Source organism: Podarcis cretensis, assembly GCF_951804945.1.
Source record: "Podarcis cretensis genome assembly, chromosome: 12".
Classification (NCBI taxonomy): Eukaryota; Metazoa; Chordata; class Lepidosauria; order Squamata; family Lacertidae; genus Podarcis; species Podarcis cretensis.
In genome coordinates this window covers 17081448-17153536 of record NC_137181.1, presented here as the reverse complement: position 1 = coordinate 17153536, position 72089 = coordinate 17081448, and the positions used below count along the sequence as shown (strand labels likewise).

Below are 72089 nucleotides of genomic sequence, written 5' to 3'. Positions count from 1 at the left end.
CCCCTCCCTCAGTTAAGTCCTCTTTTGCAGGTTAACCTCTTCTCCACAGGTACGCAAGTGCTGCTACATCAGGGTCATTGTTGAAGGACTGGAAAGGAATTTTCCTGCATTGGCAGGTTTTGCCTTTGCCATAGCAAAACTTCACAACTTTGGCGGTTTCAGGCCTTGGGTGGAATCCTTTAGTCTATCTTTCTAAATGGGGGGGGCGTGAAACGGTGACCCACGCCCCTCTTGTGGCGGTGATACCAGGGTTCCCCGTTAAAGGGGTCTTGAGGGGAGGCATTGACCAAACACTGAGAGGTTGTCATTGCTCTCCCCTCCTACAGCGGTGAAACGGGGGGCGGGGTCTCTGCTTGAACATATGTTCTCCAGAGCCAGCCCAATCCCCACACACTCTGGATAACCCTGAAGTCTCCCAGATCCTGGCTGGGGACTGGGAAGGATAAATGCCCAATGCCTGAGCCAAGGTCTCCTTACATCTGAAACTTAATAAAGTTGTGGCCAATTTTAACCCCATAGCATGTTGTCTTGAGTCATTATTCCACTCAGGGGTCGCCTGGGGTTGGGGGGACTCTACCTGTGCAAGCAATGTAAGCATTCTAAAATGCAACAGTTTTCTAATTGTTCTCATACATGGATATTTTTTTAAAAAAACACAGAAACAGCAATACTTTAATTTGTACAACTGACTTGATGGGGGGGGGATAAAGGCATTGAAGTGAACAAACCACCAATACCAAAATTTGTTCTAGCTGGGTGGAAGGTCCAGTGGAATGTCACCCTGCAATTGTGGAGGCTTTTTTTTTGGGGGGGGGCGTATTTTTAAAATCTCTGTTTCAAGGGCATGCTGTGCTGGATTTATGTAAAAGCTAAACAAGCTATAGATTAGTGCCCCACTCTTTTGCCCCCTCCCATATACTTCTTCTTAATTGTATTTCACTATTAATATACTTCTTCTTAATTGTATTTCCATTCAACAATTACTTTGATAAAATACATATTTTGTTATGTGCAAATGGCTTTAGATACCTATTAGGTCCATAAATTACCATATAGCATATATTCAACACAAAGAAACAGTGACAATTTGTTGTTGACAAAGGACAGCTGGACATAGAAAGGGCCCCTTCAGTAGCTAAGGGCCTCATCAAACCTAAATCCGGCCCTGAGTACGTCAATCCTGAAACTTCTGCAGGTGGAAACAATATTAAAAGGAGGCTCATGTATAACTGCCATGATATCATCGTGAGAACAAATTACCATGAATGCACAATAAAAAAAAGAACACCTGGAAGGCCTGCTAGCCTGCTCCCTAAAATATCACTGGTTTGCTCATTTGTATATATAGGGTGCCTACATTTTGCATGTGCAAATGGCTTTAGATACCGATTAGATCCATAAATTACCATATAGCATATATTCAACACAAAAAACAGTGACAATTTGTTGTTGACAAAGGACAGCTGGACATAGAAAGGGCCCCATTACCTTCAGTAGCTTAGGGCCTCATCAAACCTAAATCTGGTCCTGAGGGCATGTCAAGGGAGTGGGGAGGCCATGGTTCCAAAGCCTCTTCCAGTTTAATCTCCAATGTGTCCCCAGAATATTCCCTTCCTTCCTATCTCTGCTGACAGAACATGGACAATGGATAAGCATCAGCAGCAGACCTTGCTGCTTGCTGCTGCAGGAAGCCCTCCATGATCAAACCTCCCATACCGAGGGCAGAGCTCTCTCCTTGCCTTTGGAGAGGGTGAACCTCACAATCCTTTCACCCCAGCATTGCTCTAAAGGAAACAGGCTTTCCCATGTAGATTTCACTTCTTCCCATGCTACTGCATTCTCTTGCTGGATCGATTAAAAGCATGAGTTGCTCCAAAAGGAGACTATCTGGTTTAGAATTTTTAGTCGCTATCTGTACGTTATTAACAACCCTACTTAGAGTTGACAGGCAAGTAATAATGTGGTTATTCATCTCAAAGACATTCGGCCAGAATATATTTCTTGCTTTATAAATGAATTTTCAAAGCTCAAAAGACAAATTTCATTACAATAAGGGATGGGGATTTTGTAAATGTAATGGTTAAGTTTTTTTTTATTATTGGTAGATAAATCTTTCTTCTGGTCCCCCCCTTCCCCTTCCCCACAGCCACCATTAAGGATTTTGAAGGTTTAATAAATAGAGCGTTCATTTCTCCATTTATCAGAAACAGTACTGTTGGGAAGTTGACAACAGAACATCCATTTTAGAATTTGGTGGGTTGGAGGTTAAGTTCATCCTCTATGCAGTGAATATTTCAGGGGTGTAATGTGTTGCAGTTTCTGTGACCAAAATGGAGAAAGCACATAAATACCAGCAGTTGTGCGCTTTCGGATGAATGTGTGTGGAGCCTTGTCTGGGTAAACTTCATCTTTACCACAAAGCTTAGATGGGATGCTGTAGAGAAGATCATAGGACAGATGTGGAGGAACATCTTTACTGCCAAGGTCTACATTCTCTCAGTGTTAATCTGCCAAGGACCACATAATGGTGGCAGGAAGGGATGGAGGAGAAATTCATTTCAGTTCACATTTAAAGGTGAATCCAGTCCAGCACCCTCTTTTCACAGCCGCCAGCCAGAAGCTTGTGGACAACTCATGAGCAGATCTTGAGTACAACAACTGACATCACACTTGTAAGAAGACTCTAGAGACAACTATTATAGGTTCTATATATAGAAGAACAGGTTATATTTATTAAATATGAGGAAAAATTAGAGGATCTGCAAACAAACCAAATTAACCAGATTAAATAAATCAAATCTATCCAGGCAAGTAGAAGGGATTCCTTTACTGAAGCTGGAGGATCACGTTCAGGCAAAAGGCTGAACTAAAACCATTTGAGCTGGCCCAAGTCTTTTTTCTGCTAGAGGCAAAGGGCATGGTAGCTCCCACTATTTGTTCCACATGTTAGTAGTTGAGAATCTGTCGTGAATGCCAAAGATCCCAGGTTCAGTCCCTAGCATCTCCAGGTACTTCCTGCTTGAAAGCTCAGAGAACCATAGACACATCAGTGCAGACAACACTGAGGTAGATGAACCAATGACCTGACTGGAGATGAACCAATGATCTGGTGGAGATTTGAAACAAGGTATCTGCAGTCCTAGTCTGAGATACTAGCTGCTGCACCATAATGGCTCTTAGTTGTATCACAACACAGGGAGGGGGGGGGCGCTGAGGTCTAAACCACTGAGCCTCTTGGGCTTGCCAGTCAGAAGGCTGGTGGTTCGAATCTGCACAACGAGATGAGCTCCTGTTGCTCAGTCCCAGCCCCTGCCAACCTAGCAGTTCGAAAGCATGCCAGTGCAAATAGCTAAATAAGTTCCACTGTGGTGGGAGGGTAAATGGTATTTCCATGCGCTCTGGTTTCCATCACAGTGTTCCGTTGCAACAAAAGCGGTTTAGTCATGCTGGCCACATGACCCGGAAAGCTGTCTGTGGACAAACGCCGGCTCCCTCGGCCTGAAAGCAAGATGAGTGCCACAACCCCATCGTCGCCTTTGACTGGACTTTAGAGGCTTCCTAAACTAATGGAACAAAAGCCCACTGAAGCACAAAGTGACACATTTTTTAAAAAATCTACACAAATAAAAAGAATATCTAGAATCCCAGTGCAAATGGAGAACACCTTACATTTCCTTAACGCAGAGTTGAACTGTGGAAAAACAGCCACCCATAAGATGTAGACTGAATGTACATGTAACTGTACCTTCTACTATCAAGTCAAGGCATGCCTCTTATCTGCCATTAAACTTTTGGCAGTAGAACGATTCCAGGTTTTTCTCACACTGATTAGCTGCCAGAGCTGGCACATACTCTAGTAACAATATGCTACTAGAGTAGATCTGCCCTATAAACCAGAAAAACAGCTTTATACGTGCCATGCTGCCACAGAGCATCCCAGCCAAGAAACACTCTCTTCATTGGGGGAAGAGGGGTAGATTTCCAGCAAAAATGCCACAGGGATGGGAGGATTACCAGCACGAGGAGTCAGAGTATCTGAGACAAAAAGCAAATACTCTTTCTAGTACAAAAATTAAATAAAAACTTTACACTTCTGTTTTCCAGGAAGACAGGGAAACGCAGTTCATATAATAATGGAAATGCTGTTGTGGTGTGCTAAGTGAAGAGACAGACGTTCTGTTTTGCTGATAATGGTCAGTGGTGGACAAGTGATACTTCCATTGTTAGCTGAATATGCCTTTTCTTTTGCCTGTCCACTTGCTTAAGTAGAAGGTTTGAAGTGGCAATGTAGCAAGCAGAAGGAGACCAGGGATTTTTTATTCAAACTATGATGCATACAGTGGCAGAGCTTCATGCTCTGGCACCGGGGGGGCGGAGAGCAGGCAGGGGTGGGGCCGGTGCATGTCCTGGGAGCCTGATATGCTGCCGGCAGGGGCATGACACGTGTCCTGGGGGCGTGGCGCCCAGCGCAAGTGGGGGACCAATCGCGATGGCACCCCACCGGGATTGCGCTGCTGGGGGCAGTGCACTCCCCCCACACTCCTCTTCCTCCACCAGTGGATGCATAGTCAAACTATGGAACTCACTTCCCCAGGAGGCAGCAATGACCATGAACTTGGATGGCTTTGAAAGAGTTTTGGACAAATTCGTGGAGGAAAGGACTATCCATGGCAACTAGCCATGGTGACTATGCTCTACCAGAGACGGCAATGCTTTTGAATACCAGTTCTGCTCCCCCGTTTCCCACAGGAAACTGGCTGGCCACAGTGAGAACAGGATGCTGGACTAGATGGGCTGCTGGCCTGATCCAGCAGGCTCTTCTTATCTTTAGAGAAATTCGTGGAGGATAAGGCTCCAAACTGTCATGGATATGTTCAACCTTCTCAATATGCTTTTGAATATCAAGGGTGAGTGCTGCTGTGCTCAGATGCTTCCCATCAGCATCTGGTAGACCAGTGTGAGAACAGAATGCTGGACTAGAGAGGACAAGGGCATGATTCAGCAGCTTGTTCTTGTGTTTATGTTTTTCAGCATGGCAAATGAAGGACCTTGGAGACAGGGGTATCCATAAAGATGCTCCGCTGCTGTAGGGCAGTGTGTTTCTCACACTTGGGTCTCCAGCTGTTTTTGGACTACAGCCGCCATCATCCCTGACCACTGGTCCTGCTAGTTAGGTTGATGGGTTGTACTTCAACAACAGCTGGAGAACCCAGTTTGAGAAACACTGCTTCAGGGCATTGGGGATGCTTAATAGACTAGCACCATATGTGTGCTTGCCTCTTCACCCCATGTTCAGTGCATATGTTTTCAAATAGACGACACAAATGCCATAGACCTTATGTGCAGTCTTCCCTTCCATGCTGTTACCAGAGCTGGGAAGCTTTTGATATTGTGTGTCACTGATAAAGATCTGGAAAAGGAGGATCAAAAGGGAGGCAACTACAAAAGCACCACCAGCCCCCAAGGAGATATGGTGCTGCCTTGGGTTCCTTCCTGTGTGATCTGGTGGTCTTCAAGGAGGCATTCATGCAATTCTCAGCAGTGTGACACAGACCGTCTTCAAATTTTGCAAACATTAGTTGCATTTTTTTTCCATTTTCACACTCCAACATTAGGCTCTGATAAGGTTGTAGTGAGTTCATTTTGTTGTTGTTGTTTAGTCATTTAGTTGTGTCTGACTCTTCGTGACTCCATGGACCAGAGCACGCCAGGCACTCCTGTCTTCCACTGCCTCCCGCAGTTTAGTCAGACTCATGCTGGTAGCTTCGAGAACACTTTCCAACCATCTCGTCCTCTGTCGTCCCCTTCTCCTTGTACCCTCAGTCTTTCCCAACATCAGGGTCTTTTCTAGGGAGTCTTCTCTTCTCATGAGGTGGCCAAAGTATTGGAGCCTCAGCTTCAGGATGTGTCCAGGGAGCACTCAGGGCTAAGTTCCTTAAGAATGGATGCATTTGATCTTCTTGCAGTCCATGGGACTTTCAAGAGTCTCCTCCAGCACCATAATTCAAAAGCATCAATTCTTCAGTGATCAGCCTTCCTTATGGTCCAGCTCTCACTTCCATACATCACTACTGGGAAGCTTTAACTAGATGGACCTTTGTCGGCAAGTTGATGTCTCTGCTTTTTAAGATGTTGTCTAGGTTTGTCATCACTTTTCTCCCAAGAAGCAGGCATCTTTTAATGTCATGACTGCTGTCACCATCTGTAATGATCGTGGAGCCCAAAAAAGTAAAATCTCTCCATTTCTTCCCCTTCTATTCGCCAGGAGGTGATGGGATCAGTGGCCATGATCTTAGTTCATGCATCTTATCTCTAACCCCATGCATGTCATGTATGTTAGAACTCTACCAACATTGAACTCATACACATGCCGACTTAGAAATAAGCCCTCTAGGGTAGGGTTGGGTGAATCTGTTAATTTCAGTTTCACTCAGTTTATCCTTTTTTTTCATTCTCAAGTTCTGTTCTCCACATTTCTACACCAGTCTGCAGTTTTTTAATTGAAAAAGACCAGCATTTTAGTGAGTGATTTATCCTAGTATACAGTTCTGCATGAAAATTTTCTCATACACTGTGCATTTTTGTTTGTTGTGTTTATGGATACATGCATTTTTATACACACTTGACTTTCGTATATGATTTTCCCCAACACATTTGTTGAAATAACTGCATTGTAAAATCTGAAGAATGCCTGTGTTTCAAAAAAAAAAAAAAAAGTGTGAATGAGGTAAGTTTGTATTTAAATGTGGACTGAGTCAAATTTCTCCTCCATCCCTAATGCCAGTGGCAAGGCTCTATCAACACTGCCATGTTGGTTAGAGTGTTGGACTATGACCTAGGTTTGGTCTCAGCCATGAAGCTCCTTGGGTGACCTTTGGCCAGTCACTGTCTCTCAGCCTGACCTACCTCAAAGAGTTGTTGTGAAGATAACCATATACGCCACTTTGAACTGCTTGGAGGAAGAAGTGGCATAGAAACGTAATATGTAATTAATAAATGTAATGCCATATATGCCTATTTAGAAGTAACCCCCACTGAGTTCAATGGGCCATACTTCCAGGTAATGGTGTATATGAAGTTGCAAAGCTTGTCATTTCATACTTTGGCAAAGCTCATTTTGATCTGTTGATATCAGACTGTAGGGCAACTGTGTGTTTCTAGCACACACACACACATAAAATTCCGCAAAGGAACAGACAGTGTCTTAATTTGGAAAACCGAGCAGGGCAAGCTACTGCTGAGTAAATGAATACACAGTTTATGGCAGGCAGAGTCTGCAATGTGGGGAGAACTTGGGCAGCGATTCTTTTGGTGTGATGTCAGGAGGGTTGTGTTACTATTTTCATCCACAAAATGTGGTAGGATCTGCCAGAGCCGTGATCTAACACAGGCAGTATGAGCTTGTGCCATTACCAACCAAGAAGATCTATTGTAGGACTATGAATGTCCCAATCTGGATGTCGAAACAACTGACAAAAGCATCTTTTGCCACTTTTGCATTCGGTTTTTAGTACATTTTGTTCTGGACCCAGATCAGGAAAAAGCAGCTCAAAATCAGTAACAGAGATCCCAGCTGAATTTTGACAGCAGTTTTAAATATTGTTTGTCATTTTGGCAAAGAAGGAGCAGAGGCCAGGCATCGCTGTTGGGCAACTTTCTTTGGCAGCTGCTTCCTTACTTCTCCTCAGTGAATTTTGCCCACGTAGTACACTCCAGGTGCTACTGGACTACAGCTCTCAACAGCCCCAGTCACCATGGGGCTGATGGGAGTTGCAGCCCAACAACACCTGAAGTGTACTACATGGGCAAAGGTTGTAGAGGATGCACCACCAACCTGGCCAAGAGACTGTATTTCCATGCTCATATGTAACAGGTTCTAACCATGAGCATAAGGGTACTTTGCTTTACTGTATCATGGGCTCTGATGGGGATGACGAGGAGGAAGAGACCTGCTCAAGTCCCTAACTAAGAGTCAGGCCCCTCCATTGAGCTTCCCTCTGGAAGCTTCGCAAACCCCCTTCTTGGTCCTTGCTGATGTCCAGCGATATATATATTTCCTGAACCCCAAATTAGTAGGTGGTCCTTTTGTCCACGTGATACAGCTACTTTGTCATGCAAATCAGTATCGCCGTTCACACTGATTATGCAAATCAGTGTGAACAGTGATACTGATTTGAATGCAAAAACACAAATGAAAGCAGATGAGAAAGAAGACTCAAATCGGTTTGATATCCACAGAAAGCTTTTATTGCCTGGGGAGAAGCCATCCTAAATTCAGAGCATGCTTCAAAACTCAAAACGGAGCTAATTTCCCCAGTGGCAAGAGCTTCTACAGGTTTGTCAAGGACAGATGAGCTACAGAACATAGTTTGGAATTGACAGATCTACTTCGTGTCAGTTTCATGTGCATTCAATCCAAAATTCATTCTGTCCCCTTTACTATGCTTTCCTTTTTCAAAAAAATACAGTATCCCCCCTTTAAAAAAATCACATTTAAATTACATGCATTGCCCCTTAAAATTGCAAATTTGTGTGCACTTTCCCCTAAAATATAAATTTAATACCTATTTTATTTCCCCATAAAATATACATTTATACCACACCCGCCCCATACAGCACAAATTGTGTATTTAATTTTTGAACTGAAACTGCATCACAATCCCAGAAAAATCAGATATAAGTTTGGGAACTGTGGATTAAGTTGGTTTGCTTTAAAATGTGGACTGAGCTATGGGAAGTGGTTTAGTGGTAGAGCCCATGTGCTGCATGTAGGAGTTTCCAGGTTCAAGCCTTGCTGTCTCCTAGTAGAACTATTATCTGAAACCTTGGTATACACAGTGCTGACCTAGATGGACCAATGCCTTGCCTTGGTAAAAGACAGCTTCCTGTGTTTCTAACAAAATTCTCATAGCCATGGCAAGGTTGAACCCATGCAACATTATGGTCAGACACTCAGAGCATCATTTCTTTAGAGGCTACCTTGGAAATACTTCTCTGCACACAACACATAATTTCCAGGTTAGCAAATCTGCCAGGGAGAATCAATAGTAAGAGCGCAGTTTGGTTCCAAAAATGTAAGATTGGGGTCAGGTAGTGAGATTCAGGTTCATTCAGACATTTGGATCAATTCCTTAGCAACTTCCAGCGTGTTCCAGCAGTCAACCTACCTGCGTGCTGCCAACCTGTTATAGGAGCACATTCATGCAATTTGCTGAAATCCCAAACTGTGGAGGTAGAGTCAAACATGAATAAATCCTTATGCATAGAAGAAAAAGAAATGTCTGTGACAAGTTAACAATGGGAGACACCCTGCATCCAGTCACAATATAGCTCCTTTGTTATTCAGTACAAGAATAAAATCTGTCCATTCAGCAAACTGGAAAACACAATCAGAGTTCTCTCCAAGGTCTTTATTAACTGTTTCCTGTTGTCTAAATGGTAGCTGAAGAGAAACAGATGTTTTCCTGGTGGCAGGATCTTTCTTGTACAAAGCACAGTTCTCAAAGACTGTTCAGTTTTCAGCTACTGCCAGCTGTAAAGCGAAGCCCATCAGCCTTCTTCAAAGAAATATATCCTCATCCGGCAGACAAGGGATGGGGAACCTGTGGCCCTCCAGACATGGCTGGATTCCAGCTCCCATCGGCCCCAGCTAGCATGTCTGATGATGAGTCGATGATGGGAATTGGAGTCCAGCAACAGAGTAATTAGCCCAGTGGTAGAAATTTAGGACGAGGTCAGTTATATGGGCCACCAGAATGCCATCATATTGGCTGTGCTTTCACATGACATTGGAGGCACCCCCAGAATAGATTTAGGGGGAGGAGGGAGTTCCATTGTACAAGCATAAATCCTTGCTGTCTGAAAGAGTTAGCTGGATACTGCCAGTTATGTTCATTAATTCCCAGTAGGTGCATATGGGATTGTGACACGTCTTGTACAGCACAGATCTCCTGCCAGAGACAAAAGCAGACTTGTGACCTCTTCATTATTTCTAATAGATTTGTATCCAGGCATCTCCACTGTTGTAAACAGCCATCCAAGCTAACGGGCTGCCTCTGGTTTTTTGTTTAAGTCGTTCTAAATCAATGTGGAGCATCAGCTTGTTTGCAAAAGCAGATGTCTGTATAGTCTCCTTTAACCACCAGTCCAGGATTGTTAAGCACGGAGAATTATTGACGGTGCTTCCCCTGCCCCCCCCCCAAAAAAATAGGTGTTGGAACTCAATATGAAGTTGTTACAATAAGTCGCCAGGTGACTTGGGCCAGCTCTGAACAGATGCCGGTTTGACAGCAGCCACATTCACCTCCCGCAGAGGCAAGCTGTTTCCCTCGGTGGCTTGGGGGTCATGCCTGGTTCTGGTGAAGGTCAAATAAATGTGCCCCCCTCCCTCATTCTCTTAGATTCAGGAGGATAGCTAGGGCAACTTGGAAGGGCCATTGCACAAACACGTGTGTGCAATGGCTGGAAAGTTACATGGGAGATGGAATGACGAAAAGGAATTCCTCAATCCTACTTCTCTTTTTCCTAGAGCAACCCAGAGATACATAGATTCCTGCTCTATATGTCCCCATATGTAGGTTGGGAGCAGCATTGCAGTTCAATCCAGATGCAAAGCCCTGAAATGTATATTTGAGGACTTCCAGGTTCAGCATTTCTTAAAATAGTTCCATGCTCAGCGCTAAAGACTGCATTCAGTCTTCCGATGCTTTGTTTTGCTTTGTTTATGCTGGCAGCTAGCCCAGGGGTGAGAGATGTGAATAGAAAGTAGGGTGGCTAAGTCTTCCACCAATTTGTCTTGCATTCCCCACATTATTGGGAGAAGAGAGGAGATGGATGATGAGTTTCCAAGGCTGTTACTCTCCTCACCTCACTCTAGGGCAAGCGCCACTGTGAAGGAAAACCTTTTCGTTTCCCAATATGGAAACTCATTGGGATAATAATACGTTCTGTCAAAAGGCCCTGGCTTGAAATCGCGAATGTTTAGAAAGCACTTCACTCTGTTGCTAATGCTGATATTAATTTAAGGCTGCAGCTCATCTAGTTTTCCAACCACACCTGACTGTGTGCTATTTTCACAAATATGTGCTTGGGGTTTCTGCTGCTTCAGCTTTCCATTAGAATGCGAGTAGCTGACCTTTCATTTAAACTGTTGTTTTGTAGCTTCTGTCTGTCACTCTTCTTCCCAAATGTGGCATTTAAGGTTGATGTGGTTGCCTTGAGTCCAACTACATTTCAAGCAGCACTGGCCAGCTTGTGCAGAAGTTCTCAAGCATCACGTCATTTCCGAGATAGAAACAGGGGAAACTACTGTGTCCCAATCTTGCCTTCTTATCCATCCTGGCCCAGTTACATTTGGTCTCCCTTCTGAAGACTTGGAAAGGTTCTCAAATGCATAAAGTAGAGCCCGCCATCAGCTTTTGGGAAAGGGCTGTATTTGCATACAGAAGATGTGTGATTTCCAGTCAAAATCACAAATACACGATTGCCAGACAGGCACCCAAGGGGATGACACTCATAGAGTTCCTGAATCAATATAGAAGGGACTGTATGAGGTCACTTCCTTAATGCTTTGGTGGGAGTTTTGAAAAAAAAGAAGATAATCCTATGTACTTCCTTCCTGACTGAGTTCTTTCTCTTTATCTCAAGCCAATGATGCGAGAAGATGTACCTTCATGGGCTCTGCTCAGAGCCCAGACTCCATTTTAAAACTAATTTTGTATTTTGTAACTAAGAAGCATTTTTTCCCTGAATATTAGTTTGAAGTATTATCGGCCTGCATTGAGCGTAAGTAAACTTCCTTAATCTTACAAAAAATGTGTGGCTGACACATTACACACAGCAACAGGGGCTAACAGGGGAAAGGTCAGCAGATCACAAATAAACAGGGATTAAAAGGTGTAATCGCCTAACTCCTAGCTTCCAGTAAGATGCCCAAATGCCCAAGTGTTTTTATTCTGCTAAAAAAGGGCTTCACAACCTGGTTATTCTCATATTTCTCCCACACATATGGGACAGTGGGTTTACATTTCCAGATGTAATCCTCAATCCATCTCCATCAGAAGTTCCCGGGTTCAATTTTTGACACCTTGAGGTAGGGCTGAGAGATATCCCCTGCCTGAACCTCTGGAGAAATACTGTCAGTCAGGGTAAACAATACTGAGCTAGACAAACCAATGGTCTGACTCAATACATCTTCCCTTCTTTCTGTCTACAAGATGAAGAGGAATCTACGGGTGCATGTGGGAAAGAAACAGAGCAATAGCATTTGGACTGAGACAATTTTACCAGTTGGTGGGAATCACAAGTGGGGAGAGTGAAGCTGCACTTGTGGGCTTCCCATATGCATCTGGTTGGCCACTGTGAGAAAAGAATGCTGAACTAGATGGGCCATTGGCCTCATCCAGCCATCTCTTCTTATGTTCTGACCCTGGTGAGAGACTCAACATGGCCACAGCCAGGGTCTAGACATATGATTTAAATCATGGGAGGGTAACACTCAAGAGGAAGAAAATCCCACAAGGGTGTCTTTCCTCATCCTGGTGATAAAACCCCACAATAATAAAGAATTAAATGGCTTACGATTTGCTGGTGGTGGGGTGCCCCACTCCACCTAATGGTAGGGCCAGGAAGGGAACGCTATCCATTTTCTAAACACACCCAGGACCGCAATGCCACATCCAGCAGTAGCAGCGTACAAGAAAATCCCCTCTGCCGTTGACTGTTCTTCCTTGTAAATCAGCCTTTTATTTGCAGCTCTCCTACTGAGAATAATTTTAGCGTTCTCACTATCCTTCCTGATGAATCAGAATAATTTCTATGCTTATCTCTGTCTTTATTGACTTCTTTTAAAAAAAAAAAAACAAAAAACATTTCATAAGATCCATTCACTTTAAGAACTTATTTCATTGGTATTTGTTATAGACAAAAATTCATCACACGAGCAATTGCTTTGTATTTTTTAACAGAGCGGCTATATACATTCCTAAATTAGATGCTCATCACTGATTGAAAACCTGATAATCTTAACACAGAGGCGGGGAACCTTTCTGGCTTTGTTACCAGTTATATTGTCATAATAGTACAGGCAAATTGGGCTTTGCAATCCAACCCTTGTCCCCTTTTACAACTTGATTGCTGGTAGTTTAGTCAATCATTATGAGAACATCTTTAGCCTCCACTAAAGCTCTCATACTCCCCTCATCCTCTTTTGCATGGAGGAATTTGGCACCTTTCGTTTCTATTTTAGAATAACTGCAGCTGTGGTGGTTTGTTGGAACAAGTCATCTTTAAACCATAGTTTATGAAGCTGGCTTTTTTCATCTAAGCGTAGTTAAGTTTAAACACTGTCTGAATGTCACTCTCAAATCGAGTTAATCTTAAATGGAGCTTTCTGTTTCTCATTTCTGCCAGAGTCAGAGTGGGGAGGGGAGAGTTATTATTTTATTTGTTATCATTTATGCAACTTATTTTAATTTACAGTAGCAACATAAAATGACTTACCATAGAGCTATGAGCCTAAGGCTGGATCTAGACACATCAAAAAAAAGTTTCAGGAAAACGTGTTGTGAGCCTCATAATGTGTTAGGGAATCTGAAGATTGGGGAATGCAATTGCAGGCAGATAAGCTTCCCTCAGACGGAGGGAGAATATTCACACACACACACACACACACACACACACCCCGCCTCCAGCATTTTCAGAAGCAGAGAGAGAGCCAGACACAGACACAGAAGATGAACAGCTTGGAGAAGAGGAGTTTCCCAGCTACGAGATAATGACAAGGGAACCAGAAGGGAGGGAATAGCTAGAAGAGATGTCAATCAAGAGTGTGGGGTACCCCCTCTCACCATGGACTCAGAGGTCTGAACGAATCAGAGAACAAAGGAGGCAGAGCAAGGGAGGGACTTCCCGTTGGCGCCTTTCTTGCTGCGGAAGTCGGAAGGAGGGGTTAGAGTAGGCAATTGCCCTCCTTGTGAAGAGCTGTGTATTGTGCTTGCAACACGATGCTGTAATAAAAGGACTATAAATATGTCAACTGCTCGTTAATTCTTATCTGTGAAGTTACCAAAGGGAGGGGAAGGACTCTCCACGCTTGACATAATGGGAAATCACATTGCCGAAAGATGGAACGCCACAGTGTCATCTGGTGTCACAATGTTACAACACATTTAAAAAATATTTTTAAAAACGAATGTAGCTGAGTCCTAAGACTCAACTGTGGCTCATTATCCTAATGATTAACAATGCTATAGCATCTTAATGCAGCCTCTCTGTGTGACACACAGAAAGAAAAAGTAATGCTTCCCTTTACCTGTTGCTGGAAACTCCAGGAGAAGAGAGTGCTCATGTGCTCAGATCCTGCTTGTGGTTTTCCCACAGACATCGGGTTGGCCACTGTGAGACCAGAATGCTGGATTACATGGGAGATTGGCCTGATCCAGTAGGCCAATATGCTCTTAAAGAGAGTGGACAACTTTTGGAAGATGTGCCCTTTACCTTCTTCAGGCATTCAACCTGGACATTCAATGGCACAAACATGTGGAGAGTGAGCTGTGTGTGTGCCTTGGCCCTGACCCTACTGGGTCTGTCTGCTCCACCTTCTTGTTTAGAGTGAACATCTGAAAGGAGCCTCTAAGCCAGGGGTAGACAACTTAAGGCCCGTGGGCTGGATGCGGCTCAATCACCTTCTCAATCCAGCCCACGGACGGTCCAGGAATCAGTGTGTTTTTACATGAGTAGAATGTGCCCTTTTATTTAGAATGCATCTCTGGGTTATTTGTGGGGCATAGGAATTCGTTCAAAATATAGTCCAGCCCCCCCCCCATGGTCTGAGGGACGGTGGAGCAGCCCACGGCTGAAAAAGGTTGCTGACCCCTGCTCTAAGCCTCTAACCCACAATGGGTTTAAAAAGGTCCTTGCAGACAGGAACCAATTGCAAGGAAGTTTGTATGGCATCCTGGCCAATGCACTTACAGAAGGCCGTTCAGACCTTTGCACTGAACACACAAAGGCCAGGCCTGGAAGGGACAAACTTAGAGATGTCTGAGGTGGGATCAACTTTAAATACCATTTGAAAAAGCGCGATTCAAAAAAACTTTGCCCTCTTCTAGAGGAGCAGCAGCTGCAGATGTTCCAATCTTGGGGGATTCCCTTAATATCTGCTGCACCCTCTCACCTTCTGGTTGGAATGAAGCAATCCTGATGGTGTGCATATGGCGACCACGTAGTTTGCTGATGAAATGCAGATTTTATTGATTAAGGCTAGCCGTTGAATTCAACAGGTGGAGCAATATGTGGATGCAACCAATTTGCAGCTCTGTCAGCTGCTCACATCAGATGCTCATTAATATGGAAGGGTTTTCGGTTGGTGAGCTCAAAAGCTGGAGACAAATCCTGCAACACCCCCCCCCCGCCCCCTTCCCTTACTCTTCCTGCTGCAGGCTTTGGGGCTGATTAAATAGGCCAGGCAGAGGAGCAGAACGTACCTGACAGTTGGCAACCTGAATTGCTCCTTGTCTTCTCTTAATCCATTTGCTGCTCTCGACGTGATTGCAAAGACCCTGCTTTGCAGAAATGCTGCCATTGGCTCCCTAGTCTGTGCCACATTTGATCTCAAGAGTATTTCACTGTCTAAAATATTGTATTCTATATACCTTAGTGTACTAGGAGTGGAGGAAGGGTTTCCCCTGCCTCCATTCCTACAGCAGTAGCAAAGATGTGCCTGGTGCGTTATTGCGTGTTTGTGTAAGAAACAGAAACTCAACGATGAGAATAGCAAATCTGAATCAATTAAACCCCAAAGGACACAATGATAATTATGAATGAGGTATGCGTGCAGATCCGAGGCCTCTTCTGCATGATATACTTAAAGCCGTATCATGACTCTTTAAGTAGTTATGACTTCCCATAGTGAATCAAAGGGACTGTAAGGGTGCTGAGAGTTTTTAAGGGACCCCTTAACAGCTGCAATTGCCAGAATGGTTTAACCTTCTGTCCCTCTTTCCAGGGGACTCTGAGAATTGTAGCTCTGCAAATTATTATCACTCTGAAAATTGTAGCTCTGGTATTTATTTATAAGTGAAGCTGTCCAACAACATCCAGAGGGTCACAGGTTCCCTGTCCTTACCATGCCCAAATATAACATGTCTAATTTTGGATGCCCAGAATACATAGTATTTTTTATTTTATTTTACAAAAAGAATTTGCTGGAGATGTTTCTTTCTTTCTCTACAATTATTTTTCCTCTAGCTAAAAGAAAATAGTGAAACCAGACAGAAAGGACAGGAGGTCACAGGAAGGCTCTGTTCCCGCTAGATGAATTTATTGATTTTATTTAGGTTGTTTCTGGGCCACCTAATAACATGTTTCTCCAGGTATCCTAAAAACAAAAAGGACCAAAAAATAATTTAAATCACAATTCCATTTTAAATACAAAAAAAGACAAGTGAACAGAACATGGTAGAATGGACGGTACAATGTTTCTGGGATACCACCTTCCTATGACAGTAGCTACATCAGGGCTGCTGTGTCTATAGGCAAAAATATGTGAAGAGTTGAGAGGCATCTAGTCAGGCATGCAGAGTATTTGAAATGAAAAAAGAAGAAGAAAAGATTGTTCTATACCCATTAGTGAGAGAATGGAAAGAACAGAGGACTTCCGGGTTGGCGCCTCCGGCAATGGCTGAGCTCCTCCGATCAGGAGGAACTTACTCCGTGGAAAACAGGGTCTGACCGCCACGGCGAAGGCGGAGACCCATTGAAATCACAAGCAGGAAAAGCTTGTGAACCTGGGATTCGGCTGGCACCTTTTGCGCCTCCCCTACTTGCGGCGACGCAGGTGGCGCTGTGGGTTAAAGCCTCAGCGCCTAGGGCTTGTCAATCGAAAGGTCGGCGGTTCGAATCCCTGCGGCGGGGTGCGCTCCCGCGGCTCGGTCCCAGCGCCTGCCAACCTAGCAGTTCGAAAGCACCTCCGGGTGCAAGTAGAAAAATAGGGACCGCTTACCAGCGGGAAGGTAAATGGCGTTTCCGTGTGCAGCTCTGGCTCTGGCTCTGGCTCTGGCCAGAGCAGTGATGTCACGCTGGCCACGTGACCCGGAAGTGTCTCCGGACAGCGCTGGCTCCTGGCCTCTTAAGTGAGATGGGAGCACAACCCCAGAGTCTGTCAAGACTGGCCCGTACGGGCAGGGGTACCTTTACCTTTACCTTTTACTTGCGGGGAAACCCTGTTTTAGGGATCCAGAGTGACGTGGGGTGAGCGGTGCAGTGCTTTGAATCAACTGCTTTTTTCATGGAGTGAAGCCGCATTGCTGTTGCTGGAGAGCGCTGACTTTTTCCTGTGGACAATTGGATTTTAAACAACTACGCGTGAGTAGAATGGAAAATTGGATCTTTAAATATCTTAATTTGGCGCTGAAGCGGGAAGGTCATAAACAGGAAGTCCGCCTTCCGCTTTTGTAAATAGACTGAAGCAAAGACGTTACAAGCTAAAGTCTTTGAAAGCCTTTGATAAAAGATTAAATTTCCATCGGTTAAAAATACAGAACCCCTCTTGGAGGCAGGTGAAGAGGGGGGAAGCTTTGAATTTTGAACTTAGTAAGCCTGCAGGAGTGAGGGGAAAATCAAATCACCTCAGCTCTGAAACTGGGAACGAGCTGCCAGATGATGTTTGGGGAAAGTTTGTTCACAGGACGGATTTGACAGCTAGCTGAAATAAGAGCAAGATACTGTTTCCATTGTCCTCTTCTGCATTCAAAATGGAGGAAAAGTAACCGAAAATCAAAACTTTGTTTATTGTTTGAGCTGTGCTTGAAAGAACTCATACAAGTGGAGACTGTTTCCCTCTAGAGGGAGCTTTTGAAACTGTTATAGGAGTGTAACTGGGGGATCTCCAGCTGCAAGATAAGGATTCTGAGAACCAGTGATTGACCTTGGACTATTCAAAATGTTGATAGGAGAAGATATTGTGACTCTATTATGTAAAATAAATCATTCGCTGGAAGAGCTTAATAAAAAGACGGATGCCACGACTTTTAAAGTTGATAACTTGGAACAGAAAGTGACTAATTTGATACGAGAAGAGAGCATCAACACAGAAATAATTCAGGACTTGGCACAGGAACCTACTTTAGCAGAACAAATGGTGGAGGAAAAGGAGAAAGTTGTTGTCTTTGAACCTAAAATAACACAAGTGGGACTCTTAGTTTTACAGAAGCAAATTGAGGACTATAAATTGAGGCCTTTTATGATTGAATATAGAGGATTGGTTCCCGGTTTGGACTGAAGAAGGAAAGTCGGAATGATCCCTCTATCCAGGGATTAATTGATTTTTGGGACATGGACTTGGACTTGGAGGAGATTGAAGTTTTGGGGGCCTTTGGATTTGGAAGAATCTTGAAATACGACCTGAAACACTTTATAGACCCTAGCTTCAACTATGGAAATCTGGCTGAACTGTCCAGAAGGAATAAAAATATTGTTAAGATGGAGTTTTCTCGAGATTTGCTCTCTAGCATTAAAGAATATGAACAAGATCAGCAGAAGGGACCTGGAAAAGAGTTAACAGCCTCGGACATAAGATCTCCAGGTTGATGGACTATATGGAATTGACGGAAAGGACTGGCAGAATCCGAAACCAGGGAGAGGAGTTGATGGAAGAAGATTGAAAAATTTAAAGTTTATATATAGAAATATTGCAAAATTAATGAGTGATAGAAAATTGGTGGATTGATATTTTATGGATTTAGCAGAAATGTTATAAGGAGTTAAGTATTTTAGTTTTAACGTTAAAATAAGGTTAAAAAAAATATGTTAGGTATAATATGATAGAGAATAGAGAAAGATGGAAAGGATTTGCTGAAACAACTATTAGAAGTGGAAAACAAAAAGGGAGGTGAGAGGAGGTCAAGGAAACAAGGGAATGAAAGAAAGAGTTTCGAAAAGGAGGGATGTAATTTTTTATTTTTTAAATTGTTTTTGATTTGTTTTATTTAGGGTTAGGGTTAGGGAGTGGTTTTTTTTAGTTTAGTTTATAGTGATTAGGTTGTGTTTTGTACTGTTTTTATGTTGTATTCTATTGTATATATTTTTTTCTGTTCTTTCTTCTTTTGTGTTTTTTTTCTTTGCTTCTGTTTTTTCTTCTTTTAAAAGTAATAAATATTATTTAAAAAAGAGAGAGAATGGAAAGAACAGAATAGCACTTGTTTCATCAGTGCACATTAAATCTGCACCCTCTGAGCAAACATCAATCGAGTCATTAATGTATAAAATGAGACTTTACAAGCATAGTGTACAAAAATGCAATTCAAAGCGATGGTGGCCAAATACAGGTCTCGGGGGACTTCTTGGGTAATAGGCAGGAGATCAAATTCTCATCCTAGAAATATGACTCTGAGATGATAAGAACTCACACTGTGAACCGTTTGCATTGAGCACTCAAAGGATTTTTCTTAAATGTCTCACTTTTGACTGCTAGAAGTAAATGAATGGTGCTTATTTCCTTCTAAAATCATGTTCTATTATACCATGCAGCCTTTGAGAAAATGTATGGCCTTTCTGGGCTCATGCATGCACACAGAGCTTACATGGCTAAAAGAGGTAGGTGGAAAGTGAGAGAATGCTAGCTCCTACATTGAACTGAGAGAATCATTCTTGGCACATTTATATTATTGCTGTGCCAACAATTTCTCCCATCTTCCTTTTAGACCATTCTCCATCAGTTAATAAGCAGAATTTTGTTGAGTGGGGTGCATTGTTTTGTTTTATTTTATTTTCATTTGCTGTATTTTAATGTGGCCAAGGGGTGTCCCTTTTTTAATCCTATGCACCATGTTGTCAATGGTCTGCACTCTGCTGCCTTCCTGGAACCCATACTTCAGTTGAAATCCAGATGCAGCTCCTCTCATGGCCACAGAAAGGATGAGCGGCTAGAACGGCTACAGATTGCTGGACAAATTGTAACAGAAAAGATATACACATATACCACCCTTGGCCACCTTGCAACAACAAGGTAATCTCAGAACACCACACCGGCCACAATCTCCAAGTGGTGTGAGATTCCAGATGCTTACCCAGGGTTCATGTTTCTTTTGGGAATGAGGAACAGTGGAGACTGCGGTGTCTTTAAGATATATGGTTTATACATATATGCAACCTGAGCCTACGATGGACGGGTTCACAACATAAATACCCCAAAAAAGGTCTTGCTTCTCCCACAACCACAGCCTTTGATTCAAACATTGCTCTCAAAATTAGCTCTGACTTGCTGCTTTACTTCTAGGTCACATCACTGCACTCTCAGCTTCCAACTCTGACTTTGTCCTTCTAACCAACCATGAACTTAATCCATTTGCTGTCTCACACAGAGCCCCTTTCCTTTGTTTCTTAGTGGCCCATCACCCAGGCTATCTCCTCAACACAGGAAGGTAGCCTGGCTTATCTTTTAGCACTTGCTGGATCCAGGAGTTAGAAGTCAGATTCTGGCTCCCTTTGTACTGGCAATCCTTCATCTCCAGAGTCAGACTCTTCCCAGGCGTTCAATTCAGCCACGTCCCTGACATGGACATTTGATTTAAAAAAATTGTATTAAATTAAAGTAATTTGGCTCTATTTGTAATAATTTGGAAAATTAATAAATAATAATAATAATTTTAAGATGGTGGCAGCACAGATTTGCAGGTAGCAAGCAATTAATTTGAAGTAATAATCTACAATTGTATTCCTTTAAATACAGTTTTCTAAAAATATTACTTGGGAGTGATCCTCTCTTGGTTCTTTGATACTTTCCAGTTGCTCCTTCCTACAGAGACGTGATATCCAAAATATTGGGGGACCACTTTTGATACATGACCATGACAACATTTATCATGGAGCAAGTTGTAAAAGCGTTTTTTATTAAACAAGCATTTTAATGAGACACACAGAGGAGTAAGCAGTGCAACTGTTTTGTTAATGATAAGACCCTGAAGCCAACGCTGAAATATGGTGCTAATTTATTCACTCCTCACACATATCGTGAGGTTGTTATTATTCTGTATGCTGCTCAGTTGATCTCCGGAGGCTGTGGTAGCCATATATGACACAGAAAGAGCCCTTGCTGATAGACTGGACATCCAGCGCTGTCAAGAAAATTTCATCCTATCCCACCGGCAGTTTCTAACGAAACCACTGAAGCATTCCTGAGGTAGCTAGCATCATAGCGTATGCCATATGACAGGTTAATCAATACCACTTTTCTCCCTTTTCTCCCAGCTTAACTTGCCGTGGGTATAAATCAGTTTAAATGAATAAGGTTATATAAACTGTGTGCGATGTTTAAGTTGCAAATAACGAGAAGATAACCAGTCTTGAGAGAAGGCGTGAAATCTGTGGAGTATTGGGTGATAAAATATGCACAGTTTGACTGTCCCGTAGTGACCATTCATTCAATGCTTGCTTGCCAGAGTCCACTGTTCCCATTTCTGAGAGTAAAACCTTAATTTCACATTAAACACCCTAGGGGGTTATACATGGTTGCCAGGTTTAATGCTCTGTACTGAACTGCAGCCCCCAGTGAGTCCAACTCAGGGTTTGCTTAATTCATAGACGAGATCAATCAGGTGCACCATGGGCCCAGTAGTGAAACTTAGGTTCAGCAATACGAATGTAACTTTGATGGTGGTGGAAAGCTTCCAGGAAAGGTCCTGTGATATGTTAACCCAGTTTGAATGTAGCATGGAAGTGCTGTTTAGTGTTACATACAGTAAGCAAGGACAAACATGCCCCAGGCTTGCAAAGTCCTCCTTCACTCCCTCTTCTCTGTATTTCTGATGTGGTTACAAAAAGATTGAAGCATCTGACCCCTGTTTAACCATGGCATATTATGTTGTCCTCATCCAGAAGTGCTCACTATTGCCCCATGTAATGAACTGCATGTCTTCAGCCTCTCCACAAATATTGTTCTGGTTTTGGTCCAACTCCATGTGTCCAGGGTGACCATCGGCTCCTCCTGTGTAGGGAGGAGCATAAGAAGACTTCCCATCTCATTGGAGTCTTGCCTGAGCAACAAGGTCTATCTGAGCTCAGGGCTGTCCCACACATGGAACAAGCTGAGGCAGCCACCTCAGGCAGAAAAAGCCCACAAGGCATTGTCCCCATCACCACCAGTGGAGAAGGGGTGCCAGCAGCCCAGGCAGTTTCCGCTGGGATCTTGTGCTCTCCATGAAGATCTTGCAAGAGCTCTGCAAGATATCACTGGAACTCGCCATCACTGCTGCCACTTCATGAGTGCTGCTGCACAATGCAGGTAAGGGAAGTTTTGGTGGGGTGGCAGGGCAGCAGGGCAGGGTGGCACTTTCTGCTTCCTGTTGAGTGTGTTCCATTTGTAAATTGAGTTCCCCGCTGCTATGGGAAAGCACACCTTGGTTTAAGAACACTTTGGTTTAAGAACAGACTTCTGGAACGGATTAAGTTCGTAAACCAAGGTACCACTGTATATCAAATATAAGTGTTTTCTTTTCAGGCTGGAATAATGAGACATTTTCTCAAGGTGATACATGCAAACATAGACATTAGCATGCTCAAATCTGGATACCACTGCATGTTTCTTATCATTCCTGTGCCTACAGCCTGATCCATTGAAGCACATTCAGTCATTGAATACTGCTGGTGGAGGCTGCAAGTTTGTGCAAGAAATCATTCCATTGCAATGTAAGCTTTCAGACCCATAGTGGAATCTGTCCCTCTGTACCATTCACTAATGTTTCAGCAGCAAACACCTATCGTTTGTACAATGCACTATTCTCTATTTCACATTCTCCCAAGCAAAAGAACGCTTTGGAATTTTGTGAATCCAAGAAGGAAGAAGGAAGAAGCAATAAACTCCTTTGATAACAGCCCAGACAATAAAGCAAGGGACTAATGTGGTTCAAACAGCATTGGCATATTGCAGCCCGCCTGATAGCTTCCTCCTGCAGCTTGCCAAAATTGGATAGGAACAGCTGATCCGAGGGTGTCTGCTACACACTCCTTTTCCGTATCAGTATGTTTTATCATATGATGACCGCAGAGCACATGCTCCCAGAAAATAACAAACACTGTTTGAGCATTCTAAGGAGCCATTGTTCTTCAATCAGATGATAACTATTTGCTCTGAACGTATCAAACCCAAGTGTCCTTTGTTTTCTCGTTTGCCAGATTTCTTTTTCTTTCTTTTTTAAAGCAGAGTGACCTCTATAGAGAGACAGAGAACATTTGCTGCACAACAGCTAGCCAATAAATCGCTAGCTGTGGCACTTCGTGACAAATTTGGCCAACTTTCTTGTGACCTGCTATTACTTTTATTTTTAAAAAACCACACAGCATGACTCATGGTGATATGGAAGGAAAGAAGGGGGGGACAGGAGGTTTATAGATTGCTTAATGGGGACACCCTTAATGTATTTATTAGAAGGACTGGAGGCTTGCACAGCAAAGTTATCTACACCCAGACTGCGGCTGCCATGGAACTACCCATTCTTTGATAATTTTGTGCAGTACAGATGTGTTGTTGTTTTCCCCCTCCACTGAAATACATCCTCAGAGTAGCTTATACCATTCTGCAAATCTCACTGCCAATATGCAATATAAACCCAGATGAGACTTCTGGGTTGGCACCTCCGGCAATGGTGGAGTTCCTCCGATTGGGAGGAATTTGCTCCGTGGAAATCAGGGTCTAACCGCCACGGCGAAGGCAGAGACCCACTAAAATCACAGGCGGGAGAAGCTTGTGAATGTGGGATTCGGCTGGCACCCTATGCGTCTCCCCTGCTCGCGGGGAAACCCAGTTTTGGGGATCCGGAGCGACGTGGGGTGAGTGGCGCGGTGCTTCGAATTGACTGCTTTTTTCACAGAGTGAAGCTGCATTGCTGTTGCTGGAGAGCGCTGACTTTTTCCTGTGGACAATTTGACTTTAAACAACTACCCGTGAGTAGAACGGAAAATTGGATTTACAAAAGTCTTAATTTGGTACCGAAACGGAAGGTCTCAAACCGGAAGTCCGCCTTCCCCTTTTGTAAATAGATTGAAGCAAAGAAGTTGCAAGCTAAGGTCTTGGAAAGCCTTATGTAAAGGATTAAACTTCCATCAATTAAAATCATTAAACCCCCCTTGGAAGCAGGAGAAGAGGGGGGAAATTTTGGATCGTGCAAACCTGCAGGTAAGGTAAAGGTAAAGGTACCCCTGCCCGTACGGGCCAGTCTTGACAGACTCTGGGGTTGTGCGCCCATCTCACTTAAGAGGCCAGGGGCCAGCGCTGTCCGGAGACACTTCCGGGTCACGTGGCCAGCGTGACATCGCTGCTCTGGCCAGAGCCAGAGCTGCACACAGAAACGCCGTTTACCTTCCCGCTGGTAAGCGGTCCCTATTTATCTACTTGCACCCGGAGGTGCTTTCGAACTGCTAGGTTGGCAGGCGCTGGGACCGAGCAGTGGGAGCGCACCCCGCCACAGGGATTCGAACCGCCGACCTTTCGATCGGCAAGCCCTAGGCGCTGAGGCTTTAACCCACAGCGCCACCTGCGTCCCCTACAAGCCTGCAGGAGAGAGTGATAAAAATTAAATTATCACTGCTCTGAACCTGGAAACGGACTGCCAGTAGATTGACGTTTTGGGAGAGTTCATTGACTGTGAATAAAACATGTTGACAGTTAGTTAAATAAGAGAAATATATTGTTTCCATTGTCCTCTTCTGCGTTTAAAAAGGAGGAAAAGTAACTGAAAATTGAAACTAACTTTACTTTTTGAACTGTGCTTGAAAGGATTGATACAAGTGGAGACTGTTTCCCTATAGAGGGAGCTTTGGAAACTGTTACAAGAGTGGAGCTGGGGAATCTACAGCTGCAGGATAAGAACTGTGAGAATCAGGGATTGACCTTGGATCATTTAAGAATGTCGACAGGAGAAGCCTTAGTGAATGCATTTTGTAAGATAAGCTATTTGTTGGAAGAGCTTCATAAGAAGACCGGTGTTATGACTACTAAAATTGATAACTTGGGACAAAAAGTGATTAATCTGGGACAAAAAGTGAGCACCAATACAGAAATTATTCAGGATTTGGTACAGGAATTTACTTCAGCAGATCAAATTGTGGAGAAGGAGAAGGAGAAAGTTATTGTTGTCAAACCTAAAGTAATACAAGTGGGAGCCTCAGCCTTACAGAGGCAAATTGAGGACTATAAGTTGAGGCCTTTTATGATTGAACCTAGAAAAAGTCAGATTTTGAGGATTGGAGTCCGGCCTGGACTGGAGAAGGAAAGCTGGAAAGATCCCTCCATGCAGGGATTAACTGACTTTTGGGACATGGACTTGGGTCAGGAGGAGACTGGAGTTCTAGGGGCCTTTGGACTTGGAGGAATCTTGAAACATGTCCTGAAATACTTTATGGATTTTGGCTTTAACTATGGAAATCTGGCTGACCTGTCGAGAAAGAATAAAAATATTGTTAGGCCGGAGTTTCCCCGAGATCTGCTCTATAGCATCAAAGAATATGAAGAAGACCTGCAGAAGGGACTTGGAAAAGAGTTAAGAGCCTCGGACATAAGATCTCCAGGTTGATGGACTGTATGGAGTTGACGGAAGTGACTGGCAGAGTCCGAGACTGGGGAGAGGAGATGGTGGAAGAGGATTGGAAAATTTAAAGTCTGTATATAGAAATACTGTAAAATTAATGAGTGATAGAAAAATGTTGGAATGAAATTTTATGGCCTTAGTAGAAATGTTACAAGGAGTTAAGCTTAAATATGTATATTAGTTTTAATGGAAATAAGATTAAAAATATGTTAAGACATTTATATGACAGAAAATAGAGAAAGATGGAAAGGAATTGCTGAAACAATTAATAGAAGTGGAATACAAAAAGGGAGGTGAGAGGAGGTCAATGAAACAAGGGAATGAAAGATAGAGTATGGAAAAGGTATGATGTATGCTTTTAAATTGTTTTTGTTTTGTTTTGTTTTGTTTATTGTGTTTAGTTTAATGTGTTAAGGTTGTGTTTTGTATGGTTTATATATTGTATTGTATTGTTTTCTCTTCTTCTTGTTTTCTTTCTCCCGTCTTTTCTTTCTCTTTCTTTTTTGTAAGCTTTAAAAGTAATAAATATATATATATATATATATATATATATATATATATATACCCAGATGAAAGAACAAACAGGATTGTGACGGAGTTCACATGCGGGGCAACAGAAGGCTGCCCCAGTACAGTAGTACTATTCCACACTATTAGTGATCATGCTCAGACCCAAGGATGCCATCAGACTGGCAATGAACCCTGATCCCCAGAGTTGTCATGACAACAGATTGTAAACTCATTATGCGGCACATCTGGATGGGTAAGAGAGGGAATGGGCATAGTAACATGGGCGAATCCTATGCTACTCCAATTGCCTTTGGACACCCTGCAGCCAGTGGAGGCTGGTTGCTTAGGGCAAATGGTACACTGCCCCACCAACCTCATTCTGCCCTCAGCCAGTCCCTGCCTGCCTGCCTTCTTGCTTACAACCAATCAGGGGATGACTCCACCTGCCATTGGCTCTGGTTCCACCTACTGTTGGGTTTGTGCCTTTCTCCCTGCCAGCACCAATGAACAACTACCTCACAAGATTGTTGTGAGGATAAAATGGTGGGGGAGGAGAACTATATCTGCTACCTCAAGGTCCCTGGAAGAAAAGGGGGCTGGGACAGATCTACACTCCTGGTTTTTAATATCATGGAAGGGTTAAGGAATGGTTTTGATAATGTAGTTTTCATAGACGAACTCAGCCCTCCAGATGTTTTGAGACTACAGTTCCCATCATCCCTGACCACTGGTCCTGTTAGCTAGGGATGATGGGAGTTGTAGTCTCAAAACATTTGGAGACCCGAGTTTGCCTATGCCTGATGTAGATGGACACATGAAATCCTACTTTTGACATTCATAATGTGTTAATACCTTGGCTTTTTTATTGCCTAATTTTGATTGTTTTCTGCTGCTGTATCGTTGAAAAACTGCTCATATGTCTCTATGTAGCGTTTTACCTTTTTTTTACTGCCTTCAAACACCGACCCCTCTCCAATGGTATTTGAGGGGTAGGTAACAAAGGACATGGAGGGAGGGAGGAAGAATTAAAATGTGATGCCAGAGGGTGGAGCAGAGGAACTAGCAACCAGCAGCAGGGAAAGAAACAGTATTTTGGGAATGGTGTGGCTGGGTATTACTTACATTTGATGGGGAAAACTAATGCAAATAATAACAATAACAAGTATGCCCTCTGACATTTTAGAGCGGCATGCCTAATATTGTTCTAATAGGGGGGAATAAAGTTAAACAGGTCAGTGTAGACCCAGCCTAGAAATGTAGTAAAATAAATAAATAAGGTCCTAGTTCCAATCCCTGGGATATCCAGGTCAGACTGTGAGAGACTCCTGGTCTGAAGCCCTGGACAGCCTCTGTCAGTTGGTGCAGACAAACACTGTGCTGGATGAACTGACGGTCTGACATGCTACAAGACTGTTTTCTATTTCTGTACAAAGAAATGGGGCAAAGGATCAGAAGAAATAAAGGTCAGAGTGTGAGCAAAAAGTATGTGAAGGCCCAGTGAGCTGTAAAGTTTTTATTGTCATTAGTTTTGGAAAAATCTGCATAACTGAGTCTTGACTAACGTGGTCATCCCAGACGCAGAGCAATAAATAAAAGATTTATAGTACCTTTTCCACCTCACATATTCTCTGTATGCACTCGCTTGTGTTTAATGTGAAATACCTTTTAAAATGCCTTCCTTCCGCCCAGGCCAAAAAGTCCTTATGAAAATAGCAGATATCCTTACACTGTTGGTTTTTTTAGCAGGACATTGTTAACTCCCCACCTCCACCTTCTAGGAAGCAGCGAGGTAGCTGGAAATACATGTATATGCACCACAAAACCTTGACTACAATAATGGGAAGAGCAGCACAACTTTATCTTATGATCCAAAGAAACTGATGTGGCTTAATGGAGCATCAATAAAAGCAGATCAGAATGGGACATGAAGTTTTCTTGTGGCTGGAACTGAGCTAAGTTTCACTCAGGGTACACCCACTTAAATTAGTGGACCTAAATTCTCCAGTGGAGATAGATAGATTAGATTTTAGTGACTTTTTCCTACAATTTAATTTTATTATCATGTATACTGCTTAGGCCAGGCATAGGCAAACTCGGCCCTCCAGGTGTTTTGGGACTACAACTCCCATCATCCCTAGCTAACAGGACCAGTGGTCAGGGATGATGGGAGTTGTAGTCCCAAAACGTCTGGAGGGCTGAGTTTGCCTATGCCTCGCTTAGGCAACTCTTTGCAGTTCACAAAACTTTCTAAATAAATTTATACTACTTTTTTTTTTTTTAAGGCACAGATCCACATAGAAATAATGGGTTTAAAGACAAGGAATTATTTTTACTCGTGAGGTCCTCAAAGGTCATTTGGTCTATGTGTAAAGCTAGTTTGCTTCCTTAATCCTCTTGAAGTTTTAGGGTGGGATAGCAAGGGATAAATCCGACAATGGGCCATTACCCTTACTTCAGCTTTGTTTAGATAGGAGATGATTGTGCTTCATTTGCAACTGAATTGCAGTAGTGCAGAAGTTTCCAAAGGGAAAGATCTCAAAGGTGGGTGTGAACAAAAGTAATTTCTCCATGGAAAAGGTTCAAAATGTATGTGCATGTGTGTGTGGGCAATAAAATGCTATTCCGTATTGTTTTCCACATTGTGTTGTCATTACATTGAAACTCATCTGGTACTTATTAAGTAATAACAGGGAGTCAACCCTCCAAGCTCCACACAGTTTTAATATTCTAGTAGAAACAGTATGTGTTTTCTTAAAGCTGGGAGGAGTAGCCTCTTTCTACAAGGAGCACTTGAACAGGGTGTCCTTTCAAAGGCTTCCATCCAAAGGCCAAGTGATTTATATCAAAAGCATAGATCTACTACTGTGACCATCTGGAGTCTTTGTATTGGGTTCTGAGCTGGCAAAGAAGGCAACTAGCCCAACATTCAAGCCAAAGGAATTCTACTATGGCTGTTTAAACCTGTCAAGCTGATAGAAAGCAGAGAGTCAACAAGCAAGCAGCACCTAAAACAGACAAAGAAGGCATGGGGATTGCGAAACTTGGAGAGATCTGAATGTTGCAAAGAATTAGTGTGCATAAATGACATTTCTGAGGGATTTCCCCCCCCCCCTCTACCAATGTTTGAATACTTCAGTGACAGGCACTAGAAAAATACCATAAATAGTTCAGGTGAGAAGATTAGATAGACAAGTGAGGTATGCTGATGTTTTGACACCAGAGACAAAGGATTCCTGCAGAAGACAAGTCTCGCTTGTGGTAGCCGGGTCCAGCTCTTGTGTTTGTCTCCCTAAGTGTGTGAATGGGAAATTCTCGAAGGGTTTTGACCCAACTGAGTAAGTGCAGCCAATACTTTGATGCACAGTGTATGCAAGCAAATCAAAGAGATGGAGGGAACTCAAAGGTCATCCAAATCAACTTGCTGCTGATGTAAGAAATGCACCATGACAACATCCCTGCTAGGTGGCCACCTGCCTCTGCAAATAAAATTAAGCAGCGTCAGCATCATAAAAAGGTAAAGGTAAAGGGACCCCTGACCAGTCATGACCGACTCTGGGGTTGCGGCACTCATCTCACTTTATTGGCCGAGGGAGCCGGCATACAGCTTCTGGGTCATGTGGCCAGCATGACTAAGCCGCTTCTGGCGAACCAGAACAGCGCACGGAAACGCTGTTTACCTTCCCGCTGGAGTGGTGCCTATTTATCTACTTGCACTTTGACGTGCTTTTGAACTGCTGGGTTGGCAGGAGCAGGGACTGAGCAATGGGAGCTCACCCCGTTGCGGGGATTTGAACCTCCGACCTTCTGATCGGCAAGTCCTAGGCTCTGTGGTTTAACCCACAGCGCCACCCGCGTCAGCATCATACCTCCTCTTAAAAGCATCTAAGAAAAGGCAGTCTACCTCCTTCTGAGGCAGCCTGTTACACAGCTTGTACTGTCAGGAAGTTATTCCTAATGTTAAGTCAAAGTCCCATTTCTTGTTATTTGAACCCATTGGCTCAGGTCCTACCCTGCGGAGCAACAGAGAAGAACTTTCCTGCGTCATCTTTGCGACAGCCCGTTGGCTAATGCAATAATAACAATGGAACATTCAGTCACTATTTACCTGAAGTGACTGATAAACATAATTGGAAATCAGGTTCTTTATGAAGGATGAGATCATCAGCATACTTTTCAGCTGGTCCTTAGAGTTTACACATTGCACAATTGCTCGGGGGGGGGGGGGGAGTCAGTTTCCAACCTTGATGAGGCTTCATGTCACAGCAAATAAAGAAGTCTGAGAGACAGAGAGAGCGCCCATTGGTGTTTATTGGAGAGAGAAAGGGATTAAAGACCTCTCTGCATGTGTCACAAGTACATACAGGAGTAAGCTATGAGGAGTTCAAAATGGGAAAACTTCAGATTTCAGCAGGGGACATGCAAAGAGATTTTAGCAGATGAGGCAAATTCTGCAAGTATCCCACCAGGAGCCATTACAGAAGAAGCACACCCACCTCCCAGACAATTTGCTGCCTGAGATGAAACAGCAAATGGTGTGTTGTTGCCCCTCATCCTCCCATTAAGGTGCTTAAGTATTCAAAGCTGAGCAAGGTATTGTTGGCAGATGAGGCAGAAAATCCCACAAATGCCTCTCCCATCGGAGACACCCAAAATCAGCTGTCAGAGGTGGCCAACTCACTCTTCCTAAAACCGGTTTTGCTGTGAAAGGGAATTGCCTTTTATCAGATGACTCCTGCAATAGTTCTTCATTGTAGCCAAATTATAATTTTCCATCTAAAATTAGGTTTCTAATGTGCTAGCCCAAAGGTGGAATTATGTCGTGAGGTTTCCTCCTGGTAACCACTCAGTCTCTGAGCCCCTGTCCCCTCATAGTGCCTCCTGGGTTATGAGATGCTAAGAGCAGTTACCTTGAGAACTATATAGAGCAGGGGTGCCCAAATTTTTTCCAAAGAGAGCCAGATTGTATGTGGTCAACATGCGTGAGGGCCGACCAAAGTTCTTGAGCTTTTCTTAGGATTTAAGTTGTTGAGCTTTTTTGACAATTAGGGTACAATACTAAAGAAACCTATCTGGAAACAAGCCCCATTGAACACAATGGGACTCATTTCCAAATAATCGTGCAAGTCCCACTGAACTTACTTCTAAGGAGATATGTAAAAGATTGTACTGTAAAGCATCAATGTATCTATGAAATCAATAGTCACAAGTATACCAAAAGTTAAATACGGCACTCCGAGCTGCTTCTCCCTAAGGTACCTAAGGATGTTTGACTCCCAGAACGTTTCCGAGCACAATTCAGAGTGTTGGTGCTGACCTTTAAAGCCCTAAATGGCCTCGGTCCAGTATACCTGAAGGAGCATCTCCACCCCCATCGTTCTGCCCGGACACTGAGGTCCAGTGCCAAGGGCCTTCTGGTGGTTCCCTCACTGCGAGAAGCCAAGGTCCTCAGGCAGAGGACCTTCTCGGTAGTGGCACCCGCCCTGTGGAACGCCCTCCCACTAGATGTCAAAGAGAAAAACAACTACCAGACTTTTAGAAGACATCTGAAGGCAACCCTGTTTAGGGAAGCTTTTAATGTTTAATAGAATATTGTATAGAATATTCTGTTGGAAACCGCCCAGAGTGGCTGGGAAAACCCAGCCAGATGGGCGGGGTATAAATAATAATAATAATAATAATAATTATTATTCAACTTGAAAAAATGGAAGCAAAAATGGGGTGGGAGGGACTGAGAAGAGAAACCACAGACACTTGTTTGCAAATGGAAACACTTATTATTTGAGTTTAGAAACAGTATGCAAATGTCAGCATTTTCACAAATAAATTCATATATCTAGGCGGGGGAGTCATCAAATAACCTTGGCTATAATGCAATTAACAAAATCTGGATATTCAATTGCACTTTATAATAAGAGATTAAGGTTGTTTCATCATTTGACATGGTACCATAGAAACTGGCTGTTGATAGGCAAAATTAGCCATTTGCATTTATTTACCCAGCTGGATTCCGGTAAATGACACATTCCTGGAAATAATAGCATTATTACAATAATAACTAACTAATGAATTCATAGGCCTTCATTTGGAGTGAAGGGGAAGGAAAGTGATCTCTTTATTGAAGTGAAATATTTCAAGTCCTGACCCAGCTGCCTTGCGACAACAATGTGGAGGTTACTCTCTGTTGCCATTTTTACTGTAGGAACATAGAGAACCATAGAAAGTCAGATCACAGTTCTACCTAGCTCAGTATTTTTGGCAGCAACTCTCCAGGGTTTCAGGCAGGAAACATTCCCAGCAGAACCTGGAGATGCTGGAGCTAAACCTGGGACCTTCTCCATGAAAAGCAGGTGCTCTGCTGCTGAGCCACAGCCCTTCAGCATCTCCTATGCTTTGCTTTGCCATATCCAGCTGCGCCTTTAGGGCTAACTTTGCCATTTCCAACCCTGCTTGATGGCTCAGTGCTGCTCAGCAACCCTTCAAAACTTCAGCCTTGGAAAAATAAGAGGGCTGATTATCTGTCTTGATGAGGGGGTGGAAATAGAGGCTGCCGTTTTGAATAGGAAGTCCATTAAGGTCAAATAATAAGGCTTGTCTCCTAATTAAATCAGGCCTGCGTAGGAGGCCATTTGTTAAAGGCCGTAAACTACTTGCAACCTCACTGGACCTGCCTTAATGGTAAATGAAGAAAATGAATGATAAATCTAACTGAAAAAGAAAGACAAGATCAGTGTTGCCCTCCCTCAATTACATTAGTTCCTTGAGGAACATTTTTTTTTTTTAACCTACTCAGGAAAGAACATGCATTTACTCCTAATGTTTTGTTTCCTCCTTCCTCCTAATCTGAGATATTTGAGAGGCTTCCTAGGCGGACCAGCGTTTTGTTCTGAAATGCTTCTCTTTTTCCTTACATAAGAACCTAGTGGATCAGGCCATGGCCCTTCTAGTCCAGCATCTTGTCCTCATAGCAGTCAACCAGTTGCCCCAATGGGAAGACAGCAAGCAGGATTCAAGCACAAGAGCCCTCTCACCTCCTTCAGTTTCCAGCAACTGGTATACAGAAGCATTACTGCCTCCAGCTGTGGAGGCAGGGAATAGGCATCGCCATTAGAGAGGGAGAAGAATGCAGAAGGTCCCAATTTCAATCCCTGGTATCTCCATTTTGAATGCAGAAGGTCCCAATTTCAATCCCTGGTATCTCCAGTTAGGTGTGCTGGGCCCAGGGGTAACCCGAGCAATGCGGTCCAGGCCTGGTCCTGAATCCAAGGGTTCCGTGAGGAGTCAGTCCGCCAGGGCCAAGGCAGGTTCTGGCAAACAGCAATGTTGTTCCCGCAACCCGGGGCGGGGTCGACAGCCTTTTATATTTGTCGGGGTAACATCTGGTCCTGATCCCCCAGTGACTCACCTCCCTGTCTCGCCTGAAGGCAAGCACTCCTCCTGCAAGTACTCAGGTCTCTCCTTCTCTCAGACCTTAGTCTCTGCAGCTCGGGAGATGTCGGTGGGTTACTAGACCCAGAGGCTGCCTCAGCCTCTCCTGACCCAACTGGTAGTGGAGCAGCTGTAAGTGATGGGCCAGCTGAAGGCAACGAGGTAATCCCCACATCTGGAGCCAGGGCAGGCTCAGGCCCCTGACTCAGCCCAGCTGGTGCTTGTTGCAGGGGAACCTGTGCAGACCGGGGCTCTTCAGAATCAGGCCCAGACTTCGTCCAGATGCTGCCTGAGGCAAAGGATCCAGTGCAGACTGAGACTCTTCTAGTTCTGAGTCCAAGTCCCAGGCTATCACAGTAGGGCTGAGAAAGGCCTGAAACCCTGAAAAACCACCCACATCAGTGTACTGGGCTATATGTACCAATGGTCTGGTGTGGTATAAGGCAACTTCCTGTTTCCATGTACTCCTGGTTGCTTCTGAGTAGCGTTGCCGGTCTTGAAAAGCTCTGTATTCCCCCCGAGGGCTTTGGCCAAACATAACAGGGTGCCCGGAAAAAAACAGGAAGCCGGATTGATTTCAGCAACATCCCTCTCGTTTTTGTTATTCAATGTCATGCAATTGATTTCAGCAATAAAATCGACATTGCCACGTTTCAGTTCATTTCCAATCCAATCGGGTTTCTTCCAGGGCATGAGCCAGAGCTTTACATAGCGTCGGAGAAAGCCAGTGCTCCCTTATCTTACAGCCCCAACACTCAGAGGTCTTCTCTGTTGACCTGCAGTGCTCTTAGAGAAGTCAACCAACAGGTCCCTTCTTCCTAGGCATTCTAAATATATATATGCTGAATGGCAGAAAGCCAGAGTTATGAAAGACAGAAGTGCACCTAATTGCAAGGTTACCAAGTGTCATCAAGCTCATGTAATGTTCAAACGGCTGCCAGCTTCCTGGTGCCTGTCAATTGTCTGCATTGAATCTCATATGCTGAGGTGAGCAGTGGAGTGGCCTGGGGTTTCAGGGGTGATGCTTCTATTTAATAAAGAAAATGTTTATACCATGCAGAAGGAGAAAATGCAGTAGCAGCACAAAGCACCCTCCATGAGTTAAATGGCAACTGGAGGATAAGGCTAGCAGTAGCTACTAGCCAGGATGACCATGTTCTGCCACCAATGTCAGTTCCTGGGACATGTGCTGTTGAACTCAAGTCCTCCTAGTGGACTCCCCAGATTCAATCAGTTGACCACTGTCAGATAGGCCTTTGGCAGGGTCCTCTTCTTATGTTCTTATGAGCCATAAGAGATGCTATGTACAAAGTGATGGGTGGTGTCATGTTCAATGAATTCCAGTCCTCCCCCCCCCCATGGCAGACAGCCAAGGAAGTAGACAAGGAAGCTCTTACCAAGTCTATATTCAATATTTACAGTGAAAGGCCTCTCTGCACACTGCCTCTTAGTTTAATGGCATTGCTCCAACTGAGCTCCTCCCCCTTCCCTTCCTCATAACAGCACTTTCCCTTATGGTGGCCACCAGGGGCTAATTGTCTCTGAATTCTTTGCTCTTCCACTTTCAATGCATGACGGGTTCTGGAAGAAAGGGGGCTAGAAATTCTCTCCAGTGATAACGTGTCAGCTGGCTGCTCTGTCTCTGTCTCCCCCTTCACTTCTCCCAACTCTTCCGTTTGCCTGTCTCTGAGCTGTGACCTTCCTCAAACCACTGCTGTAATTCAATACTGCCTTCCTCTTCTCTAGAAGGTTCAGGAGGAGGGGTGCGGTTTCCACCATTCCTCCTCAGTCTTGTCTCCCTCAGTCCAGTCCCTGACAGATGGGGGGAACTTTGGGTAATCCAAGCATGTCCATAGGACATACTAGGCCTAAAGAATACACATGTTTCAGGACTCCAGCATGGTTAGGGCATGGTCACCAGTATTCCTTCATTGCAACAGGTATGGTGGTCAGTGGCCATAGAAAACAGGGCTCCTGCACCTTTAACAGTTGTGTAGAAGAAGGTATTTCAGCAGATGTAGCTGAACATGCAAACTACATTTGCTGAAATAAGGATGCCCCCTTTGCAATCCTAGAAAAAAGACGAGATGGGTTTGCATAGAATCTGTATAGGTTATTATACGTATAAATACATCCAAAGTTAGAAAATATTACTCTAAATTAAATAGAAATGCAATGCATTTTTACCAGTGTGGAAGACCAGGTGATCTGTGTGCCTGCCAAGTCCATGTCTGCAGGTTCTGCTGCCTATTGATGGATAAGCAAGACCCGTGCCTTTCCTTCTTACAGCTCTTTAAATTTAAACCGAGCTTGGGCCAGACAGAGGATTTCAAATAGAGGATTCCTTCAAACAGATGATTGTTGCTTGTGGAGTCAGATACACAGCAGCTCTGGCTTAATTGCCCTCTTCTGCATAACTGTTGGAAGAGCCCTGTCTCCTCTGGCAACTGGATGTCACCAGGCAAGCAAGGCAAGATCCAGCAGTGCTTGAGGTTACTTGTGGCCTGGGCCAATGTAAGATCCTGCTCTGCAAGTTTAGCAGGTTCTGGTGGTGAGATAGCAGTGAATGGCAAATGTCATTCATAAAATGGATTACAAGGCAAGCTGTGACCAGAGTATGCCACCCAAAACAGGAAGACTGCAACAGCTATAAAGCTGTTATACTATGCGTATATTTATTTGAAAGTCCCATTGAAGTCAGTGTGACCTTCTTAAAATCATATAAGCTTTGTGGATGTGTCAGCCCAATATGTTTTGCTGCCTGAATTAGAGCTTGAATAATGTGCCAGTTTCCATTTTCATCTACCTGCTCTTCATGGTGAACCAGATGGTTTCACCCTGCTGCATGACTGGGCCAGCCCTAGATTGGGTTGCAAGCGATCTAAATCTTCATATTGAACAGTTTGTATAATTAAAATAAAGTACCTAGATAACAGACAACCCCATGATTATCCTGGGATCTCGGTAAGCCTCTTGACAGCAGTGGATCACCTGGTGTGGCTGAATCATAGCAATAGCCTTCTCTCAGCAGCATCACTGCTACTTGCTTGGAGACAGTGGTGAGATCAGGGCTACAATGGTGCACCGGAGGAGCCAAACCAGCCTTCTACTGGTACACCCACATGGCCTCAACCTCCCTGCCATCGTACCCCTTTCTGCTGCCAGGAGTCGCTGCTGCCAGGAGATTATAGCTCTGTTCTGCTCCATTGTATGAACCAATTCTGCCTCTTGATGATGACCTAGTTAACTTGATGCAGTGGTGTACTGAGTGGTTTGGCTTTGCAAAATAATAAAAAAATGACACTTGTGAAAGGCAAGCTTTGCCAACCTGGTGTTATCCAGATGTCCAACACCACAACTCCAGATGTTTGGAACATGAAGTCCTCCAGATGTTTAGGACCACAACTTCCATCAGCCTCAGCCAACACTGCAAGGGCTGTTGGGAGTTGTCCTCCCAAACCTCTGGAGGGCCCCACGTTGGTGAAGTCTGATGTACAGTGAGACTTCTTTTTTTAAAAAAAGCCTATAATCCTTTTGTAAATATGCACAATGTTTTGTTGGGAGGAGGAAGTTTCTGCTCTGCTAAATGAGAAAAAATACTTTTTGATTTCCGGAAACCAGCAGAGTGAGAGTGCTCAATTTCTTTCATCATCCTGGCTTTGTGTGCTCTCTCCACATCTGTCTCTGTAAGCATCCCATTTCAGTGTAAGAACTCAACTGAAATGTCTCTCAGCTCCCTCCCTGGGTTCCTGCTTAAGCCGCCTGTCCATATATAGGCAATTTTGGACTCTCTGCTTAGCGCTTGCATACAAATACCTCCTTGCCATCCTCCAGCAAACGTGTTCCGTCATGATCTTCCCCAAATCTCGGTGAGAAAGCAGCACAGTGCCAAGGTGCATGTACATGCAAGAAAGGAATGTAATAAATTACAAAGTTCCAAAGGGGAGGGGGGGAGGAAGAACCAAAGAAGAAAAGAAAAGGGCAATGTGTTTGCCAAAGGGCAAAATCTTTCAAAACCAAGTGTGTGCTTTGCAGTGTGTGCTTTGCAATCAGTGCCATGACATGGGAAAATGAGTAACATGCTTTCTTGGTCATTAAAGAGACTGCAGTGAAACGCTGTGAACTGGCATTGAGGTCTAACTCTCATTAACACGTACTTCGCTCTGTTGAGAAGCAAAGGCGATTGCAGTTATTGTGGTGCTGACCTTTCACCTCCGTGGTCTGCACAGTTAAAAGCTCCCCAGGCCTGGAATTCTTTCACTCCAAAATCATAATTAGGACTGTTAGTCATTGCAAGGGGGTTCTAAGATTTGTACTACCAATCAGCTGCATGGCTTGAGCGCTGTGTAATAGGCAAGAGATCTGAGAGGAGGAAAAGAAGAGAGAAAGCAATCAGGATTTATTTTCATTTTGATCAAGCCTGCCCAACATGGTACAAAGCCATTGATGGTGTCCAAAGGACCCTTAGTAAACCGCTTGCTCATTATGCTTGGCCAGAATGGGATGATACAATCTGAAGGCACATGAAGGCACCATCTGTAAGCTGGACTGGGCTTGGCGGGGTCCCTTGGATAACATGGTAGCAGAAATGCAGCCTGGGTAGCTCAGTTGGTTAGAACCTGCTGCTGACAGTGCCAAGGTTGCAGGTTCGATTCCCGTATGGGACGGCTGCATTGCAGGGGGTTGGACTAGATGTTCCTCAGGGTCCCTTCCAACTCTACGATTCTATTAAACAGAAGGGGGAAACCCACATGTGTTGTCAAGCACCTGGGAAGCTTCAATACAGGTGGTGGACCATGATGGCTCGATGAATCGTAAGTAGGGATGGGTGAATCTGCCAGCGTTAGTTTCTAACTGTTCCAGTCGTATGTTCAGTTTACCCTATTTCCACATCAGTCTGCATGGGAGCGGGGCGACCTCTTGCCTCTGTGGACCACCGCCTCTCAGTCAGCACCTGGGAATTTTCAGTCTTACCTCTTGCCATAGGAGGCTCAACCCCGCATCTGAGAAGTCTCAAAGATGCGATTTGCTCACATTTACTCATAGCATAGTAATTACACATTACAACTCCATTGACTGGATGGAGGATGTTGCTTGCATAATGTAGTTCTCATTGCATTCCAATTATTTTGTGCAACATGACATTTATCTGTGTGGTAAATCTCTCTGATCCTCCTAGCCCATATTTTAAGCAGCTGGCAAAGAAGATATTACATGCCATTCTTGTACGTTAGTTAACATCCCAAGATCTATTGAATCCATCGGGACGATTCTGTGCCTGCTTAGCTATCTGATCATGCTGGGCAGTATGGGGGGGGGGGGGATATGGAAAGATCTCCCCCTTCCCACAGCTCAAACCTGGGCATCCTCTTCGACTAGGTGTAAGGATTGCAAAGCAATCCCGAGCAATAATTCTGCATCATACACTTTCTAACATTTAATCAAAGAGATTACTCATTGGGCTTTCCACCACATGCATAAAACACAATTTCGCTCTTACACAAATATATTTGTAATAGATATTAACACTCATATTAGTAATGACATTGTAAATAAGTGGTGTATGCAATGGGTGTGTGTGGGCCGTAGCTGAAGTGGCGGAGTACATGATTTGCATGCAAAAATTCCCTGGTGCAATCTCTGGCCTCCCCCCAGAGGTAGGGCTGAGAACGAGTCGCTGCTACTAATTGTAGATGGTGCTATGCAAAAATGGACCAATGGTCTGACTCATTATAAGGGAACTTGTTCAGTTCCTACAGTGAGCATACATGCGTAGGCTTAAAGCTGTGCCACACAGACGCTTATGCCAGCACTCACTTCCAATGTGTTATCTATCTATTTATTTATTTGAGCAACTTACATGGCATTTAACTACAATAGCCTCAAAGATACAGCGCAAGAACGATAAATCAGTTAAAACTATAAAATTAATTAAAACTGATTTTTTATTTCTTTAAAAAAAAGTTTTCAGGAGTTGCCAGATGTTCAGCAGGGATGGGGCCTGTCTGCCCACAACTGGAAGGCGGTTCTGTAAAATTGGAGCCCATAATACTAGATGCATGGCTCCTGGTGGATACAAGCATCTGCACTATGGGGGACCACAAACAGTGACTCCTCTAAAGACTACAGCGACCAGGCAAGGTTTAAATGGTACTTGAAATTATTTGATTAATTGGCTTTTAATTTGGAATGTATAATTTGATTTATTATTTGGGTTATGATTTATGATTTGGTATGATTTTATATCTTATTAACTGGATTATTATTAATGGGTAATTGATTAAAACAATATTTATTTAAAAATTGTACTTGAGGTATCCTGGGCCAAATTTTTCAGGGTCTTGAAAATTAATACAAGAGCCTTGAAAAGTGTAACATTTATTGCAACAAATTACTACATACACCACAGCCACCAACATTCATATAGTTTTGATGCTCTTTGGCACATCTTTCTTCTTCATCTCAACACTGTTCCCCCTCCTCCTTCTCCTCTTCTGCCCCTGATGCCCTTGCCTTCGTTTCTCCACCCATTCTGAAGGAGGAGGTACATAGCTTGGGAGTACTCCTAGAAACAGCTCTGCCACCAGCTTTGTCTGATTTTACAGCTACTGCTGTTGTTGGACAGGAGTAGCTTGACTACTATAGTCCATGTGCTGGTAACCTCAAGTCCAGGGGTCAGCAACCTTTTTCAGCCGTGGGCCAGTCCACCGTCCCTGAGACCATGTGGTGGGCAGGACTATATTTTGAAAGAAAAAAAAATGAACGAATTCCTATGCCCCACAAATAACCCAGATGTGCATTTTAAATAAAAGGACACATTCTACTCATGTAGAAACACACTGATTCCCGGACTGTCCACGGGCCGGATTGAGAAGGCAATTGGGCTGCATCCAGCCCCTGGGCCTTAGGTTGCCTACCCCTGCTCAAGTCTTTATTACTGCAATGTGCTTTATGTGGGGGTCTCCTTGGGCCTAGTCCGGAAGCTGTAGCTGATACAGTGGTGCTTTGCAAGATGTAAAGAATCCGTTCTGCGAGTCTCTTCGTCTAGCGGTTTTTTCATCTTGCGAAGCAAGCCCATTGACAGCTTAGCGGATTAGTGCTATTAGCGGCTTAGCGGCTTTTAGCGGCTTTTAGCGGCTTAGCGGCTTAGCGGATAAGCGGATACGTGACTTAGAAAAAGGGGGGCGGAACCCGCAGGAACTCGCAAGACATTTTCGTCTTGCGAAGCAAGCCCATAGGAAATTCGTATTGCGAAGCACCTCCAAAACGGAAAACCCTTTCGTCTAGCGGGTTTTCCGTCTTGCAAGGCATTCGTCTTGCAGGGCACCACTGTACAGAAGTCAGTAACCAGACAGCTGATGGGGTCACCTGGCTGATAAGATATGACAGCATTGTTAAATAACCTGTATTGTCTGCCCATCTGCTACAAAGCCAAGCTCAATATTATTGTATTAATTTACAAAGCCCTGAGCAGCTTAGGTCCACAATAACTTAGGGACTTCCTGAACACTTATTCCTCACAGGAGGAAGGCACTGGTGGGCCAACTCTAGTCAACACACACATCATTTGTATTAATATATGAATTCAACCATTCCATCCACATCAATTAACTGCATACCATTTGTGAGAGAGGAATGGAATAACATAAAAGAGGAAGTAGCTAAGGATGCTTGAATCTGACAATTTCAGTTTCTTTCAGCTTCTCATTTTTCCAATCTTAAGCAGAGTTCTTCATATTTCTGTTTGCAATACTTTAAAAAGTCATCATGAAAATTTGCCAGGATACTATTGCAATTTTTGCCAAATATATAGATTTTTATATGTTATTTTCACTAATATGTACATTTTAACTTTCCCGTATACATGTTACATAGCTGGACAATTGCATTGCAAAATTTGAAGAAGTGAAAATTTCAATTTTGGTTTGTGCATTGTTTCTGTGTTGTTATGGAAAGCGCAAACGATGACAGTTTTCCTTTACATGCAATCTGAGTTGAGCTTCTTCCCCGTTTCTAGCAATGGCTGACAAAATGGGACAGTGAAATGAGCCCTTCACACCTCAAAATTTTGTTGCAGGTCTCACTGGTAGTGCAATAGTGGTGATGTCATCACTTGATGTTGTAGCCATCCAATTTTGAACTTGCTTGTGAAAAGAGAGCCAGAAAGCTTTGTGAAAAGAGCAAGATTCTTTCCTTTCTCCGTGAAAAGCTGCTTCCCATGTATGAGGAGATAATGAGCATCCATGAAATTTTTTATCTTTCCTCCAACTAATAATACAAATTCATTAGTGGATTAAGGCTAATATATATGCTTGTGAATCACACCCACAGAGTCCCTAACCTTGTCGCATGTTATCACATCTGTCGTCTGCTTGGTGAAACATTTTAATTACTCTCAAAATAGCAGGATCACATTTCCTCAAGTAACAAATTAGCTTCACTATTTTTTTATTTTTTATTTGCAAAAGGGAGAGGAGAGAGAGAGAGATTGAGACATTTATATCAATTTCATTATACCAATGAAAGAAACAATTGCAGTAAGGCACAGATTTATCACCGGGAGCTCTCAGGATAAGCAGCAGAAGCAGCTTTTTTTAAAAAATAAATAAATTGCCAGCAATTATCATGTGTGACGGCAGAAATACAGGATTTAGGAAATGCTTCAGGCAGAAACATGAAATTACCAGGCTCCATCTTCACATGCCACCAGGTATATCAGTCGACTCCTTGCTGGGTGGAAGATGATTCCTCATGTGTCTTGTTATTCTTTGTGCATGCTCTGAGGCCTCCAGCAGGGAGAGGGGTGATGTTTGTATCTCCACCCTTGAAGCAGAAGCCATGGCCTGACACTGTGCTGTATGTGGGGCTTCTCATGCACTTGACCCAGAAGCTGCAGTGAGTGTGGAATGTACTTCAGTACAGTTGCTGACAGAAGTGAGACCCTGACAACATGTAACACCTGTGCTCAGAGGCCTGCACTGGTTGCTAATCTGCCACCAAACCAAGTCTAAGGTGTTACTATTAGTATATAAAGTTTCTATCCAAATGCGATTTGGGTTTAAAATGCAGTGTAAGGAGTCACTACGGGAGTATATTGTATTTAACAAAATGGGGTATCAGAGTTTTTAGGGGACTAACCAAGTTGGGATAGTTGGGATAGCAGGCTTGTTGGTTTTTGAATGTCTTATGTAGATTTTTTTCAATTTCGTTGTTCTGTATGGGACAATGACAATGAAGATTATCGTATCATATCTTATCGTAAAGCCCTCGATGCAGAGCTTTCCAAACTTTTCATGTTGGTGACATACTAAACCGGAGGTTAAACTAACCCCTTTCCAGGCCTGGGAGGAGCAAGTGCAACACATCTACAGTAAAACATAAGTGCTGCCCTTTTGGGACTGTGGAATCAAGGGCATGACCAAGCACCTGACAAACTGCAATCCAGGGCTGGTGGTATGAATTCAGCTTAAGAAGAGTCATCAGATGTAATGTATGGGTGAGAGACTAAGACATTTTTGGAGCAGTGGGATGCTCAGACTTCAGATTCTTCACATAGCTCTCTGTGGGAGGTAAGTGCAAATTCCTCTTTTGCACATTACATTTAAAGTCTCAAAAGAGAGTCATTCACACAACCTGTTCCTCTCCCCTTTCGTGTGTGAAGCTAACTGTATGTGTGTGTGTGTGTGTGTGTGTGTGTGTGTGTGTGTGGTGCTAACCTTGGGCTAGCTGCCTTGGCATTCTGAGGGATTAGAAAAGAGTTTTGAGCATGACTAAGCCAACAGAAGAGTAAAATAACCCACTGAATTCTTTTGTACTCCACATATGCCCAATCGGAAGCTTCAAGTGTATATATGTATCTATATATATATGGAGGGGGGACTTGGAGACTTAGTGGTTACCAGGAGAAGACCTCAAGGGCACCACTGCACCCGTGGGCACCACATTGGCAACTCCTGGCTTAAGGCATAAAAAATAGTAATTGGGGTGATGGCTCTCTATCTGGCACACAGCTGATTAACTTCCATATGGTGGCATATCACCCAGCTCACTGAAAATCGCCTAGTCTCATCTAATCGATAAACATCCACATTCTGCTATGCAGATGCCTGTTACGTTTTGTTAGCAAATAACATTTCTGGCCTCTGGATTTCAAGAACCCTTTTTAGTCTTTGTTTACACTAACACCGCCTCTGCCGACTTTCAAGAATTGTGCACTATTGACAAAGGTTTGTTGTTGTTTAATTACGAGGTAGATTATTCCCATGTTTAGATGATTACTGCGCATCTTGACACAAATGTTATTCCCCAAACTGCCAAACATAAATTGGCTTTGATTCCTTTCACTTAATCTTATTAGCACTGCGTTGTAAGCCTCTTGTCTTGCAACATTATATTTGATCACCTAGAGGATTTGATCACTTTAGCTTCATCTAATGAACCTTGGTTTGGGAGAGGGGGTATTAATTCCACTCAATCTTGAAAAGGGGGGGGGGGCATGACGACTGCCCACAAATGCTAAAATGCAGCAGAGGAATATACCAATTCACTGTTCTGAAACAGATACCTGTATTTGCAGTAAATTTCATATTGAGCATTTGGAAATGTAAGGTTTTTTTAAAAAAAACATATTAGCTTTTACAAATTAATATTAACATTCACAATCATAGATTTTAAAAAAAACTCAAATAAACAAGATTCTTCCGAATCTTTAGACTGCGCTCCTCCCTCCATGGGTTCTTTGTTTGACCTTTTCTACTGCATATCATACGTCACTCCAATTTTCCAGTTATCCATTATATCCAAAATCTTTGTTACATTACAGGAGCTCTAATGTTTACAGTGGTCCTCTGAATATAATATAATTTTTTCCCATTCTTTATTAAAATTTTGGTCTTCCTGATTTCTGATTTCCCCGGTCATTCTTGCCATTTCTGCATAGTCCGGAAATTTATTCTGCCAATCCACTCTGGAAGGGACCTTGTTGTCTTTCCAGTTCTGGGCTACCAGCATCCTGGTGGCTGTCATTGCATACATGAATACTAAGTTGTAACCCATCCCTGATCATTCGCTTCTGGGAAACCTTTGGGGGGGGGTGCACATGCTAATGGCGAGCTGAGCCAGGGGCAAATGTGGGCTGAGCAACAGATGTAAATTTACCTTTCTACCCTGGGATACTTTCAACACACCTTCATGTACCTGCCTCTATCCACAAGCCAGGAAAGCAAGAAGTATTATCACAATCCAGCTCAAAACATGCTAGCCTGGTAGGGGGTGTGGTTGGAGAAGGGTGGGTATGGACATCCATATTCAGTGTTCCTCAGCTCTGCAGTAATATATCTATAGTGAGGGGCTGCAATATACAGCACAATTGAACCCTCTCCCTGTTTGGTCCTTCAAGATCACACTCCACATTGTGGAAACACCACACCAGACAAGGGATGCATTAAAATATATGTATCATCATCAGCATTACCTGCAAAATAGCTCAGTCAGTAGAGCATAAGAATCTTAACCTTGGGGTTGTGAGTTCTTGCCCCACATTGGGCTAAAGATTTCTCCATTGCAGGGGGTTGGACTAGATCAGTGTTCCCCAACCTTGAGTCTCCAGCTGATTTTGGACTACAACTCCCATCTTCCCTAGCTAGCCCTAGGGTCAGAGATGATGGAAATTGTAGTTCAAAAACAGCTGGAGACGGGAAGCGCTGGTCCCGTCCAACTCTGCACTTCTATGATTCTATGGTTTTAGTGTGCATTGCTCCTAATGTATACGTTTTCGTATTCAGATTATAATAGTCAGTATAATACTTTTAGCAAGTGATTTCTCCTAATATCACGCCATTTTATGCATACATTCTTCTGATACTTTTTCGTAAGCATGATTTGGTTGGAGAACTGCATTGAAAAATTCAGAATTTCAGAGGACAGCTGTGTTTCAGTTTGTGATTGGTTCGAGAAGTATGAATTAGGTAAGTTCTGATTAGAATGTGAACTGAACTGACTTTCTCCCACATCCCTAGGGCTGTATCCGATGAATTTATATCCCTAGATCTTTTCCCAGCAGCCTGGACAAGACATCCACTGGCTGCCCATGGATAGGGAGATGTCAAAGGTTTTCTGTTGCCTTGCCCCCTCCTCTCATCCCAAGGACCATAGGAATGCACTCAAAAAGAAAAATTAAATGTTGCTACATTAAAATATGGATATTTTATCTAACAGAGGTGAAAGGCAGAATGAAATGTCAGGGACAGGATTTAGACTTGTCAGAGTCAATCTAGGTCTCTCTTGATATATCCTCTGGAGACTTTTAAATTATTGCTAAGAAAGAGCTATTTCTTTTTCATTTGTAGAGAACTGCAAATCAGTAGAGAATAGATGACATCCTTTGCAGATGAAGAAGAAGGGAATCTCTGACACTTTCTTTCGTTCTCACTTCATGCATTTAAATATTACATATTACCAGCTCCAAAAGCAATTGCCTCATAAAACTGTAATCTTCCAGTTCAACCCTTTAAAAATACATAGTTCGCCTTGTATAATCACAGTGTTCTATAATAGCATCAAATGCAGCATATTAGTCAAGTAGGCTACTGATCTCTTTCTCTCCCTTCCTACGTATATCGGCAGGAAGGTAGCCATATTACACATCACATAAGCACATGTGCCGAGGTGTGTATAGATAGATTCGAGCTGAAGAGCTCCCTTCATTTCTCTGCATTGCACAGAGAAAGTCGAGGCAGCTGCAGTCCCAAGGGTGTGCAATAACCTCCAGCTGCATACAGAAAAAGGCAGTCAATGAAATCCTTAAATAGGCTGCAAGTATTTACAGTATTTGATGGAGAGATGAGTTTGTTTGTGTGTGTGTGTACATGTATGTGAAGAAATAGCCGACTTTCATTTACAGTGGTACCTCGGGTTAAGTACTTAATTTGTTCTGGAGGTCCACACCTAACCTGAAACTGTTCTTAACCTGAAGCACCACTTTAATTAATGGGGCCTCCTGCTGCTGCCGCACCACTGGAGCCCAATTTCTGTTCTTATCCTGAAGCAAAGTTCTTATGGGTGGCACTTGGGGGGGAATTGTCATCGCACCACTCCTTGGTGTGTGGAGTACCTCAGGGTGTGATACTCTCCCCGATGCTTTTCAACATCTTTATGCGCCCCCTCGCCCAGCTTGTACAGAGTTTTGGGCTGGGTTGCCATCAGTATGCCGATGACACCCAACTCTATCTGTTGATGGATGGCCATCCTGACTCAGCCCCAGACACACTGACCAGATGTTTGGAAGCTGTGGCTGGATGGTTACGTGGGAGCCGGTTGAAGCTAAATCCTTCGAAGACAGAGGTCCTGTGGCTGGGACGGGATGATATGGGATTGGGGGGGCAACTCCCATCTCTTGCGGGGGCGCAATTAGTGCCAGCACTGTCCATTAAGAGTTTGGTTGTAATCTTCGACACCTCCCTTTCCATGGAGGCGCAGATTGCAGCTATAACAAAGGCGGCATTTTTCCATCTCCGCCAAGCTAAGCAGTTGGCTCCTTACCTCTCTCGCCCTGACCTAGCCACTGTGATCCACGCGACGGTCACCTCCAGATTGGATTATTGTAACTCGCTCTACGTGGGGCTGCCCTTGAGACTGACCCAGAAACTCCAGCGGGTGCAGAATGCTGCAGCGAGACTCCTTATGAGGTCTTCGCTGGGAGATCACATTCACCCGGTGCTATACCAGCTGCACTGGCTCCCAGTGGAGTACAGGATCAGGTTTAAGGTGCTGGTTTTAACCTTTAAAGCCCTATACGACCTAGGACCCTCGTACCTACGGGACCGCCTCTCCTGGTATGCCCCACAGAGAAACTTACAGTTTTCAAATAAAAACATCTTGAAGGTCCCAGGCCACAGAGAAGTTAGGCTGGCCTCAGCTAGAGCCAGGGCTTTTTCGGCTGTGGCTCCGATCTGGTGGAACACTCTGTCACAAGAGACCAGGGCCCTGCGGGGCTTGACATCTTTCCGCAGGGCCTGCAAGACAGAGCTGTTCCATCAGGCCTTTGGCCAGGGCACAGCCTGACTCCCTCCCGCGGCAATCTTCGCGGAGCTCTGGCCCAATGGCTGCCAGTGGCTTGAATTAATTAATTTTATAATGAATGATTTTAGAGTGTTGTTTATGCTGTACTTTTGTACTGTTTTATTGTTGTTAGCCGCCCTGAGCCCGGCTTCAGCTGGGGAGGGTGGGATAGAAATAAAAATTATTATTATTATTATTATTATTATTATTATTAACCTGAAGCACTATTTCTAGGTTAGCGGAGTGTGTAACCTGAAGCGTATGTAACCTGAAGCGTATGTAACCCGAGGTACCACTGTACCTGGATTGCAGTCGACTAGACAAAGGTTAGATTCACACTCATTACTCCTCTTATGCCTCTGGGTCTGCCCACTTTATCCTCTGATCACATCCAGTTCTGCCTCTGGACCCACCTGCATCTGGTAGGTGGCCCTCAGAATGTTGCCCATGAGAGAAGGTGGCCACCAAGCTGAGAACATTTCCCCATTCTTACTATACATCAGCGACCTAGTTTAATGGTAATTCCCTTGAACACCTTCTACCACAAAGTACCCAGGTACATAGCTTTGTGAAAAGCATGATGGATCTCCAACAGAGAATCTTTAGCACTCTTCCCTAACTCCAGTTCCCAGGGTTCTTTGGGTAATCATTTGGCTTATCCTGCTATAAAACCAATATAAAGTTTTAGACTTGCACATGCCTTTTATGTTTATGCTACAGCATTTTCACAAACCAGCCTTCATGCAAATAGATAGAGACAATGCATACATTTGCAGAGAGGCTGATTTCCAAGGATGGGAACCAAAATCCCATCTACTCTTCTGGCAAGAGAGGCCCCTGTGGAATATGGCTGTTGGCCCTCTAGCAACAAACAGTTTTCCCCAGCATCAGCCCTTCAGTGCAAGGTTAAGCCTGGGAAATCTTCTTTGGCTTGGGGTGTTGCTAGGTACTTAAAAGATTTAGTACACAAGACAGACAAATTTGCATAACTTTTGCATATGCTAATGTGCATGTACAGACGCAGAGGTGGAGACCACATGTCACAAAAGTCAAGCCATCTGATTTCCCAACCAAATCTCTCTGAATCCTTCGATGAAATTTGCACCCCAGCCCAAATGGGTTCCTATTTGGTTCATTTACCCAAGTTAATCTCCCTACAGATCCTTTTTAAATCAGATTCAGTTCTCTTTCAGTCATCTCAATTCATTACACCCCAAACAATGTCTAGATAGATTAAATCAATGTTTTCCCCAAAGTAATATGCAATGGAGCAACCACAAGCCCCAATTTAATTTTCCCCAAATTAATTGCCTACCCAGAAACATTTGTGGCCTGCATCTTGTGAGCCCCCTGCAGAGCCAGGGAAGTCTACACTGGCTCCTGGTTCTCACCTTCCATTTGAGCCAAGCATTGCCAAGCCTCAAGTGCATCCCCAGGCATGAGTCCTGCAAACTTCAGGAAAAACATCCTTATTGATTATTTTGCAGAGATGCTTTTGCTCTTCTCTGCCCAGGTCCTCGTGGAGGACTCTTGATCCATGTAATATAGACCTCATGTGCTTATGGAATGACAGATATGTGTGAGAGGCAAGACAAGCATACCGAGAGTACACCATGATTAGATCCCTGAGTCATCCAAAACTCTTGCCTGAAAGTAGCACGATTGTGTTGCTAATGAGCAGATGTCATTTAAAGGGAGCACAATTTGCAACTTGAATTAAAAAAGAAAATGTTTGCGCTATGCAATAGCTTTTGGACAATGGAGGAATGAATGCACCAACTGAATCGCATACATGATGAATCCCAGATCTCACAAGCATCGTTTTCAAATTCTGGAGATAAGTTTGCAGGTGGTTGGCAAAGCTTTTCATGCCTTGCATGAAAAAAAAAAGAAAAAAGTTTGGCATTCCATATTACTGTTTTAAAGTCAGCCTTTGGTACAGTTTCCTGGCTTTCTTTATTGCAAATTTTGATGGAGAATTGTGCAATAAACTTTGCAGCATGGTTGTAACTTCCTTTCTACTTAGCGCATTGATGATTTGCTGATCAGTACTTAGCAATCTGTTAAGCCTGCTTTGCTGGATTTCATTTAACTTGCTTCTTTCACATAGCCATTCAATGTGGTTATATTCACCTTCATTTGATACATTGAGTTGGCTTCCACTTTGATAAACAAGCAAACTAAATGAATTAAGGGAAGCTGAAGTGAATTAATCAAATGAATTCCAGCTTCACTGAACTATGTGAGTTAGAACAGATTACATTTTATGCTAACATTCAGAATCGTCAGAATTTATATTTAAAAATTCATTAAAAAGTAGCAAAGAGTTGTGCTTCCTTTTTAATTAATGGATTTTTCAACAGCCTTATCCACTTCAAGCTGTACTTTGGGCATGGTGGGCCAATTTTTTTGTTGATGCAATATGTTGCAGATTTATTAAATGGAGTTACACTGACTTACGCAAATGGAGACTAAAGAAAATATACTAGAATGTTCCAAATGACTACAAGTAGACAGTATTTTTAGAATCTATACTTAGATGCCTTGGGTTGTGTCCAAAGTTAGTCATCCTGAGAGCAGACCCATTGAAATTAATGGGCATTACTAATTTAACGTCCATTAATTTAAATGGGTCTACCCTACTCTCAGGGACTCAGGTGGCGCTGTGGTGTAAACAACTGAGCCATGGGCTTGCCAATTGGAAGGTCGGCAGTTCGAATCCCCACGACAGGGTGAGCTCCTGTTGTTTGGTCCCAGCTCCTGCCAACCTAGCAGTTCGAAAGCACATCAAAGCGCAAGTAGATAAATAGGTACTGCTCCGGCAGGAAGGTAAACAGCGTTTCCGTGCACTGCTCTGGTTTCGCCAGAAGCAGCTTAGTCATACTGGCCACATGACCCAGAAAAACAGTCTGTGGACAAATGTCGGCTCCCTCAGCCAGTAAAGCGAGATGAGCACCGCAACCCCAGAGTTGTTCATGACTGGACTTAACTGTCAGGAGTCCTTTACCTTTACTTTTAGCCTACTCTCAGTAGAATTTAGCTGGATCCAACCTCTTTGTCTGGAAAGCTCAGGTATAAGTTCTAACAAATAAACATCTGTGCCAGTCTCCCTTAGGGAAATATATGTGATGGATCATCTACTACAAGTATGGACAGTTTTATCCTAAAGTATCTCCCACTATGTTTCATTAACTGTGTTGTGTTCTGATCCAGGTATACTATGCACTTTTTCTATGCCAGTAAAAGAGATTGACTGATAGACAAAAGTATGGAGAAAGTCCCTCTCAACCCCAAAGTACAATGTGGGGTGAGCAAATACATCATTGGCATTGTGCCTGGGTTGCACAGAATGGTTGGCTGACAGGGGGTGGTACAGTTTACTGGGATGGAGAAGGGCAAAGTGGTGGTGAGGAAAGCACAGTGCAAACAGGAACCGGTCTGGCACTCCTTCACCTGCAATTGAACCACGTTGACCTCACAGCTATCTTGCCCCTCACAACCACTCTCCCTCCCAGCAAGCTGCCAAGACTCAGGCAAAGGGAGGTCAGGCAAGCGCCATCACCATGCGCCACTGACTGCTACAACTCTGAAGTGGTGACAGAGGAAATAAATGACTTTTGCTTCTTCTGTGAAGAAGGGAGATGAGCCTGCTTCCCTGGAGGTCAGAATGCAAGCACAGAATATTCTCCGCATTGGGGCAATTCCTCCCTTCATATAAGACCTGGACATTTATTTGGAATGTGCAGTGTTCCGGCGTCTCCCTTGTCACCCCTATTGTCATTCTTGTGGGCTCTGTATCCATGTGAGAAATTTACCGCTTGTGGAACTGGGATGTTTCATGATTAATAGTTTCATTCTAAGCTCCTATAGCCAAAGTCTGACAATAATCACCAGTCTTGGACAATACTAAACAGACACTTGCTCCGAACCCAATCCATCCATCTGGCATCTTAATACGCTTCAAGACTAGATAAAGAGGAACAATGCCTCACAGATTAAACTATTTCAGGGCACCATGCAAAGCTCTTTGTCCTGCCTCTGATCTCCTGCTTACCATGGGAGATTCCATGTGAGACAGGACTGGAAGTTGTCAGATTGGTGTGCAAGTTGGTGTGCCATTGCAAACCACATTCAACGCTGAACCTTGACCAACATGCTGGGGGAAGTGGACTGACAGGCCAAGGGAGCTGGACGTCAGTATGGATGAAGCTCTTTTCTCACATCAGCTGTACAGTAATGGTGGAGGCCATCATTTGAGCTAGTTGTCTGAGCTGACCCTTTAGAGATGTCATGCTGCATAGCAGCTTCGAGTTAAATATGTGAGCTATAGGGCATTCAGAAGCTTCCACAAAAGGGAATGTATAATTAGCCAAGATGGATAGATAATGCATTGCTCTGTCTCCAGGGCTTGTGGTAGAGATCAATGGAAGGAATTACTCAGGTGAAATTACTTAGTGGGTGAGGAAAAACTGGTGGAGTGGATGGAGCTAATGGTAGGGTATGCCTAATTACGACGACTCCCCAAACATTGACTTAATGTATAATTTTGTTGTCATTCTTGCTATTGTTTGGGAATCACCAGGTAAGCCTCGCCTTGCTTTCTTCTCTCCCGAAGTCAAGGGCAGCATTGTCCCCAGCGTACACTGCTGACCTGCTGTTGACAACCTGCCCTAAAATGAATAGTTATCTAGTCACTTTTCTCATTGTATGGTTTAAGAAAGCATGTCTGATGCTTCCTTGCTCGGCTTACATTTCAATTCATTCAAGGGAGGAGGGAAATTCTCCACTCCAACACATAAGATCCACAAAGTGGCTTACAACAAGATAATAAATGAGCAACAATGTAAAATTATTATTACTACTATGGGGGAAATTGCAAGGACATCAACAGAATCTCTGTTCTGTCCTGATTGTCCAATGCAAGGTATGGATCAGGCACAGTATTGCTCCTTTACTAAGTACCTAGAGAGTAGAAGCTTGGTCAAAATAGGTTTCTCAGATGTGTGCATTTATTCATGAAAATAACTTAAAATGATGCTTTACATTAGGAAAATTACTTTGCAGTGTTGAGTATATAAGGCATATGAAACTGCACACAAAACCTCAATTGAAATTTGCAGTGAAATACTTTTGAATTTTCACGAGGACTTAAAAAAACCACACACTGACATGGAAATGTGAGAACTGCGCTTAAGACTGAAACAATGACAAACAGAGAGAAACTAAAGTTGACAAATTCACCCATTTCTGCTTGGAGCCTGCTTAGTTTTTTCCATGGGACCTGCTGACAACTTAGTTGTCTTCTTACTCACACAGCCCCACCCACCATTTGCCCAGGTTTTTAGGGAGGCCTAAAGTAAAAAGTGATATTTTATTTTCATTTCTGCTGCCTGTCTTATTTGTGTCTGCTATTAATCTTATGAAGCTGAATGATTTATTTTGTAGTAGGGTTTTGTTTTGTTTCTTTAAAAAAAAAAAACATTGTTAATTGTGATATCTGATATTATCTGCCTACCTGGCACTACCAAGCAAAATACGAACTGTAAGTACCGGGTGGAGGGTGGTGTTTGCACTGCATGCCAACCCCAAATAACAAGGCTGAATTGAGGGAATTTGGGGGCAGGATCTCCCATTACCTGTCATCGCTGTGTGATACCTTCAGAGCGACCACTCAAGGAGCGCATTGCAGGCTGCACAAACAGGATGATAATATGCCGCAAATTAGGAAGCTTTGTGTAAACCAGCACTTGTTTCAAGCACTGGTTTAGCGCTCAGGGCAGAGGCAGGTTTTTCAGGCTTTGCTGTGTTTTGAATCAAATAAACGATTTAATTAGGTTAGCTAAGGAACAAGATGGGGTAGTGGATTTGGCAAGTGAGCTAAGGCCCTTGAGGGCAGGAGCTGAGTACCATCACATACTGTTCATGCTGATTTGAACTTAGGGCACCCAGCACCACGCAGGCAGGATCAGACCTAAGGCAAATAAGGAGCTTTCTCTTGTATATGGTTAGCTGGTTTTTAATTTGATACCTTCTTCCAATATAGATACAATAAAAGGAAGTCCTCCTGCCCCTTGCGCTACTGAAATGACATCAACCTGGGTTTGCTAGCTTACATCCATTTGTGTGACACTGTAAATATGTCTTGATCTGTAGTTGGTAAGGTGAGGGGATGCTCACAAAATTTGCAGATAACACCAAACTGGGAGGGAGGGACCTAATGCTGCCGAAGACAGGGTTAGGATTCAATATGACCTGAATCCCAACTGTCATTTCATTGTCTGGAGAGGTCACTTCCTGCTTCACATGGAGAAACCATTTTCAATGGAGCCCAGCAATGGAGGCATGCAGCTGCATTGAGGCAGCACCGGGTGTTGAAAATTTGCACCCCTAGGAGTTTTGTGTCTGAAGCAACTGCCTTTGTGCTCCCCATGCTGGCTTGTTGCTGTTGATAGCCCTTGTGGAAAGATAACTGCCCAGGTAGGAGAAGTGATTGACATTTTCCAATGTTACACTATTGATTATCATCTTCCAAAGCAACTACTCTATTCTGAACTTAAAAATGGAAAGTGTAATGCTGGTGGTCAACAAAAGAAGTTTAAAGACTGTCTCAAGGCAAATCTTTAAAAATGTAGTATAAACACCAATAATTGGGAAACATTTGCCTGCGAGTGCTCCAACTGGAGAACAGCCTTTACCAAAGGTGTCATGGGCTTTGAAGACACTCAAACTCAGGACAAAAGGGAGAAACGTGCTAATAGGAAGGCACGCTTGGCAAATCCACACCATGATCAACTCCTGCCTGGAAACCAATGTCTCCACTGTGGAAGGACGTGTGGATCCAGAATTGGCCTCCACAGTCACTTACAGACTCATTGTTAAAACCGTGTTTATGGAAGACCATCTTACGCAGCTATGAGTGATCACCAAAGAAGAAAGAAAGAAGATTGATAGCCTTCTTCTCCTTGACTTTGTCCAATCTTCTTTTAAAGCCATGCAAGTTGGTAGCTATCGCTGCCTCTGGTGGGAGACAGTTACCTAGTTTAACATACCGGTAGTTTAAAATGGTTTCCCTCCACACAGTGTTTGCCATATGGAATCCACACAGGTAGCCTTGGATTGGGGCTAATGTGTTTAGACATGGGGCCTCTATATACTGCCACTATTACCAAGGACACTTTAAAAAAAGATAATAGAAAATGTATTCCTTGGTGCATTAGTATAATTTGGGCTATTCCACAGTGCAGCACTTTGTGCTTATTAAGAAATGAATTTCACCTGCCATCATGCCCTCTCCCTCATTCTCTTTGTGGTCTTTCTCTTATTAAAGGGAATTTAATTTTTCCTTTCATTATCTTTATTTTCTTCCAGAGGATTAGAACAATTATAAATTCTCCTCAATGGGATGAACCAGAGCTACAAGCAATGACTGATTTCAAATTATTTCATTTTTGTGAGGCGAGGAATATACATTTTAAAAAGCCTCACCCAAAAAAATGCATTCTAAATAAAGATGGTCAGTGATGTATGAGACTCAATACGGATTTCTTCGAGGAGATTAACAAGATTGATAATAAAATAACATTAAAGGGCATAAAGCATTGTACACTGAAATGAATAACAAAAGTCAAAAGCTTTGAGGGTAATTAGTACTTAATTAGAAATAGAGATGCTATCAGCATAATAGTCACAGTTTTATTCATTAGGTTCTGCTACTTGCCTCCACATCACAGTGCCATGGCTGGGCTTTTTGAATATGCATTTACAGAACATAGATCACGGCTTACAGCAAGTGGTTGTTTGGATAAAAGCTATGCTTGAGTTTTGTTTTCCAAAACAAGTTGGCTACCAGTCACTGTTTAATTGAATATTGGGAGGATCCGTGTACATTCCTACTAGTTGCTGTCACTGAGTAGAACAAGTTGTACATGGAAGCACCGACAGCAGCTGTTGCTAGATCTTTGGAAACCTGATCTTGGCAGATTCTTATGAACCTGCCCAAGTGCTAAGATCCTCAGGTGAGCACCTAACTCTTGTTCCCATCAACATCAGAGGCACAGCTGGTGGTGTGACATGAGAGATCCTTTTCTGTGGTTGCTCCCATATTGCCGAATTCCCTCCCAAGAGAGGTTAGATTGGCTCTCTCTTTGCTACCTTTCCACTGGCAGGCAAAGACCTTCCCAATCACAGCAGGCCTTCAAAAACTAAGGTGCAGATGGTGCTGACCACTGCGCTGTTATCATGACAAGTGACATTTCAATGCTGGTTCCAAATGTCTTTTATTGTAGTTTATCTATTGCTTTCAGTTCCATTACTTTGTATTTTAAAGGGATGTTTTAAGTATGTTGTAAGCCCCTCTTTGTGTGCCTCCTCCACGTAAGCTCCAGAGGGTGGCAACACACGAATGGTGGCTAAGGTGGAATGCTCTCTCCAGGGAAGTTCGTCCGGCACCTTCATTATAGAAGAAGAAGAAGAGTTTGGATTTGATATCCCGCTTTATCACTACCCTAAGGAGTCTCAAAGCGGCTAACATTCTCCTTTCCATTCCTCCCCCACCACAAACATTCTGTGAAGTGAGTGAGGCTGAGAGACTTCAGAGAAGTGTGACTAGCCCAAGGTCACCCAGCAGCTGCATGTGGAGGAGCGGAGACGCGAACCTGGTTCACCAGATTACGAGTCCATTTCTCTTAAATCACTACACCACACTGGCTCTCTCAGTATATAATTTTAGGTACCAGGTGAAAACATTCCTCTTCAACCAATCCTTTGGCTGATTAATATTCTACAGCCTTTTAAATGTGTCTGTGGGAAGGAGGGGTTGTTGTTTTGCTGTTTCGATTTAATTATTTACTTGATTCTATCCTGTATTTTTTATTCTGTGAACCTCCCTGAAATCTTATGGCGAAGGGTATATAAATACAATAAATAAATAAATCCTCTTGGATTAATGTGCAAAATACAGTTTAGCTATCCACCAGATTTCATGCTTCTCCAAATATTGCAATGCAGTTTCAAGCACATTTTGAGAGTAAATGTGCATTTAAATATGTATTAAAAATCCACATTTAAGGATATGCTGAGTAATGTGGAAACAGAAGGAAATTTCGGGTAGAAAACCATGTGACTGGAAATAGACGGATTATGTCATCCCTGACTTCTTCTCTGGAGTATATTTATTTTAGAGATATTTATCACACTCTTCAGAGCAGCTGACAAGTTTAAATCAAAACTGCACTAAATGTAAAAGGAAGAATCAGAGAATGATTATTTAAACAGGAAAGGGGTTACAAACAGTAGCAGCAGAGTGATAAAAGTCCTGATTACAAAAATAGGAAACTCAGCATTTTAAAGCATCTCTCTCTCTCTCTCTCTCTCTCTCTCTCTCTCTGTGTGTGTGTGTGTGTGTGTGTGTGTGTGTGTGTGTGTTAGGGCCATACAAGCATCCTGAGGCAGAAAATTCTGAAGTCAGGGTGGCAACACCAAGAGAGTCCTAGCCTGGTTCACAAGCTGGAGGGATGTGAAGAAAGGCCGGAGTTAGTGATCTCCAAGCAAAGCAGTTCACTGAAGGCAGGAATGGGGAACCAGTTGACCACCAGATGTTTTTGACTCCAACTCCAATCAGCCCCAACCAGTCTGGCCAAGTGACAGGGATGATGGGAGTTGTGATAGCAGCAACATCTGGAAACTCATCTGGAAACTCAACACTTCCCTGATCTTAACCTTAGAGAAGTGGGAACCTTATGCTTTTAAGGGTTAACACTAGCATCCTGAATAAAGTATAGAAATGTATCAGAAGCCAAAGCAGCTATTTTAAGAGGGACTTTGTTTGATCCATAAGCCTGGTCCCAGTTAGATGTTACACTCGAAGCCCGAGTCAGAGGCCAGTGGAGGCCAATGGAGACTAGCTGCACTAGGCAGTTGGACATCCCTGCCCAATCCAACCCACCCACCCCCTTCAGCCTGTTCCAAATGTTGTTTGGATTTCCATGTACATTGCTGTATTTTGTACTAAATGTCATTTCTAGGCCTGGATAGCTCAGTTGGTTAGAGCATGGTGCTGAAAATGCCAAGGTTTCAGGTTTGATATGGGACAGTTGCATATTCTTGCATTGCAGGGGGGTGGAATCGATGATCCTCAGGGTCTCTTCCAACTTTAATATTCTATTCTTCTTCTTCAGCAGCAGCCTCATGCATAGCATATTGTATGTGTCCTCTTTGTACATCTGCATGAAACTAGGCTTGGACTTGGTCAGCTGAGCTCACCTAGGACGGTGTGTGCTGAGGCTCCAGAGTCCTCTTGGAATGCATGAGGGCAATATCAGCTACCATAATAGACAAGCAATAGGAAGGTTATCAAATGGCCAGGTCTAAAATAAATACTAAGGTTCCTGTCCTGCTACTGCTGAGTTTGCCTGATCAACAAATAGATGTATTCTGCCTGCTGCATTTCAGAATCCAGCATGGGCAGCTTTCAACAGTGGGGAGATGAATTGAGTCTGGATTTGAGTTCTCTTGCCCATAGCCATGTCCCAGTCTGTGCCCAGTCTGAAGCTTTGCCACCAAGTCCTGGCGAGGGGTGTGAAAAGGTGAATACCAACAACATAATGCCTTGGAACAGCATCATTATCCTTAAATTGCAGATGTGAACCATCAAAGCACATTAAGAAGCTGAAAGCAGTCCACCAGTCACACACTGAAATCCATTGATAAATCTCTTTGGTTTCGCAGCCTATCTGGCAGTGGAAACAGGAGAGCTTGGAAAGCAGTTGGCATGCCACAATACACAGCTGGCGGGTTGTGTGCAGCTTGGCAGGTCACAAGTTGTGCTGGCCTGCGATATGGGTACATGGTGAGAAGTTGCCACTTGATAAATGGTCATCCGCATTCACCCACAATGCTCTGGGTTTTTTGTTTCTGGGCTGGTGGTTCACTTTGAGGACAAGAGCATCCCCGTTGGTTCTGTAAAGCTTCATATTGGTCCCATCTGCAATTTGAGGATAATGGCACTTAGCTCTATCAAAAGAGGATTACAGGATTTAGTTCTGAAGCCCAAGATCCTTGGATGGAATTTAATCTGTACTCTGAAGCTGTGAGACTCATTTTGGATTCTGGTTTTGTTTCATATTCACCACTGGCCTTCTCCCAGCAGATGGGAGTTGGACTTCTCCACGCCGAAAGAAAAGGAGGCAAAAAAACAGTTGGCTTAACTCTGAGCTTAGCGTTGCTACAGGGTGGCTCCCCAAAGCCATGCGAAATGAGTGGTTTGACATTGACTCTGATCAAAAAGCAACAGGGTTAATTTAATTATTCATCTGCTTTGAATATCAAACGGGAAGAATATAAATTTGCTCCACTCTTTAAGAAAATGAAGCTGTCCAAATCTCAAAATGACAAGATGAGAAGGCAGGAGAGAGGGGGGAACTCAGGATTCGAATGGATCTTGAGAAGAACTAATCGTGTTCTGAGCCACGGACGATCCGTTTTCCTCTAAGATACTAACGTGAGCACTTGCGCTCCTTGTAATTGCAGTGTGCCCTTTTGAGTCAAAGGCAGCTCCCTTCTATGATACTTAACTGCTAGCTTCAAAAGATTACAACTGTCCTTCCCGTAACCTATAACCAACAATTAAACCCTACAGAGAAGATTTGCTCTTTCCCCTCAGGGGTTTCTATCAGAAGTTTCGGCTGACAGAGCAGGTGGAAGTACACTGGACCTTGGAAAAGGGCTTAGCTGCTAGAATATCATCACCCATGCTGCAAATTAATAACATTTATATCCAGTTTCTTTTAAAGCCAGACAGCAACTTCCAGGAAAACCTTGTCATTCTTTGCCAGGGCACTAAGGCTGTCCACACCTGCTTGTCTTCAAAAACGTAAGAGCTGGTACTCTCTGACTATTCACTGGAAGTCATCTAGATAGCCCTCCCACCTTGTTTTTGTAGGTATGAGCCATGGCCAGCCCTGTGACTAGACAAGGGTAGCACTTTTGCTGCAGCAGAAGGAAAAGAGATTGTTTCCACTGTAGCGCCTTGACACGTAGGAAGCAATCAGAATGTTGATCCATCTAGTATTTGTGGGATAAACAGCCTCACATAACCAACATGCTTGAGTCTATTTAATTCATGAAGAAGTTAATACCATAGAGTAAGCTGTCCTGCCAGGCTTAGCTATGTCCACTTCCCTTACATTAGGAGGAAATGGTTCCTTTCCCAGTCTACCTGAGAAGCTTGATGTTTGAAGGTGGTTGTTCCAGCTCAGACTGCATTGCTTTCACAGACACTCTTGAGTTCCTTTACCAATAATCTAGAAACTGCCACCACTTTTTAACTAAGCCAGGTTTTATTGCCTATGAAACTTTCTGAAACACAAGAACCTGAACTTGGGAGAGTTTGTAAGTAAACCATTTTTTAACTTACTAAACATGAGATCTTTTTCCTATACTGTGGGACTATATCACTTGAACTACAGCTAACTTGCCAGTGTTAGGAAATCCAGCCCACACTCTTCTTCCTGCATGGTGATCACTTCTGTAAAATAAACATATAATGTGATGAAGGGTCCTTTGTGGATTATCAGGTCAAGAGTCAGAATGGAATACATTTCAGGTCCAGCTCACAAAGCAGGTGTGCAAGAACTGAGCAGTTCATCTTACAACAGTTGCCATAGTTTTCTTGACAAAACAGATTAATGATGATGGACACTCAAGTTGGACACTTTTCACAATTCCCAGCCCCTGGAAAATGTGCAATCAATTTTCTACCATCAATAGCAGCAACCTGTTGGGAGGGGTATCATGTATTTTGCAAGCCAAGAGTTGAAACAATCTTATTTACGGGGTGAGCTTACTTACCATCAGAGATGCGCTATTTCAATCCTGAAGTGTTTCATTTGACATATTTTGTTAATGTTGAGTGCTTTGCCACAGGAGATTGTCAAAACCTCACTGATGCAAGGAAACTTCTTTTGCCTTTTTGAGATGGATGAGAAGTGGCAAATTTACACATCCAGGGGATGATGGGGAATTGTAAATTAGGAGGCACAGAATGCAGTCCTTCACTCATTATTGCTAGGAAGAATCTGATGGGATTTACACAGGGCTAGAACAGAAGTTGTGTCCAGTAGTAGAAACAAATATCCAAATAAAACTTTGGTTGGTGAGTTTCATAACAATTACAGTTGGAAGGTGATATGTAATGTTTGCCTTTGTTGCCTCAATCTTGGATTAGCTCTTGGGACTCTGGTTGGTCCAACTGCATGTGGCTACATCTTACATCTTGGAATTGACATTGGAGGAAATTTGTTTTGTGAATAATCTTCTAAACCAAAATATGGAGATGCTACATCGTTGAACTTGGCCTAGGAGCCATGCTGCATATATTCTCTTAAGGGCTGTGTAATTTAGTTATTCTGCTGAGACAACTGCAGACCAGACTGGTCCAGCTCTTCTGCTGGACTCATCACTCAGATGGCGACTCTTGCATTGATGTCATGGGACTGAAGACAGTGAAACTATCCCGTGTGTCAGGAGTAGGATGAGCCAGCGGGGCACAGAATGGTGAGATGACAATCCCAGGAGGTGGTCCAGTGGGCTTTGGGGAGCCTCCACTAGGGGAGAAAGAATCGGAGACTAGTAACAAGGAGAGGGAGAGGCAAGTACTCTTTGCTTCCCTGACCATACCCTCCTCACAGCATGCTTGTCCCATCTTCCCACTACAACATGAAGGAGAAACACGGGCAGTTGAGGGGACAGCAACTAGTAAGGAGGAGAGAATGCCTGAGAGAACTCCACTTTGCTATTTATGGGGAGAGAGGAGCGCAAGAGATCAATTCAACTTTCCTAAAGCAAGAGCACAGCTGGGCCATCAGGGTAGTAAAAGAGAGGATTAGCAAAGCCTGTATTGTGTAGCAAAGAATAGAGGCTTATCTATTGGCTGAAGAGCCTCAGGGAGATAATGTACCAAAGCCTCCTCTCAATAAAAGTGAATGGGAAAACCTCAATGAGTCGCAGCTCAATACCTGAAGTGCAGAGCACTCTGTATATTTGGGACTCCAAAAGCCAGACTTGGCATCTGTTGTTTCTGATGATCCTAGGACACAGGAAGGCCACATTCAGAAATGGAACACTACCTCTTGACATTCCATCTCTAAAACTCTTTTTTGGAAATTCAGCCTAAACATGCAAGGGCAAAAAGTGTGCTGGAGTCAGAGGTGCATGCACTGGGCATTGCCTACCCAATATTCCCACTGCTGCTAGCCCTGCAGCCTCCACTCCTAACCTTTGCATATTTAGCTTGAAGATTTGATTGGAGCTTCTCACTGCATTTGGTTGAATTCACTAAGAAACAACCCCTCCTGCCCAAACAGGAACCCTGGATTATTAAAGTTTCCAGTCACAAGGAGGCTTCTAAGAGTGTTGTTATTATTTCATATATTTATGTACCACTTGATACTGGAACAGTCTCAAAGGCCACATTCACTATGATACCACTTTAAACAGTTATGGCTTTCCCCAAAGAAACCTGCGAGCTTCAGTTTGTTAAGGGTACTGAGAGTTGTTAGGAAACCCCTATTGCTCTCATGGAGGTACAATTCCAGCGTCGCCTTTGAGAGAGATTGATTGGTAAACCACTCTGGAAATCACAGCTCTGACTGGGAAAGCATTTTAAATGTATGGTGTAAATGTGGCCTAAGTGAATATTTACAGAAAAGTAAATTATCTATCTATCATCTATCTATCATCTATCGTCTACACATACACTTACACAACCAAATGATGAAATTAGAAAACTAGAATATCACATCAAACAATTTTTTAAAAAACTCTAAAGGAAAAATATAGCAGCACATTTGGGGGGGGGGAAATATCTAATGAGTCAGGGAAATGATTCAGTAGCCTTCCCACCAAGGACCTGTAAATTGGGTGAAAGATTGGGGTGAACTATAGTCTGCTGACGTCTGTACCCCACCCCCTAACATGTCTACATTTGGGGGCAGAGTTGCGTACATATCACAAAACCCCCTTCACACATTCTGTGCTCTTGTGCTCAGGCTGAACACCGGGAGATGGCTTATGAAAGACATTCACCCTCCATTTAGAATTATGTATTTTTCACACTGTCCTTTATAACAGGGGATTCCAAGAAACAAGAATCCTATAAATAGTTTCCTTGGCTTTGGAAAATATTGAGTGGGTGATGAACTTCAAAAGAAATCATTTGGTAGGATTCACCAAATAAGTGAAGTGTTATAAAAGTAATTCTTGGAAAGTCACTTTCGATGAGCGCTATCTAGTGTAGCAAAAGAAAGAAATGCAGCAGGAAATCAATAGCTACACTTTCATCTTCACCTCCAATTGCTTTGCAGAACTGAACTTCCAGATCGTGATGCACATTCCAGTGTGAGGGATCGGACCCAATCATTGTGCATTCTGCAGGTTTCGGATAAAGATGAACTTTCCCATTCATCTTAGAATTAACCCGTTCTAAGGTGCCATAGGCCATCAAAACCATCCCCATTGTATAAAGGAAATTCAGAACTGTGATATCTTCAATAGATGGCTGCTAGCTTCTCGAAGACCTCCATTGAAATATAGCATCTCCCTCCCCATGCCACACCAAGTATTTAACACCATTGTTGGATGGCTCTTGCCACCAAAAGCTTTCTCCAAATGTTCCGGACAAATCTGTAATTATATTTTCTTGCCCTCTGGTTATGAATGGGTGAATCTGCCAATTTTGTTTTCTTTCTACTTCTTGTTTCTCAGTCTTAAATTCAGTTCTTCACATTTCCACATCAGTTGGCAATTCCCCGCCAGCATTTTAGTGAGAATGTCTCCTACAATACATATGTCTACATGGAGTCTTCCACAATATTCACATTTTTACCAACTAGTTCCACCAAATATTATGCATTTTTGTATGTTTTTACCACTTATGTATTTTGATGCAAAATTAACCCTGATCTATGCATTTTTGTACACATTCATTGGCTGGAGAAGTGCACTGAAAAATTAATAAAGCTGTGAATTTTGCAGGATGGCTGTGTTTTGGTTCACATATGGTTTCAAAAAACATGAATTAGGTAGGCTCTCCTCTAAATGCAACATGAATGAAATTTCTCTCCCATATAATTTCTGGGGCTGCAGAGGGCAAGTCTTTGCCCTCCTCCATGTGCCATCCCTTCAGGTATTTGAAGGGTCTTATCATAATACGTTCTCCCTCAGTATTCTCTTCTCTTACCCATTTTTCTTTTCTTTTCTTTTCTTTTGATATGGTTTGTTTTCCATATTGCTGACAATCTTCATTGTCCTCCTCTGAAACTGTTACAGTTTGCCTATACTCATCCTAAAGGGTGGTACCCATAACTGGATACAGCACTGGAGTCTCCCTGACACTAATGCAGAATGAAGTGAAACTCTTACATCATGGGATCTGGAAACAAAGGTTCAATTGATGAGGCCTAAAACTGCACCACCCACACACTGCTGACTCATGTTCAGCATGGGATGATCCACCACAATCCTTGGAATCTTCTCACATGTGTTACATCCAGGGCCTACTCTTATTTTATCTATTAAATTGATACCCTGTCCTTTTTCCCTATGTAGTCAAGGGCAGCAAATACTTCTGTGGTTAAAAAATACAGTTAGGAATAAAATAAAGACATATTTAATACATTTTAAAAGGATTTAAAACATTTACAACAATGAAACACAGTAATATGTCTGAAACAAATTTAAGAATAGATGCAACTGAGTCACGCATCTCAATAGACCTACCAAAGCAGAAAAATTTTCAGCAAGTGTCTAAAGGAGTACAGTGATGGTGCTTGCTTATTAACAGTAAGGGAGTCCCAAAGTATCTGTACAACTGCAACACTAAAAGGAATAATTCCTTGCAAACACAAAATGGAGATTGTGTGGCACTTGTAGAAGTGCAAGTGCACAGATCAAAGTGATCCAAAGCCATTAAGGGCTTCATATAGCAATAATAATATAGCAATAATGGTGCTGGAGGAGACTCTTGAGAGTCCCACGGACTGCAAGAAGATCAAACACATCCATTCTTAAGGAAATTAGCCCTGAGTGCTCACTGGAAGGACAGATCGTGAAGCTGAGGCTCCAATACTTTGGCCACCTCATGAGAAGAGAAGACTCCCTGGAAAAGACTCTGATGTTGGGAAAGATTGAGGGCACAAGAAGAAGGGGACGACAGAGGACGAGATGGTTGGACAGTGTTCTCGAAGCTACAAACATGAGTCTGACCAAACTGCGGGAGGCAGTGGAAGACAGGCGTGCCTGGCGTGCTCTGGTCCATGGGGTCACGAAGAGTCGGACACGACTAAACGACTAAACAACAACATAGCAATAGTAACACTTTGAACTCAACCAGGTAGTGAACTGGCAGCGAGTACAGATCTTTGAGAAAGGGGTAATATGCGGACGTTTGTGCACATCACAGAGGGATCACTAACCAGACCATTGGTCCTCTAGCAGTTTACGATCCTAGTTCCAATAATATTGAGCATCAGAATCCATGCGTGTTGTTTCCAATGCTGAGATGTGCATATTTTCATTTATTGCTGGAGAGTATGGTTTCTTTTTCTTCCTGTTTTGCACTTCTTCTTTTTTTAATAACTCAGAATAGTAAGATGAGGTTTTACTCTTCCATACTCCCTATTTTAGCTGAAACACTGAAATAGCACACGCACACATATTCATTCCATGGTCAATGTTCACTCAGAAAGTTGCATAACAGCTTTTGTGATATCATCACAAATTATAATTCTGTCATTATGCATAATTGTTGTATGCCATTACAACATGTAATTGGTTCAGTTCAAGTTCTAATTGCATAGTGAAGAGTTGTTGTTGTTTTGGTCTCTGTGTACATTAAGATAAAACTGTAGCAATTTCATAGTTCTGAAATGAGCATTTCCCAGGTTTTAGGAGAGGAGGTTTCACATGTTTTTCCCTCTAAGCCAAAAAGTTCTCCCAAAGGGACAGATTGTCCTAAACACAATAATCTCAGAGAAAATGTTGAATTCCTTCAGTTCCAAGGTATTGTTTGACCACCCAAGGTCTTGGTTCTGATAGTCTCCGAGATTGCCCTCCGAGAGCCAGCATAGGACACCATGGTTTATATGATAATCATGAGGCTGTCTCAGTTTGTCACCATTCCAATACATAGGCCAGGGCACACACTCTAACTTTTGCTTCAAGGTTGGAAGAAGATGGTTCAGATGGTGGTGATGGGGTTAAAATTACCCTGTATTTATGTCATCCAAACAAACAAACAAACAAAAGAAAGGCTTAGGAAATCCAATGGATTTCTGAATGATCTGGGGAATTTTCCAGTGAATGCATTTCTGTTGTAGCTGTAATTTTGCTATGGAATGATGGGTCACCAACACAATTGCACCAGCCCTGTGAAGCTTGTGCAGCCCCCAGGTTGACTGGGGAGCTCCGAGCAATGAAACAGGGCAAGAAACAGCAGGAACAGAAGTGGTGCAAGTCTTACAGTCTTACAATGGTGCAAGTCTTACAGCACCCCACCTGTTACTTTTTTCCAGGATGATGAGTACCCATTAATGAGTACTCTTTAGGTTCAGTCAGTCAACCAGCTACAAATCCACCTCACAGTTACCTCGTTCAGCCCACATTTTACCAGCTTCTCTGCAAGAGAACGTGTCTGGAATGTGTCTGGAACGTGTCCAGAGGAGGGCAACCAAAATGGTCAAAGGCCTGGAAACGATGCCTTATGAGGAACGGCTAAGGGAGCTGGGCATGTTTAGCCTGGAGAAGAGGAGGTTAAGGGGTGATATGATAGCCATGTTCAAATATATAAAAGGATGTCACATAGAGGAGGGAGAAAGGTTGTTTTCTGCTGCTCCAGAGAAGCGGACACGGAGCAATGGTTCCAAACTACAAGAAAGAAGATTTCACCTAAACATTAGGAAGAACTTCCTGACAGTAAGAGCTGTTCGACAGTGGAATTTGCTGCCAAGGAGTGTGGTGGAGTCTCCTTCTTTGGAGGTCTTTAAGCAGAGGCTTGACAACCATATGTCAGGAGTGCTCTGATGGTGTTTCCTGCTTGGCAGGGGGTTGGACTCGATGGCCCTTGTGGTCTCTTCCAACTCTATGATTCTATGATTCTATGATTCTATGATTCTAAGAATATCATGGGGGACTTAGTCATAAGCCTTATTGAAATCAAGATACACTACATCCAGAGCGTTCCCCTGATCCACCAAGCTTGTGACTCTTTCACAAAAAGAAATGAGATTTGTCTGGCTTGTTTTTGAGAAAGCCATGCAGGATTTTGATAATTAAAGCATCCTTTTCTAAGTGCTCACAGTCTGCTTAAATAATATTAATAAAATTGTCCAGTAGCACCTTATAGACCAACTAAGTTTGTTTTGGTATAAGCTTTCGTGTGCATTATTTTTATTTCAACTGCATCAAACCAACACGGCTACCTACCTGAATCTTGAGTCTGTTTAATTCTCTGTCCTATGAACTTCCTGGTATCAACGTCAAGCTCACCAATTGGTAGTTAACTGGGTTTTCTCTACCACCACCCCTTTTGAAGATGGGGACTACATTTTCCTACCTCCAGCCCACAGGGATCTCACCTTTTCTCCAATAAGTCTCAAAGACTGTAGACAGAAGGTCTGAGATTTAAAGTTACTTTTGGACTATTGGGTCCTTAGGACTCATCATGCCCTGCAGATTTGAAGTATCTAGGTGAATGATGGTGAAGGCATTAAAAAGGCCTTCTTTGTGGCACCTATTGCATCTTTGAGTCCAGTGGAGCTTTCTTGAGTGGCATGAGGGTTGCTTATGTCTGTCCAAGTAAACCCTGTTTTGGAATCTTTGGGGCTACCTGTTATGGTTTTGTAAGGCAGGCTGAGTCCAGGGACTTGTCACTTGTGACAGAATGTTCATAGATCTCAGCAGCTCCTAAGATTGCGTTTACTGAGTAAAAATATTCAAGATTACAGGTGTATCAAGGAAAACCAGAACAAAACAAAATAACATAACAACTGAACAATGTTCTTTTGTCGTAGGAACCGCTTAGCAGTTTCCTATATGGAAATCAATCTGAAGATCAGTTTGCTGCATGCATTAGTTGCCTGATCATGGAGAACGATCCATTTTCATACACTTAAGTGTGCTTGGAATTTCTTACTGGTACTTCAGAGAGGCTGCATGAGAGGCTGTGCTAATAGGCAGATTTAGTAGGGTTTATTTTTGTTTTTTTAGTGGAAATATTATTGTCCAAACTATTTCCCAAAAACAAATTTTAAAAGATTGCATTCCTCAAATGTTTAGCAGACTATCTGAAGGCCTGTTCTGACACATGTTTGGCTATGTTGTAATGCAACCAAGTTCGTGTCCGTGAATGTCAGATAGGATAAGAAAAACTGACACAGATAATAAATAAAAATTACAGGCAGCAGCAGCAGCTTGCAAAAGAAGATGGAATGTTAACATAAAAAGTATCCAATTTCTCCATGTATCTATTGATTTATCCATAGCCCACAGTGCTGGCTCATTTCTCCAAGGAGAGGTCCACATGCCGTTCAGAATGCTGTCTCAGCTACGACAGCATGCAATATGAATGAAACATAGATGACTGCTATGATAGATATTATTTTAAAATTCACCCATAAAATACATCAGGAAATACCTGAATTTGCTTTGCGTGGGTTAAAGTCATAGGGAAGAACTAGGCGTTATCTCAGCAAATGTAGGAGAAGACTGATGCCTTCAAGTTTACTGGTTTGCCAGGAGCAACTGGTTAGGTCAGACACCATTTGGTCTCCTCCCCCCCTTTTATTGAAAAACAACAGGATATTTTAATGCTATCATCATTGCAGAAGTGTCAGCTACTTAATATATTAATTGAGAATGTCTAGTAAGCCATATTGGGACGTGGGTGGCACTGTGGGTTAAACCACAGAGCCTAGGACTTGTCGATCAGAAGGTCGGCGGTTCGAATCCCCGTGATGGGGTGAGCTCCCATTGCTCGGTCCCTGCTCCTGCCCAACCTAGCAGTTTGAAAGCACGTCAAAGTGCAAGTAGATAAATAGGTACCACTCCGGCGGGAAGGTAAACGGCGTTTCCGTGCGCTGCTCTGGTTCGCCAGAAGCGGCTTAGTCATGCTGACCACATGACCCAGAAGCTGTACGCCGACTCCCTCGGCCACTAAGCAAGATGAGCGCCGCAACCCCAGTCGGCCACGACTGGACCTAATAGTCAGGGGTCCTTTAGCTTTACTTAGTAAGCCATATTGATAGTTGGGTTCCTGTTGAGGGTACTTGGCGAGCCAACATGAGGGACTGAAGATTGGAGTGATCCTTCTGTGATATTAGGGCAGTGGACAAAGCTGTATTGTAATTTTTGAATAAATGTGTTGTCATAAATAAATAAATAATCAGGATGCTCACCTGGAGATATACCCCTGGTCTGGTCTTACGTTCTGTCTCCTCACAGACACATCGTAATATTTGTTTTTTAAAAAACCACGTAGCATGATGCTCTAACATGCCACCCTCACTACACTGGCAATTGTGGATCTACAGAAATTTGGAGCATGGCGATGTCACCCCATTTTCTTTGTTTTATTCACTGCTACTGGGGAGGGAGAAACAGGAGATATGGGGGAATTATTTACTTATGGTGGGAGCCACGCATAGCCAAAAGGATTTAATTCCAGCCTCAGGGGGTTGATTTGTAGGGCCAATTCAATGTTGGCACTACAGGTGAAAAATCCAGCAAGCTTCCTTCCCAACTGTAAACAACAATAAATTAAACAACTGGCCTTTTCAGCTCATTCAGTGACACCTGCTGCCTTCTGCCTTAATCTTCTGCCTCAGTCTGCCAAACAGAAGGGCTAGCTCTGAGAATCTGTTGTGTGTTTTTGATAAATGAGTTATCTTTCTGATATCTTATGGGGAAAGGATTCTGCTGAGAAACCAAAGATCACCGTGGCTGGAAATGGAATGTTGGTTTCCTTCTTGGAGGTGCTCATGACTGCCATAAAAGGTAACGGTAAAGAGACCCCTGACCATTGATTGACTGAGGGAGCCGGCGTACAGCTTCCGGGTCATGTGGCCAGCATGACTAAGCCGCTTCTGGCGAACCAGAGCAGTGCACGAAACGCCGTTTACCGTATTTTTCGCCCTATAGGACGCACTTTTTCCCCTCCAAAAATGAAGGGGAAATGTGGGTGCATCCTATGGGGCGAATACAGGCTTTCGCTGAAGCCTGGAGAGCGAGAGGCTCTCACTCTCCAGGCTTCAGAAAGCTCTGCACAACCCTCCGGAGCCCGGCGCGAAGCCGCGCCAGCCTCCGGAAGGTCGCACAGAGCTGCCTGCCCTCCCGGGGTCCGCGCAGCTCTGTGCGAGCCTCCGGCGCCAAGCCGCACCGGCCTCCGGAAGGTCACGCAGAGCTGCCTGCCCTCCCGAGATCGCGCAGCTCCTGGGCTCCGCGCAGCTCTGCGCGACCCTCCGGAGCCCGGCGCCAAGCCATGCCGGCCTCTGGAAGGCCTTACAGAGCTGCCTGCCCTCCCGGGGTCTGTGCAGCTCTGCGCCACCCTCCGGAGCCCGACGCCAAGCCGTGTCGGCCTCCGGAGGGTCGCGTAGACCTGCCTGCCCTCCTGGGGTCCACACAGCACTGCATTCCGCACGCCCGGGCTTCGTACAGCTGTCTGCAAGCCTGGGGAGACCGGCGAGGCTCCCTAGGCTTGCTGACAGCAGGCTGTTCTGGGGGCTGGGGTCGGGGGAAGCTCGGGCTTCCCCCGCGCCAGCCCTGTGCCTGGGGGAAAATATATATTTTTTCTTTATTCCCCCCCAAAAAAACCTAGATGTGTCCTATAGGGCGGCGTCCTATGGGGCGAAAAATACGGTACCTTACCGTTGGAGCAGTACCTATTTATCTACTTGCACTTTGACGTGCCACCCGTGTGCTTCTCTATGTGGCAAGCGAATTGTCAAAAACTAGAGAAGCTTTCTCTCACCTTCTCTCATATCCTAAGCTTTTCAGAATGCATCAAATAACAAGGGTGTGTGTATGGTAGCCATTCACAAAACCAACACTGCATGAATATCGCATAGTGGTTGCCAGCAGTGCATTCTGTGGTGGGGCTGAGCGACTCAACTGACCTTCCTCTGGTTGAGTTGCTGCTACCTACCAGGATGGAAAGTGGGAGGGGCAAAGTGGCAGTGACGTCAGTGCAGCAGCACCGGATTGGCTCCACTGACATTGGCTCCAGGCTGACCTTGCTGTCTCCTTGCCCCTATCCTTCTCCATCCCAGTATGCAGAAGCAGCTCAGTCAGAGGGAGGTCAGGTAAGCAGTGCAGATCTTCCACTACTGGTTATGGATCTATATCCAGGATATACAGTGGTGCCTCGCAAGACGAAATTAATTCCCATAGGGAAATTAAGCCCATAGGGAAATTCGTCTTGTGAAGCAACTCAAGAAACGAAAAACCCTTTCGTCTTGCGCGTTTTTCGTCTAGCGAGGCATTCATCTTGCGGGGCACCACTGTAGTTTGAAGACACCAGATGCAGCAACCTTCCTGAAGCTAAGCAGGCCCTTGACCTGGTCTGAGCTTTGTATGGAGATTGTCTTGTAATGCTACATACGTTGCTTTGAGTTCCATGCTGAATGCAACTGTAATACTACGCACTCACTACCATCGCTTGAGACCTGAGAAATGTCACTTAGGACTTTGTGGACAGTAAAATAAAGCATAGCATGCTTAAAAGTGTTGGCTTGGAGCCAGACAAAGTCCATTGAGGTTAGCTCCCACTAGAACTGATGGGACAATTGCAAATCACTTAAGTCCCATTGATTTCAAGGGGTCTTCTCTGTGTAAAATTTAGTTCAATGCCACCCTTTGTTAAAGGTAAAGGGACCCCTGACCATTAGGTCCAGTCGTGACCGTCTCTGGGGTTGCGGCGCTCATCTCGCTTTATTGGCCGAGGGAGCCGGCGTACAGCTTCCGGGTCATGTGGCCAGCATGACTAAGCCGTTTCTGGCAAACCAGAGCAGTGCATGGAAACGCCGTTTACCTTCCCGCTGGAGTGGTACCTATTTATCTACTTGCACTTTGACGTGCTTTCAAACTGCTAGGTTGGGCAGGAGCAGGGACTGAGCAACAGGAGCTCACCCTGTCACGGGGATTCGAACCACTGACCTTCTGATCGGCAAGTCCTAGGCTCTGTAGTTTAACCCACAGTGCCACCCAACACCTTATTTTAGGTGAACCATGCTCAGTTAAGTGTCACATTCCCTCCTGGGCAACCTTCCAGAGGCCACATGCCAGTGTGTGGGTGAGAGGCAAAGGTGGGCAGACCACCAAATGCAAATCTTACCTTTGTACAGTAGACCACTTTCTGCACACCAATTTATGTCTTCCAACCAGGAAAGCAAGATGCATTGTTAGAGTTCAAGCTAGACAAAAACATATGAGGAGGGTGCAAAGTAAGTCTGAATAGGGAGAGGGGTGTCA

The 72089-nt window shown here is 43.6% G+C and overlaps 2 long non-coding RNA genes across 2 annotated transcripts; both read left to right on the top strand.

Annotated features, from left to right (window-relative positions):
• Positions 1–21778: 21778 nt before the first annotated feature.
• LOC307199314 lies at positions 21779–23365 on the top strand. The gene is made up of 2 exons (XR_013831859.1): positions 21779–22279; positions 22496–23365. It is a non-coding gene; the product is annotated as an uncharacterized lncRNA (long non-coding RNA).
• A 14146-nt stretch (positions 23366–37511) lies between these two features.
• LOC307199395 lies at positions 37512–55098 on the top strand. The gene is made up of 2 exons (XR_013831966.1): positions 37512–39665; positions 54942–55098. It is a non-coding gene; the product is annotated as an uncharacterized lncRNA (long non-coding RNA).
• Positions 55099–72089: the final 16991 nt, after the last annotated feature.